This window comes from Heloderma suspectum, chromosome 5 (assembly GCF_057233095.1).
Source record: "Heloderma suspectum isolate Gila_16-S chromosome 5, 16-S_ref, whole genome shotgun sequence".
Taxonomy (NCBI): Eukaryota; Metazoa; Chordata; class Lepidosauria; order Squamata; family Helodermatidae; genus Heloderma; species Heloderma suspectum.
The window spans coordinates 234410435-234477077 of record NC_139462.1 but is presented as its reverse complement, the minus strand read 5'-3'; the positions used below and the strand labels follow the sequence as shown (position 1 = coordinate 234477077).

General features: G+C 51.7%; 2 protein-coding genes and 2 pseudogenes across 4 annotated transcripts; all 4 read left to right on the top strand.

The window, feature by feature from the left end:
• Window positions 1-6178: 6178 nt before the first annotated feature.
• LOC146345395 (zinc finger protein 584-like) lies at window positions 6179-14821 on the top strand. 2 transcript variants are annotated; one of them, XM_084859663.1, is made up of 4 exons: window positions 6179-6455; window positions 8039-8165; window positions 11255-11368; window positions 13402-14821. In XM_084859663.1, the coding sequence occupies exons 1-4, from the start codon at window positions 6432-6434 to the stop codon at window positions 14382-14384; spliced, it is 1248 nt and encodes a 415-aa protein (XP_084715789.1). In that variant the 5' UTR covers window positions 6179-6431; the 3' UTR covers window positions 14385-14821. The 2 variants fall into 2 exon arrangements, with proteins under 2 accessions (XP_084715789.1, XP_084715788.1); XM_084859662.1 differs by having other exon boundaries at window positions 6275-7059.
• A 13612-nt stretch (window positions 14822-28433) lies between these two features.
• Window positions 28434-42304, top strand: LOC146345394 (uncharacterized). Its single transcript, XM_084859664.1, has 6 exons — window positions 28434-28684; window positions 29126-29392; window positions 30659-30784; window positions 38177-38281; window positions 38861-38977; window positions 40138-42304. Exons 2-6 carry the CDS (start codon window positions 29359-29361, stop codon window positions 41517-41519), a joined length of 1764 nt encoding a protein of 587 aa, XP_084715790.1. The 5' UTR covers window positions 28434-28684; window positions 29126-29358; the 3' UTR covers window positions 41520-42304.
• Window positions 42305-44060: 1756 nt separating this feature from the next.
• LOC146345393 (succinate--CoA ligase [ADP-forming] subunit beta, mitochondrial pseudogene) lies at window positions 44061-48963 on the top strand (annotated as a pseudogene). Its single transcript, XR_014792488.1, has one exon. The product of XR_014792488.1 is annotated as a succinate--CoA ligase [ADP-forming] subunit beta, mitochondrial pseudogene (transcript).
• A 10427-nt stretch (window positions 48964-59390) lies between these two features.
• LOC146345392 (succinate--CoA ligase [ADP-forming] subunit beta, mitochondrial pseudogene) lies at window positions 59391-60776 on the top strand (annotated as a pseudogene).
• The last annotated feature ends 5867 nt before the right edge of the window (window positions 60777-66643 follow it).

Here is a 66643-nt window from a genome sequence, read left to right as displayed (position 1 = left end):
CACTGGGCCCAGGACTGAGCCCTGCGGTACCCCACTCGTTACCTCTCCCCAGCTTGAGAAGGTCCCATTGATAAGCACTCTTTGAGTCCGATTCTGTAGCCAACTGTGGATCCACCGGATCGTTGTTTCATCTAGCCCACTTCGAGCAAGTTTGCTCATCAGGATATCATGGGGCACTTTGTCGAAAGCTTTGCTGAAGTCGAGGTATATGATGTCTACAGCATTCCCACGGTCTACAAGGGAGGTGACTTGATCAAAAAATGAGATCATATTTGTCTGGCAGGACTTTTTTTGACAAATCCATGTTGGCTTCGAGTAATCACGGCATTGTTGTCAAGGTGCTTCCAGATGGATTGCTTGATCATCTGCTCCAGAATTTTCCCAGGGATTGATGTCAGACTGACTGGTCTGTAGTTCCCAGGTTCCTCATTTTTACCGTTTTTGAAGATAGGGACAACGTTAGCCCTCCTCCAGTCATCTGGCACTTCCCCGGTCCTCCATGATTTCTCAAAGAGAATAGACAGCGGTTCTGAGAGTTCTTCTGCCAGTTCCTTTATGACTCTAGGATGCAGTTCATCTGGCCCTGGAGATTTGAACTCATTCAAAGTAATGAGGTGTTCCTTGACCATATGCCTGTCGATCTCAAGCTGCAATCCTGCCCCTTCAGCCTGTACTTCGCCTTTGCCAGGGGGGTCATAGACCCTCTTTTGGGAGAAGACTGAGCCAAAGTAGGAATTGAGCACTTCTGCCTTTTCTTTGTCATCTGTTATCATTTTGCCATCCTTATTTAATAGCTGAACAACCATTTCTTTCCTCTGCCTTTTACTATGAACGTAGCTGAAGAAAGCCTTTTTGTTGTTTTTAGCATCCCTCGCTAACCTCACCTCGTTCTCCGCTTTAGCCTTCCTGACGCCATCCCTGCAATTCTGTGCTACCTGCCTGTACTCTTCCTTTGTTACTTGGCCTTCTTTCCACTTCCTATATGTGTCCTTTTTTGTTTTCAGGTCATCCCTAAGCTTTTTGTGAAGCCACATTGGCTTCTTCTGTTGTCTTCCACCTTTTCTTCTTGTTGGAATTGTTTGTGATTGTGCCTTGAGAATTTCCTTTTTTAAAAGTTCCCACCCATCTTGGACTCCTTTTCTCGCTAGCATTGTTTGCCATGGGACCTTACTGATCATTGTTCTGAGTTTATTAAAATCAGCTTTCCTAAAATCCAGGGTACGCGTTTGAGTACACTCGGCTTTTGCTTCCCTTAGAACCAAGAACTCAAGTACAACATGGTCGCTTTCCCCCAGAGTTCCTGTAACTGCTACTTTATCCACTAAGTCATCTCTGTTGGTTAGGATCAAGTCAAGGATAGCCGATCCTCTAGTTCCTTCCTCTACTTTCTGTAGGAGGAAGTTATCTCGCGAAGACCCGTGGACTCGCCAGGTATGTTGTCTCCCGGGAGGACAGATACCTGGCGAGTCCACGGGTCTTCGTGACACGGGTCTTTCCTCTGTCGTTTATTATGCATGTAGCTGAAGAAAGCTGTTTTGTTGTTTTTAGCATCCCTTACTAACCTCAGCTTGTTCTCAGCTTTAGCATTCCTGACACCATCCCTGCAATTCTGTGCTACCTGCCTGCACTCTTCCTTTGTTACATGGCCTTCCTTCCACTTCCTATATGTGTACGTTTTTGTTTGTAATCATACCTTGAGAATTTCCTTTTTTAAAAGCTCCCACCCATCTTGGACTCCTTTTCTCGTTAGCGTCGCTTGCCATGGGGCCTTACTGATCATTGTTCTGAGTTTATTAAAATCCGGTTTCCTAAAATCCAGGGTACGGGTTTGGCTACACCCGGCTTTTGCTTCCTTTAGAACCAAGAACTCAAGTATAATATGGTCCCTTTCCCCCAGAGTTCCTTTAACTGCTACTTTACCCACTAAGTCATCTCTGTTGGTTAGGGTCAAGTCAAGGATAGCCGATCCTCTAGTTCCTCCCTCTACTTTCTGTAGAGGAAGTTATCCGCCACACAAGTCAGGACTTTCCTGGAGGGGCCATGTTTGGCAGAATTTGTCTCCCAACAAATATTGGGGAAATTGAAGTCCCCCATTACTACTACATCATGCTTCCTTAAAACATTGGCTATTTGCTTTTCAAAAGTTTCATCCTCATCTTCTCCTTGATTGGGTGGCCGGTAGTAGACTCCGACCACCAGGTTCCTTTTGTTCTTTGCTCCCTTTATTTTGATCCAGGTGCTCTCGATGGGGCTACCAAGCTCCTCCTCCTGTATTTCTGTGCAGAGATATGTATTTTTCACATACAGTGCAACCCCACCTCCCTTTCTGTTACTCCCGTTCTTTTTGAACAAGTTATATCCTTCAACTGCTGTATTCCAGTCATGAGAGTCATCCCACCAAGTCTCAGTTATACCTATCAAGTCATAATTTCCCTCCTGTATTAAGAGTTGAAGTTCGTTCTGTTTGTTTCCCATACTCTGGGCATGAGTATATGGACATCGAAGACCATGTGCTTCATAGTCTGGCTTTCTTCCTACATGTGTCTGAAGACTATTACTGGGCGCTATCAGAGCTGTTCTCTCCGTTGCAGTGCAGGCACCTACGTCCATTGTTACTCCCAACTTTACATCTCCCTTCCCCATAGGATTTGGTTTAAATCCCCCCTGATGAAGTTCTTCATGCTGTGGCCAAAAACATTCTTCCCAGTGCTTGTGAGGTGCAACCCTTCCCTTGCCAGCAGCCCATCTTCCAGGAAGTATAGCCCGTGGTCCCAGAATCCAAATCTCTCACGCCGGCACCACCTTCATAGCCCGTCATTCACCCGGAGTATTTTTCTTTCCCTTTCTATTCCTCTTTTAACTACTGGAAGGATGGATGAGAAAACTATCTGGGCCCCAAAGTTCTGGAGTTTCCTTCCGAAAGCTTCAAAGTCTGACGTGATTTCTTCGTAGCTCTGCTTGGTGGTATCATTTGTTCCCACGTGGATGAGAAGAAAGGGATACCTGTCAGTGGGCTTTATGAGTGCAGGCAAGCTTTCAGTCACATCTCTAATCCGTCCTCCTGGGAGACAGCATACCTGGTGAGTCCATGGGTCTTCACAGCATACTTGGGTTTTGATCCCACACAGCAAGGAGTCTCCCACTACTACCACTCTTCTTGTGGTGTTTCATTGCCTGTGCTTGACTGACCTTCAGCCTCTTGCTCGCTCTCCTGTGGGGTCCCCTGTAATTCTTCCTCTGCAGGCTGTCCTCCACTCTCATCCTCAAGTACCTGAAAACACTTCCATAGTTCCATTTCTGCCACTGGTGTAGAATGGGTTCTAGTTCTTCTGCTCCTGTCACCCTTTTCCAAGGAGTATCCTCTACTTCATTTTTCCTCACTTCAGCATTTTCCTCTTCTGCCTCAGCTTGCTGTTGCTCTTCAAGCTTCTGTACTTTGCTTTGCTGCTGCAGTTCCACCGTTCTGTCCAAGAACTCTTTCCCCAGAGGGTTGCCACTCGCCACTCCAGTCCTCTTACTTTTTCTTCCAGCAGCGTGATCAACTTGCACTTGTTGCAGGTGTAGGCCATGTTGATCTCAGGCAAGAAAGCAAACATGGCACAGACATTGCAGGTCACCACCACTGGAGAGTCTTTTCCTTCCACAGTCTCTATTCCCTTTATGTTTCTGGCTTTCTGATTCTACTGGAATAGCCTGTGCTTTGTCCTCTATTCATTGGAGGTTTAAAACAGAATCCCACTGGTATGGAAGTGTGTGTTACAAGAAAAATAAATTTTTAAAAAATGAAAAAAAAATGTTAAGGGCCTCCCCCAGCCAACTCCTGTTCGCTCTCCATGTTCGCTCACTCTGATCGCTCACTCTCTGGGAGCTTGCTTCCTTGTATAGCCCCTAGACCAGCTGGAGCAGCTTCCTCTCCTCTGCTCAGCTAGGAGACAGGAAACAGACCTTGCGGTAGTGAATTCCATAGTTTTAACTATCCGCTGTGTGAAGGACTTCCTTCTACATGTCCTGAAGCTCCCACCAATCAGTTTCTTGGGATGACCTCCACTGGGGTCTAGTATTTTGAGAGAGGGAGAAAATGTCACCCTATCCACTTTCTCCCAGTCATGCATAATTTTGTTCACCTCTTTCATGCCTGCACTCACTTGCCTCTTTTCTAAGTTAAACAGTCCCAGAGGTTGTAGCCTTTCCTTGTAGGGGAGTTGCTCAATAAGAACGTAAGAGCCATGCTCAGGTATTCATGCAGTGAGAAGTTCCTTTGCTGTAGCACTGGAAGCCTGCGGCTATGAACGAGTCCCGGGCTGCCCCCAAGCACCCTGGCTGCAGAAGCAGGGCTACTGGGAGCCTGCCTCTCCCCATCAGCTCTGCCATTCTCACTGCCCAGCTGCGGATCATGGCGCCACGCTTCCAGTCCCTTCTTGACGCTGACTCCTTCCCAGCCCTTCTCCAACAGGCCTTCCAACTGCCCTTTGGGAAAAGATTCCCCAAGGTCCCTTCTTCCTTCTCCAACTGTTTGCAGCCTGACTCCCATTGGCCAGGGCAAAGATTCCACGACATCATCGCCCGGCCGGGCATGGAAGGGGCACAGCCTGGCCCATGTCTCCGGGGCCTGGATAGTCTCCCTTGTGGGAGAGGGAACCCCTGTCTCCCAGGGCGGGTGGGCCTCATCGCAGAGGACTTCAGTCCGTGCCCCAAAGAGGCACCATTGGTTCCATTGAGGTGGCGGCCAATGTAACCAAGCGCCACCAGCCCAGAGGGAGTCTCTCAGCAGCGTGGGAAGGATCAGGCAAGACCCCTCCACGGGCTCTCCTGGAACTCCGACCCAGCCAGCTCTCCCCCTTCTGCTCCCCACTATGCATTCCTAGGGTCCCGAGGGGCAGGGGTGGGAGAAAGAGGGCTTCTTCCCACCCCACTGTCTGCCCCCCAATGAGGCTGTGTCAAGGCAGACTTTTCCTGGCCTGCCAAGGTGCAGCAGAACCATCAAGAGAGGCGGAGGGGGGGGGGCAGGCGAGGCTAGCACAGTCGGCATCACTGGAGGGATGGAGCCCCCATCTCCAACCCCCCTTTTTACACACTCTGTGAAGTTTTTATTAGAGGAGCCCCTTGGATTTCATGTTGCAATGACAAACGGGATAGGAGTAACTCCGTAAGTTACTTAATCAATGAAAGACAGCAGCTTTTCCACTTAAAGAGATGGCCAGGGTCTGGTGGGTCGCAAGGTGACGTGAGAGCTGAAGGCACTGCGGGCAGGAAGCCCGGCAGGAGTGGGGGCAGCAAGACCCAGCTCTGCCGCTGCAGACCAAGGGCTGAGCGAGACACGTGCAGGGACCTTCTTGACGTCTTTGCCTGCTTCACAGAAAGCAGAAGGGGGGGTGGGCTACTTCTCCCACACGGAGTGTTTGGGGAGAGGTCCCACCCCACCCCTTCAAGCTGTTTTCTCCCTGCCTGCCTGGCTCATCCTCGGTGTTAAAAACAGCACATGAGAACATGAGAAGAGCAATACGACAATGGCACCAATCACCTGGGGAGGCGGTGGGCTCTCCCACGCTGGAGGCGCTCAAGACGAGGCTGGACAGCCAGCCTGATCTGTCAGGGATGCTCTGACTTGGATTCCTGCACTGAGCAGGGGGTTGGACTCGATGGCCTTGTAGGCCCCTTCCAGCCCTACTATTCTGTGATATAGTGATGGCCACCAGTTTGGATGGGTTTAAAAGGAGATTGGACATCATGCGGGATACAGCTATCAGTGGCTCCTAGTCCGGATGGCTCTGTGCTCCCTCCAGTATGGGGGGCAGTATGCCTATGTGCACCAGTGGCTGGGGAACATGGGTGGGAGGGTGCTGTTGTGCTCCCGTGCTGCTTGTGGGTTTCTAAGGGGGCAGCTGGCTGGCTGGTGTGTGAGCAGAAGGCTGGACTCCGGGGGACTGGGCCGGGTCCCGCTTTGGGGCTTTTCTGACGTTCTTATGCGGCTGGTGGTGCTGGCACCCTGGGCGCGCGCGGACGTTGCGCCACGCAGCCCGCGGCCCCAGCTTGGCCCCGAGTCGGGCGCGTGGCGGAGATCGCGGGACTTCTCTCCATGCTCGCCCGGCCAGCTCAGGCAGGCGCCTTCGGGAAGCGGGGCGAGCACGGAGAGAAGGGCATGCTCCGCCCCGGCGAGCCCCGCTGCCGGCATCTCGCCTCCCACCCGGCGGTAGGCCGCCGGCGGCGCGCCGCCGCCTCTCGCCGCCCGGGGACGCCCGCTTGGCGGGTGGCGGCCGGGCCGGGCCGGGCCGGCGCTCGTGCTTCGGCCGCGGCGCCTCCCGGCCGAAAGCGGCGCAGCAGGGGAAGCGCCGCAGGCGGATGGGCGCCCGCCCGCTGCACTCCCCGGCAGCGCCGCTGCGGAGGCCCGGCTCGGCGCCGCCGGCCCCGTCTCCGCCCGGCTGCCGGCGGCGATGGCGGCGGAGGGCGCGCGCCAGGTACGAGGGCGCCGTGCGCGGCAGGGGCGGCCGCCCTCGCGGGCTCGGGCGCTCTGCGCGCGCGGGGACGGCCGCCGGGGCGCCCCGCAGCGCGGAGGGCGCCGCACGGCCGGGAGGCCCGGCCGGCTCTTCGGGGCAGGGCCGCCCGCTGGCTCTCGGCCCGCTCCGCGCCGGGGGAGGACGGGCCTGCGGGGGCGGCGCCGCTCCGGAAGCGGCCCCGGGGAGCCCGGCCCGCGGCCGGGAGGGCGAGGCGGCGCGGCGCGGCGCGGCGGGCCCGGGCGCGGCAGCCTGGCCGTCCCCGCGCGTGGCCGCTGCTCCGCGCCCGCGCCGAGGGAGGCCCCCCCCGGCAGCAGGTGCGCGTCCGAGGCCCGGAGGCGCGGCGCTGACGAGGGCTTCGGCAATAGCAGGGCGCGGGGGCCCCGGCAGCCGCGCTGCCCCAGCCCAGCCCAGCCCAGCCCAGCCCCAGCGTGCTGCGGACGCGCGGCAGGGCCGGAAGCTGCTCCGCACGCGCGCAGGGGCACGCGCTGTATCGCTTTTCACGCTGCTGTTCCAGGGCCAAATGCTGACATTGACAACGCGGGCAGAGCTTGAGGGCGTGTCTGCAGTAAGCCCCCCCGCAAAAACCTGCTTCCTTTCCGGAGCTTCCTGCTTTCGGGTTCTTTGCGGAAGGAGGGAGGGCTCCTTGGCGCGGCAGGCGCGTGGTGTGAGCCGAGGGAGCGCCTCGCTCCCTCCCTGGCATGTGCGCAAAGGGGGGGGGGGTGTTTCCGTAGCTTAACTTTTGCTGTACTCTTCTCTTGCAACTCCCAGGAAGCCTCTGACCCACTCCTGAGTAGGCATAAAATGTAAGATTGTGCCGTAAATCTGCAGCCCTCGGCACACTTACTTGGGAGTAAGCCCCACTGAACTTAATGGGGTGCTCTGAATCGACAGAGGCCGCTTCTTCTGGGCTTGGTGGGGCGGGGGATGAGCTGTGTCCCCCTTCTTTGCAGGGAGGCATTTCGCCCTCTTCTCCCTCAGACTGAGAAATGTGCCCGAGCATTGGCCTGGGGATCGAGGAAAGCCCTTCCGCAGCGAGACGAGCGGAGGCAGGAGCTGCAGTCAACGGGCGCGCCCGTCGACTGTGCTCCGTCCTGACCGCACGCCCCCAAGCAGCTGCGAACAAAGCCCGCAGCGGGTGGACGGAGCGGTTTCTTCCCTATGGGAGAATTCCACAGGGAGGCCATGCTGCTCCTTTTCTGTGGGGTGGGGGAAACACATTTATTGCATTTGGGGAAAACATGGGATAGGTTGGGGGAAATGGCAGGCGACACCCTGGAGGGTGACGGTGTCCTCTAAAGAGCTCGCAAGCCTCCGTGAGAGCCATCTCAAGAGCGGGATGGGAGCTCTGTGTGCCGAGCCCCAGAGCTCCTCTTCCTTTCGAGCGCGACGGGTGACAGGAGGTGACGGGGCACCTGGACCTGTGGCAGCTGCCGAGGACCCTCAGCCGCTGGCGCGGCCCCCACAGCAGGCGCGCGGCGTGATGGAAGGGGTCGCTGAATGGGTAGGTTCCAAACGGGAGGGGGGCCCTTCTCTCCCTCTTCCAGGCCCCCGTGACGTTTGAGGACGTGGCCGTCTTCTTCTCCCCGGAGGAGTGGGCGCTGCTCGCTGAGTGGCAGCGGGAACTCTACCGGGATGTCATGGAGGAGACCTCTGACCTCGTGGCGTCGCTGGGTGAGGATCCAAAGGTCTCCACTGGTCCTATGGGGCAGGGGCTACGCCCATGGCCCACAGCTGTTGCAGACTTTTCCAGGCCGATATATGGAACGCCTTGGGGTAGCCAGCATGCGGCTGATGTTGGACACGGTGATGCAGAATATAGGCGACCCTCTTTAACGTCATGGAGATGATGTATTGACAGAGATGTAAAATTTTCAGAAATGTTGAGGCCATGGGAAAAAAAGTTTCCCCCCTTTTTTCCAGAAAAAGTGGAAATTTTGGAAAAATTGAAAAATAAAGCAATACTTATTTTTTTTAGCACTCTTTACAGCTTTGTTGCTTTACAACAGCCCACCCCAACCTGGTGCCCTCCAGTTGTTTTGGACTTCAGCTCCCATCAGCCTCAGGTAGCATGGCCAATGGCCAGCAATTCTGGGCACTGTAGTCCAAAACATCCAGAGGGCACCAGTTTGGGGAGGGCTGCTTTAGGAACATAAAGCAGCCTTTCTATTCCTAAAGCTATGTATGACTTAGTTTGCTCATAAAATTATCATATTTTAAGACTTTTAAAAGTGAACTCAGTAAATTTGTAATTGTTGTCTGAATAGATTAGAACTACGGTAAATGACTGCTAGAGCATCAGAAACAAGACTCTACAGAAGAAAGCCCCAGCTGTCCAGAATGCACAATGGTGACTCTACTCTCATGTTGGGATATGGAGCATAAACATCTATCAGTAAATTATACGTTAGATCAATAATTTTAATAAGGAATGAAAGAACAAACTATGCTGGGCATCTTACAGAGAGGATTAAAAATATTATTTCCCATGGCTTCATTATTTCCAGACATTTTACATCTGTAGTCTTTCTATTAAAGTGTTCTTACCACATAGTTTTTAGAAATCATTTTGGACGGTAGTAAAGGCTGGGTAACAATTTTTTAAGACAAAATACTTTTGTCTTAAATTCTAAGAGAAACTATTTCATAATCCAAAGCTGTTCAATTTTTCCAACTGTTTGGAAAAAAAACCAAAAATGGTCCTTGGAAAAAACCCAGTTTTTTCTGAATTTTTCTGGGTTTTTTTCCCAGGCCTTCACATCTCTATGCATTGATAATTTTATTTCAGCATTTATATACTGCTTTCTGTGCCCCCAAAGTGGTCTACAATATAATAAAAGAACAGCGGGTTTGTGATTTGCTGCATCCTGGTTGCAGCCACTTTCTGAGGATTGTCCTGGGCACACTTGGACCTGGTTTGCACGAAATAACAACCCACCATTGGTAATCACCCATGCCGTGATATCCAAGCCCAGCACAGTTTCCATAGGGTGGCTTACTTCTCACAAACAAGCCACTCTGACCACCCATGACTTGTTGTTCAGAGTGGCTTGTCATGACTTCTGAACCTGGCAGGGCACCTTCATTGTGGGTTCTCTGGAGAGCTGTCCGACAAGAGCAGTGAAAACCCGTGCTGCCTCTCGCAATCTCACCATCCTCCCTCATCCCTTGTCAGTGCCCTCCACCCCCTGCACCTAAAAATCAAGAAGAAAGGACACTGGAGAGAGTCCTGAATGCATTTACAACCTTTAAAAAAAACATTTTTGGTCTTGTGCAAGTGCGCAGATGCAAAGGTCTGCCAGTATGAAATTTGCATAGTTTCCCCCTCAGCTTTACTGCTCTGCCATGAAATTTGTGTATATTTACCAATCCACTTCACTGCTCTTCCTTGAAATTTGCATATGTTTACCGGGAAATTTGCGTATCTTTACCACTCTCCCTCACTGCTCTGCAACCTACATATATATCTGACAACTAACAACTGAGACCAGTAGAGGGAAGTGAGAAGCACAAGCAGGAGTGGGGGAGCCGAAAGTGGCTGGCAGCTGCAGGAGAAGGATTTTGGGCGGTGGGTGTGCTTGCTTTGGAAGTAGGTGAAGCAGCCTTTAAAAAAAAAAAAAGTGTTCCCTAGCAAGTGAAGCACTGAAGGGAGGGTGAAATTGACAAGGACATTGACAAGAGGGGGATATCTGTATGCTCAGCTAAACAGCAGAGAGGCGGTCTTGTGCGCTTATGCAAGACCTTCCCCCCCCCCCAAATTGTGAGCATGTTACCGCATTCATAAGGGCTCAGAAAATTAATTCCATTTGGCAATCTGATGCGGGGGAGCAGGCAACCCCAGTGGACCAATTGCAGAAAGGGTGCTGATGTAGGGACGGAGGAAACAAGGAGCTCTGCTACCAAAATACTTGGGATACATGGTGGAGCTATTGGGAGGACTGAGCAGGGAAGCAAGCCATGGCAAGCTGCAGAGTGCCCGATGGTCTGTTGGGTTAGTGAGCCAACAACCAACCCATGGTGGCGGCTTCTCAGGGTGGCTTTGCATGACGTGTGAACTCGCTGTTTGCGTCCTCAGCCCGTATCAAAATGGTGCACCCAGTCGATCCACATTTGCTTCTTCGACCCAAACAGGGAGTGTGCGACGTGCCCCTTATTGGGCAGCTCTGGGCAAAGCATGCTTTCTCAGCCTCACTTCCCCGACCGCAAAATGGGAATATTAGTGGCTTACTTCAGAGGGGGCTTTTGTTTAATGAAATCACATTTGGAAAGCGTTTGGAAGGGGTGAGAGAAGTCAAGATGGAAATCATCTTCACTGCATGTAAAGAGGATAATTATTTAAACTGGGGTTACACAGGAGATTTTGTGGTGGGGAGGTTAAATGGTGAATAGTTAAGGAGAAATGTGAGTGTGCACAGCTGTGGCTTCAGTTTCAAGATGCTCTCCCTGCACTCCAAGCCATGTCCATCTGGGGTGGGACTTGGAGCAGAGGAAGCACCAGAGGGCACGATCCACTGGCAGATTTTGTCCTGAACCCAGGGAGGGCTCCAAATTGTCCTGCTCTGTATGGTCAGGGCATAAGCAGGCTTTCCTGTTATGGCTTCAGCCCTGTACCCACTTGCATGAAAACTGGTTGCTTTCCTTCCAGGATCTGTGTCAAGAGCATCTTCTAAATTGCAGCTGCTGCTTTCGCTCTGCCCTGAGGTTGCTGCAGTGGCGAGGACAAACTGAGACTGTTTTCTTTCCCCGGCATGCCATGTGCACAGGGCCAACACCTCCCAAACCAGAACAGATGTGCAAGACGGAGCAAGGGGAAGTACCGTGTGTCATGGATCCCCACAGACATGGGGAGAGAGATGCCCAAGGGAGCCACAGTTCCGGTGAGCAGCAGTGACGTTCTCCTGGCCCACAGCAGGGTGTTCAGCCTGGCACTTTGAGCAAATGAAAGGCATTAGGCAGAGAGGCAGGGGTCGGGCAGTGGAAGGGAGCTGGGCTCCTTCTAGGGGTGGGCCCCTCCGTTGCTTAGTGTGGCGTTTATACACAAGGAACCCCATGCCACACCTCCTGGGTTTCCCCGTGTCTAAAGTTTTTGTCCCAGGCACCGTTTATCAGTGGCATGCGTGCCGCCTGGCCCTGCTCCCAGTTCTGTGGACTGGAGTCCGGGTGGCTCTCTTTAACCTTCTTTACTAATCATTGGGCCAACAGCCATCATGTCTTCCTGTGGCCTTGACTTCTGCAGATCCTTTAACCGTTGCAGAAAGCAATACCTCCTGTGGCTTATGTTGAACCCACTGCTGCTCCATTTCAATGGACAACTCAGATTTGATGGGATTTTGAGAGAAAGAGGATCATTTCCTCCCCCGCTTACCCTTTTTGTGCATCTCTCATGATACATGATGGCCCCTCTTCTTTGGGTCACTGGTATACAAAAGTCCACCTCAAAAATGTGTCTAATGTGAACTAATGAAAAATAAAAACGTTAAAATATTTGTATTAAGGGCTACCTATTGAAGTGGTGGAAAGCGCCTACAGGGCAAATGCCAAATCCACAGAAATATTCCCAATGCTGCTAATAAGACCCTAAGATCCTGAAAGAATGTAATGTCATATATGAATGAATACAGTACCGCGTCCACTCCCTTGGTCCACAGTTGGACCAAAGACAGCTTGAACAGCACTCAGTTGACGAGCTCCCCATGTGCCAGAATTTTTCACAGGTGTCGTGCATGGCTATTGGGGAAAGTCCTAAGGCTTCTGCACTGCAAAACCTCTGTGGAAGGCCGATCCAGCTGCAACCATTCCAAACATTATCTTAATCACTAGTGCTGAATCCTGTTTTTTCAAAGGTGAAAACAAAAGAAAAGTGAGCAAAATCTGTCTTGTATACTAATAAACTGGCAAAGGTTGAAAACAAAAAAAAAAATACTTTTTAAAAAAGATCATTTAGCATTTCTTTAAGTTTCAGGTCGAAAACATATGATGTTAGATCAGGTGCTGTTTGCCGCAGAGGAAATAAACCAGCACTGAACTGTAGAGTAGTAGGAGACTGTTTGGCATGGAGCAAATAAACATACCATTTTGTTATTAAAGCTTGAGCATTGAACTTTTTCAAAGTTTCAAAATTTTCTCCACATCTACACTGCTCAAGCTTAGTTTTTTTTTTTTTTAAATGAGCATAATTGGTCTGGTAGATCTCTAGTAATAAGCATTACACCAATGTATTCTTATGTAGATGTTAGGGTTCAACCTTATACATGCTTAGACAGAAAAAATCCTACACCTCCCAGCATGCCTCAGCCTGGCTGGGGGATGCTGGGAGTTGCAGGGCATTTTTTCTGCCTTAACTTACATTGGGTTGCGCCCTTTATTAATCAAACAGTAAAAATACTGACATTTTAAAAAACGCATACTCTTAAAAGTGATGGTGTTGGGGAGCACCAAAATCCAGGTGCAAAGTACCTGGGCACCCATTTCTGTTTCTCAGTACATATAAAGAGGCCCTGAACAGTAGTCTCTCTCCACCACCCCTGCCCCAAAATGGCTGAGCTGCTTAAACTGCAGTGGGTTGCATGTCTATTCAGAAATAAGCCCATTGAATTCAATGAGCCTTACTCCCAGGTGTGTATAGGAAAGGAGCCTTAAGCTTTTCTTCTGAGAGGAGGTGAGAGCCAGTGTGCCACGGGGGATAGAAAACTGGCCTTTCATCTGAGAGTGCCAGGTTCAAATCCTCCTTCTGCACCACCCCAAATCCCTTGTGTACCTTTGGAGAGATTTTCCTTCCCCAGCTGTTACTGTCTGGTGATAGAGAATACTCAATAAAGATTATTTGCACTTGCAAATAAATAAGCAGCACTTGTGTTCACCCTTTGGTGGATTTATCCTGTTTGGATCTGATGTTTTGTTCTTCCCATAGCTGGCGGGAGTGTGCAGGAGCAGAGGACTAAGGAGGAGGCCGGGTGCTGGAGCTCGCCCACCAGCAGCGCCTCAGGATCACATTTCCGTTACCTTGAGGTGTGCCCCGGCTGGTGCGAGGTGAAGCTGACAGATGTGAGAAGTCTCTCAGGGGGCTTCTCTGAGGGCGAGCTCGGGGCCCGGTGCCGTGATGGGCTGCTGATCTGTGGGGAGTGTGGAAGGAGCTTTGTGGACCGGGACTCCCTCGGCGAGCACCAGACTCTGCACGAGGAGGAAAGAGGCCCCTTTGCTTGCTCGTTCTGTGGGAAGGCCTTCCAGCACCGCTTCAGCCTCCTGGCCCACAAGAAGCACCGCGGGAAGAGACGGCATGCCTGCGCCCAGTGCGGCGCCCAGTTCTGCCTCAGGGGCGACCTGCTGCGCCACCGGGCAGGCCACGCGGCCGAGGGCCGGTACCCGTGCGGCACATGCGGCCTGGTCTTCCGGCTCAAGAGGCACCTGCTGGCCCACAAGGCAGAGCATGCCGGGAAGGAGCCCCACAAATGCTCCGACTGCCACGAGGCCTTCGGCAGCGACGCGGCGCTCCGGAGGCACCAGGCCGTCCACGAGGGGGACAGGCCCTTTGTCTGCACCCAGTGCGGGGGGAGCTTCAGCTGGAAGGAGAGCCTCCAGATCCACCAAGCCACCCACAGCCAGGAGGGGGGCTACTCCTGCCCCACCTGTGGGAAAGCCTTCAGCCGCAAGGGGAACCTCCTCACGCACCAGCGGCTGCACACCGGGGAGCTGCCCTTCGCCTGTCCTGAATGCGACCGCAGGTTCCCCAACCGGGCTGGCCTCACGGCACACTGCAGGCTGCACCGCCGCCGTGAGCCCCTCGCCTGCCTGCAGTGTGGCTGCTGCCCCCGCTCCGAGGAGAAGCATTGCGAGCACCAGGCCTCCCACGGCAGCATGGAGGAGGGGCGGGCCATGGGCGGCACGGAGCCGTAGCCGTCTCTGCAGGGCCACGGGGAGCCACGCTGGAACAGCTGTGAGGCTCTAGGCTTCACCAGTGGTCCGCGTACTCCAGCCTGCGGCCTTCGAGATACGTTGGATTGCGACTCCCTTCCTCCCCAGCCATTGTGGCTGGGGGGAAGGGGAGGCGTAGTCCAACCCATCTGGGGGCCCCCGGCTGCAGTGCTCCTTCCCTCTCGAGTGCTCTCGATGAGCGGCGATGGCCCCAAATGTCTTGCTTTCCCAGTGTCTGTCTGTCTGCTGCCAGAGCCACGTCTGATGAGCGCCACAGGATGCCCACGGTGTGCCGTCACCTACTCAAGTATTGGACGTGGGCTGGGGAGACTCAGGTTCAACCCCCCTCCACCACCCAGCTGGTCACTCCCTATAAACTACCTCGAAGGAGCGCTGCGAGAATAAAATGAGTTAAACCTCCGTGTATTCTGACTGGCCCGAGCTCTGTGGAGTCAAGCTGGGGATGCAGGAATGGCAGTGGATAATGGGAACAGAAAGGGCCGTGGCGCTCGGCAGAGTAACCGTCAAATCTTTCTGAGGCACAGTTTCATTTCTGCGCGTGGTCCCAAAGTTCACATCTGATCCTTTCTGAGGGGAGTTTGCACTGGTCAAGAACTAACTGGGTTTCAGACCCTCAGGGCCAGCCTGTCTGCGCTATCCAGCAGGCATGGTGGAGCCAAAGCTGTTTCTCCCCGGGCTGCTGGGAGGCGTCCCTTGGGCCTTGCACAGCTGGAAAGGATTGTTGCAGTTTCTTGTGGAAAACAGGTAATATCCTAAACCATACAAAAAAGCCACCAAACAGTATAGGTTATAGGAAATACACACACGCATGTATGTGTTAAATACTACAATTCTAATATAAAATTAACAACAAAGTTTTAATACAATATTATAAACAAGGTTAAAAAGATCCATAAGCAGTCCTCAAGTATTCCCTACATATTATAATTGGTATCTATAGCGGGCTATACAAGTTTTGCAATGCCCCTGTCCCATGTGTGTTTCGACCAAGACGGTCTTCATCAGCGGGAAAAATAAACACAAATTACAGCCCATATAATCACCAATTACAACTGATATCTCATAATTGCAGAGATTCTACATAAAGCCTGCAAAACAAACAGGTTTAAATATGTCTAAAATATTATCACTGACTCAATTAGTGAAATAGCTCAAAAATAATAAAGAGCATATTTACCTACAATTTTTAATCTAGAAGGATTGTTGGCTTCTCAGCAAGTGGTATGGCTGTCTGTCTGCTGAACAGGGGAGTATGAACATTTCCTCCCATACCTAAAACATAACAAGGCAGAACGCCTAATAAAAAATCCCTTACACCAAAGGAGCCACCCACCAGCTACAAACCCTTAAGATTTCCTTACCCGAGACAGTAAATTTCCTCCAGCAGTGTACATTGAGCAGGACTGTATCTAGCTCTGTTTCAAGAAAGAAAATATTTTTAGCACTATGTCCAACTCCACCATGCAGGTTGAATGCTGTGAGTTGTTGTTGTTGTTGTTGTTGTTCAGTCGTGTCCGACTCTTCGTGACCCCATGGACGATAGCACGCCAGGCCTTCCTGTCCTGCGCTCTCTCCCGGAGCGTGCTCAAGCCCATATTCATTGCATCGGTGATGCTATCCAGCCATCTCATCCTCTGCCGTCCCCTTCTTCTTTTGCCTTCAATTTTTCCCAGCATCAGGGTCTTTTCCAGTGACTTTTCTCTTCGCATCAGGTGGCCAAAATATTTGAGCTTCAGCTTCAGTACCTGTCCTTCCAATGAGCACTCAGGGTTGATTTCCTTTAGGATTGACTGATTTGACCTCTTTGCAGTCCAGGGGACTCGTAAGAGTCTTCTCCAGCACCCCAGTTCGAAGGCATCAATTCTTCGGCGCTCAGCCTTCCTTATAGTCCAGCTCTCATAGCCATACGTTGCTACTGGGAAAACCATAGCTTTGATTAGACGGACCTTTGTCGGCAAGGTGATGTCTCTGCTTCTTACTATGCTGTCTAGGTTTGCCATAGCTTTCCTCCCAAGGAGCAAGCGTCTTCTAATTTCATGGCTACAGTCACCGTCTGCGGTGATCTTGGAGCCCAGGAAAATAAAATCTGTCACTGCTTCCATTTCTTCCCCTTCTATATGCCAGGAAGTGATGGGGCCAGATGCCATGATCTTCTTTTTTTAATGTTGAGTTTCAAACCAGCTTTTGCACTCTCCTCTTTCACCCTCAACAAGAGGCTCTTGAGATCCTCTTCGCTTTCTGCCATTAGGGTGGTATCGTCTGCGTATCTGATGGTGTTGATAATTCTCCCGGCAATCTTAATTCCGACCTGTGATTCATCCAACCCAGCGTTTCTCATGATGTACTCTGCATATAAGTTAAATAAGTAGGGCGACAATATACAGTCTTGTCGCACTCCTTTCCCAATTTTGAACCACTCAGTTGTTCCATGTCTGGTTCTTACTGTTGCTTCTTGACCCTCATACAGGTTTCTCAGGAGACAGGTAAGGTGGTCTGGCACTCCCATCTCTTTAAGAATTTGTCACAGTTTGTTGTGATCCACACAATCAAAGGCTTTAGCGTAGTCAATGAAGCAGAAATAGACGTTTTTCTGGAATTCTCTTGCTTTCTCCATGATCCAGGGAATGTTGCCGATTTGATCTCTAGTTCCTCTGCCTCTTCGAAACCTGGCTTGTACTTCCGGTAGTTCTCGGTTCGCATACTGCTGAAGCCTAGCTTGTAGGATTTTGAGCATAACCTTGCTGGCATGTGAAATGAGCGCAATTGTACGGTAGTTTGAGCACTCTTTGGCATTGCCCTTCTTTGGAATTGGAATGTAAACTGATCTTTTCCAGTCTTGTGGCCACTGTTGAGTGTTCCAAATGTGTTGGCATATTGAGTGCAGCACTTTAACAGCATCATCTTTTAGGATTTTAAATAGCTCAGCTGGATTACTGTCATCTCCGCTAGCTTGCTTCCTAAGGCCCACTTGACTTCACTCTCTAGGATGTTCGGCTCAAATTCAATGACCGCACTATCATGGCTATCAGGGACATTCAGATCTTTCCTGTATAGTTCTTCTGTGTATTCTTTCCACCTCTTCTTAATCTCATCTGCTTCTGTTAGGTCCCTGCCTTCTTTGTCCAAACTCTTTGCTTTATAAAATGCTTGTTTCAGTAATCTGGGGTGGGAGGTAGCCCCTATATTTGAGTTGTTCCAGGAGAATGTTAGCCTGTATACAAAAATCCCTCTCACAACTGCAATTTCTATGTAATCTGATCAGCTGAGAATATGGTAGTTTCCTTTTCAGATAGCCAGGGTGGAAGACAAAAAAGAATTGGCATCTGTCACTTTTCTGTATACATCTGTTTGGATTCTATTATCCTTTATTATCACCTCTACATCTAGAAAGTTAATCCTATTTTGGTGATTTGTTGTTGATTATTCGGTCAGTCGCTTCTGATTCTTAGTGACTTCATGGACCAGCCCACACCAGAGCTTCCTGTCGGCCGTCACCACCCCCAGCTCCCCCAAGGCTGAGCCCGTCACCTCCAGAATATCATCCATCCACCTTGCCCTTGGTCAGCCCCTCTTCCTTTTGCATTCCACTTTCCCTAGCATCAGCATCTTAATTATGAAGGCTACTCCATTTCTTCTGTGGTCCTCTTGTCCACAGGAGTAGATCTGGTGGTCATTTGATGTGAAGTGGCCCATTCCAGTCCATTTCAGTTCACTGACACCCAAAATGTCTATATTTAATCTTGACATCTCCCCAATAACCACATCCAATTTGCCCTGGCTCATAGATCTTACATTCCAGGTTCCTATGGTGTGTTGATCTTTCGAACATCGGATTCGTCGTTCACCACCAGCACCATCGGCTGCTAGCCATCCTTTCGGCTTTGAGCTAGCTGCGTTATCACATCTGGGGCTAGTTGAACTTAACCTCTGTTCCACCCCTGTAGCATTTCGACCATTTTCCGACCTGGGAGTCCCATCTTCCAACGGTATACCGACATATCTCTGGTTGTACTAATCCATTTAGTTTTCATGGCAAGAATACTGGGGTAGGTTGCCGTTTCCTTCCCCAGGGATCGTATTTAGTCTGACCTCTCTGCCATGACCTTCCCGTCTTCGGTGTCCCTTCACGGTTTAGCTCACAACGTCATTGAGGTGCTCAAGCTCCAGCACCACGACAAGGGAATGATCTCCTTTGCTAACGTTTTGGTGATAGTTCACCACAAATTGAATGGTCTCCTGCAGACTATTTCCATAGTTTCTAAAATCCCTCAATTTTTCTACTGATCCCCTCCAAATGATAAATATATCATCCAGAAACCTTTTGTACACAACGTGATTGAAAAATTCATTGTTGGCTGAAAGAGTATGTTGCTGCTCCCATTGGTCCATGTACAAATTTGCTAGCTCTGGGGCAAATTTGCATCCCGTGACCATGCCAGACGTTTGCCAGTAGAATTGATCCTCAAACTGAAGGAAATTTTTCTTGAGACACATTTCTGCTAAAGAACAAATAAAATTTGTAGATGGGGATGATCCAACTGTCCTCTTATTTAATGTTTTTGTATAGTGTTTAGTCTCCAGTTGTCTATGGGCTTCTTTAACATAGTCTTCCTTATCCATAATTACAAGTGCGCCCCCTTTATCCACTGGCTTGAAGATGGTATTTTGACATTTATTCAAATTCTGAATTGCCAAATTTTGCTATGGAGAAGTTGCCCCCCCCCCATTTTACGTACTTAACACCAAATTTTTAAATACCTGTATCCTAGGATTTTTAGAACCAGGGTTAAATGTAGATTTGGGTCTAAATGGCAATATGGACTATCCTCCCATGTTTTCTCCCCCCCCCCCCAATTGGCTGGTCTTATCTTTCTGAAGAGTTGGTGAAGTTCTACCATCAATGTGAAGGAATTGTGTCTAAGTGTGGGGATAAAGGAAAGTCCTTTCTGGAGTACCTTAACATTGCAAAGCTTGTATAGCCCAGTATAGATACCAATTATCTTAATATGTATGTAGGAAATACTTGAGGACTGCTTATAGATCTTTTTAACCTTGTTTGTACTATTTTATTAAAACTTCCGTTTTTAACTGTATATTAGAATTGTTGTAATATTTAGCACACCTGTGTGTGTGTGTGTGTGTGCGTGCGTGCGTGCGTATCTCTACAGTTTCCCATAACTTATACTGTTTGGTGGCAGTTTCTTGTGGGGCTGCCTCTGGAGTGGCAAAGAAGACTCAGGCTAAGCCCCCACCGCCCCTTCCTGTTCCGTCCAATAGGTTTGCTCCAGCTTTTCCAAGAGATCCACGGAGTAGACCCAGCCACTGCTACAAACTCCCGTTTTTGAAAACCGGCCCCATCTCTCCTAAAAAGACCAGGACCGTTAAGCACATCGCATTAGGCGAGGGCCGTTAGCTGAGGCAGGGGCAGGGAGGTTTGTGAAGGAGATCTCGGCAGAGGCGCCTTAAGGAGAAGCCCAGGTCCTCTTCGGGAGAAGCCGCGGGGAGGTTGCGGGCCCCTCCGCGGGGGATGGCGAGCAAAGGCGAGGCTCCCGGAGGTGCTCTAGCCCCGCCAGTCCCGCCCGCAACTGGGTGCCCCCACCCCTCCGCGAAACGGACCATCCGCTTGGACGATGCTCCTGGGAGCTGCGCGTGAAAAACGGCGCGGAGAGGCCAGGCGGGCGCCGGCCCTCGTCGGGCTTCCCCCGGGCTCGGGGGAAAGCAGCGAGGGGCCCCGGCCTTGCGCCCGTCTGCTCGCGGACCTCGGCCGCCCGGCACCTCAAGGGCGTCCCGGCCGCGCCCGCTCCGCAGCCGCACGAGAACGTCGCGGAGGGCGCTCAGCCCCGACGCACGGCGCTGCCGCCCTATCCGGGCCAGGCCGTTTCGCTCCCGAGGAACGATGCGCTCCGGCCGCAGCTCGGCAAGGGCCCCGCCTGTCCGGGCCTGCGAGCCCGGGCCGCCTGCTCCGCCGCGGGCCCTCCCGTGCGGGCCGCGACGCCTGATCTCGGCTCGCGACGGCTTCGGGGCGAGCGACGACGGGCGGCCGCCGCCGTACGCGGCCCGGCCCGGCCCGGCGGGAGGCGGCCCCGCGGAACGCCCCGGGAGCCGCGCAGCGTCGGACGGGAGCGTGTTCTGGCGCTGCCCCTCCGAAGCCGGGCCAGCCGTGCAGCGGCGCCCCGCCAAGCCGGGCTGAGCACCCCGGCCGGCGCTCCGCGGGCCACCGACGGGCCCGGCGCGGCCGCCTCCGCTTCGCCCGCTCTCGGCGGCAAGGCGCGAGCGAGACGCGTGCGGCCGGCAGGAGGGGCCCGCCGGGCAGCGCCCCCCTCCCCGGGAGCAGCCGCCGCGCCCCGCACAGCGCGGGCCCCGGCCCGGCCCGGCCCGGCCCGGCCCCTGCTCCGGGGGAAGCCAAGCGCGGGCGCCCCGCCGAGCCCTCTCGCGCCGGCCAGAGCCCGGCCCCAGGAGGGGAGGGCCGCCGGGGAGCGCGGCGGCGCCAGGGAGGGCGAGGCCGGGGCAGCGCGGAGGGCGCCGAGGAAGGGGCGGGGAGGCGGAGGAGCGCGGGCCGCCGGGAGCTGTAGTCTCGCCGGCGCCCGCGACAAAGGCGAGCGGCTGAGCGCGGGCCGCCTCTCTCCGCGGAGCCCGCCCGCCCGGCAGCAGGCGGCGGCCCCTCCGGCGGCCCGGCGCCGCGCTGCCTCGCGCCGGCGGCTCGGCTCGGCTCGGCTCGCTCGGCTCGGCCTCCGCCCTCTTCTCGCCGGGCCGCGCCCGCCCGCCCGCGACGCGCGCTGCCGGCCCGGGGAGCCCCGCGCGGCCAGCCAGGTAGGGTCGCCGCGGCAGGCAGGCGCCGCTCCGCGCTCCGCGGTGCAGGCGGAGCAAGCGGGGGGCGGCGGCTCCCCGTCCGCAGCCTGCGCGCGAGGAGGCCCCGCAGCCGCCCCGCGCGCGGCCGGCTGTCACCGGAGCGGGGCGAGCCTCGGCGCTGCCGCCGCGTCGCCCGGCGAGCGACGCGCCTCCTGGCCCGGCCGCGGCGCGGCGAGGCGCCGGGCGGGGGCGCAGGCCGCCCGGGGCGAGGGCGCCGTCCTGCGCTGCGGGCGCGCTGGTTGGCGGCTGGCGGGCCTGAGCCGGCCACGAAGCCCCGCGCGACCTGCCCCGGGCTGGGCCCAACCCCGGCGGGGGCTGTGCGCGCCAGCTCCGCCCCGCGCGCGGCCCGGGGCCGGGGGCTTGAGCCCCAGCACGCTCCGGGGCAGGGACGGGGAAGCGGCGGGCGCCGGCGGCCCCTTGCGGCGCAGGCGGAGAGGCCGCCGCCTCCGGCAGGGTGTCGGGAAGGCCGCAGTCGCCCGCGAGCAGGCCGTCGCCCTCGTCTCGGCGCCCGCAGGTGCTCGCCCGCGTTCTCTGCCGCATGACCGCCTCGCCCGGGTTGGGCCCTCTCCGCCTGGACTCGGGTGAGCGGGTGGCACTGTTTGCCGCTCCGCCTCGGGCAGCGAAGTGCCTTTGGCCGGCCTGGGTCGGAACCTACAAGCACGCAGAGACCCGGTCTGCTTCTGAGCAGGCTCCCAGGCTCCCTGCACCTCCCAAGGTTCCCACTTGTTGGAGGTGGAAGGCCTGGGTTCAGATCCCCTCGTTGGAGGGTCTAGAAAATTAGAATTTTTCTAATTCTGTAGTTAGGTCCTTCCTGTTCCCCCCCCTCCCTCCCCCCTTCCCAGTATCACTCCAGTGTACAATTTGTGTATTTTTTATTATTATTTTTAAGGAGAGAGCAATCCCCTTTTATGCTCTGGTCATGCTCAGGGTTGGCTAAAATTCTGAGATGCCAACCTTGGTTATTTGGAGTCCTCGACTTTTTCTCTCTTTTGCGCGGATCGGTTTGACCTGCATGTTGCCAAGTCATGTGACTGAATGTGCCGGAATTGCTTGTCATGGTGTCGGATCAGATCAGAATGTTTGTCGCTCCACGGGCCCGAGGCCCACGGCACCCAGGATAGGGGCAAAATAGCTACATGCAAAACCTCACGGCGGCATACCGCGCTGCCAACCTCTAATATCCCCAGGCCCTGTAGTATCGTGTAGTTTTTCAAAAGTGTGCACTCACATCACAGAGTTGCAAATCCTAAAGTAATAAAATTATCACTATGCCTCTGGAATAAGCTTCCATTGTGGGTTCATCAGGACCCTTCTTTTTAGGCCTTTCGGAAAGCTCTGAAGATAACCTATTCTTGTTCACTTTTTCTAGAATTTATGTATTTTTTGGCTGCTGCATTTACTTGTAATTGTTGTTTTTCTTGATTTTTACTGTTCTTTTGTATTGTTTCTTTTGTTATATATATCTCCTTGGGAGAGTTCTACTCTTAAAGGTGGCCTAGAAATAATGTTGAATAAAAATAAGCAAATCAAGAGTGCAATCCTATGCATGTTTAGACAGAAAAAAGTCCTACAACTCCCAGCATTCCTCAGCCAACATGGCATGCATAGGATTGCACCCTAAATAAGTAATAAACTACCCCAAACAATGTTCTTCCAAAGCCTGTGCCAGATTCCATTTGGCCCTTATTTGCCTACTGCACAGTATAAGAAGCAACCTATATCGTTATCCTTTTGAGGAGCTCATGGTTGCATACATGATTTTTCTACCCTGGAGTTATTCCAAAACTATATTATATGCTAATGCTGAATTTAATCCTCCCATGCTTGCAGAGCTGGAGTCAAAACTGCACAAACCCCTGCACAAGAGAGAGGTATCAGCAGTCTTTGGGTAACGCTGAGATTTGCATATATGCAAAAAAATCTTTAGGGGGGCCCAAAAGGGGCAAAAGCCCCCCAAAGAGTTCCATAATAACTCAGTGGCACTGAATGTTGGCTGACTGGGGCGGGGGGACGGATGGACTGTCACCTGCGTGGGAATGGGGAACAGGAGGACAGAGACCAAACCATCTCATGCTGGTCATTTCCTGGTTTATATCGAGAAGCTGTTTCTAGATGTCCCCAATAGGCATCAGTGGAAAAAGTAAAGAATTTAATGTAGCTGGGATTGGGAACGAGTGTGTCCACCCTCTCTCACCCACCTCTCCCAGGTGGCAGTAAATAAAAGAGCTCCTGCTCTAAGCCGTTCTTATTTAGTATGTTGTTGTTGTTCAGTCGTTCAGTCGTGTCCGACTCTTCGTGACCCCATGGACCATAGCATGCCAGGCCTTCCTGTCCTGCGCTCTCTCCCGGAGCGTGCTCAAGTTCATATTCATTGCATCCGTGATGCTATCTAGCCATCTCATCCTCTGCCGTCCCCTTCTCCTTTTGCCTTCAGCCTTTCCCAGCATCAGGGTCTTTTCCAGAGAGTTTTCTCTTCGCATTAGGTGGCCAAAATATTGGAGCTTCAGCTTCAGTATCTGTCCTTCCAATGAGCAGTCAGGGTTGGTTTCCTTTAGGATGGACTGATTTGACCTCCTTGCAGTCCAGGGGACTCGTAAGAGTCTTCTCCAGCACCACAGTTCGAAAGCATCAATTCTTCGGTGCTCAGCCTTCCTTATAGTCCAGCTCTCACAGCCATACATCACTACTGGGAAAACCATAGCTTTGATCAGACGGACCTTTGTCGGCAAGGTGATGTCTCTGCTTCTTACTATGCTGTCTAGGTTGGCCATAGCTTTCCTCCCAAGGAGCAAGCGTCTTTTAATTTCATGGCTACAGTCACCGTCTGCGGTGATCTTGGAGCCCAAGAAAGTAAAATCTGTCACTGCTTCCATTTCTTCCCCTTCTATATGCCAGGAAGTGATGGGGCCAGATGACATGATCTTAGTTTTTTTAATGTTGAGTTTCAAACCAGCTTTGGCACTCTCCTCTTTCACCCTCAACAAGAGGCTCTTGAGATCCTCTTCGCTTTCTGCCATTAGGGTGGTATCGTCTGCATATCGGAGGTTGTTGATAATTCTCCCAGCAATCTTAATGCCGACCTCTGATTCATCCAACCCGGCATTTCTCGTGATGTACTCTGCATATAAGTTAAATAAGCAGGGTGACAATATGCAGCCTTGTCGTACTCCTTTCCCAATTTTGAACCACTCAGTTGTTCCATGTCTGGTTCTTACTGTTGCTTCTTGACCCTGGTACAGGTTTCTCAGGAGACAGGTAAGGTGGTCTAGTACTCCCATCACTTTAAGAATTTGCCACAGTTTGTTGTGATCCACACAATCAAAGGCTTTAGCATAGTCAATGAAGCAGAAATAGACGTTTTTCTGGAATTCTCTTGCTTTCTCCATGATGCAGCGAATGTTGGCGATTTGATCTCTAGTTCCTCTGCCTCTTCGAAACCCAGCTTGTACTTCCGGTAGTTCTCGGTTCGCATACTGCTGAAGCCTAGCTTGTAGGATTTTGAGCATCACCTTGCTGGCATGTGACATGAGCGCAATTGTGCGGTAGTTTGAACACTCTTTGGCATTGCCCTTCTTTGGAATTGGAATGTAAACTGACCTTTTCCAGTCTTGCGGCCATTGTTGAGTGTTCCAAATTTGTTGGCATATTGAATGCAGCACTTTAACAGCATCATCTTTTAGGATTTTAAATAGCTCGGCTGGAATACTGTCATCTCCGCTAGCTTTGTTGTTACTAATGCTTCCTAAGGCCCACTTGACTTCACTCTCGAGGATGTCCGGCTCAAGTTCAGTGACCGCACTATCATGGCTATCAGGGACATTCAGATCTTTCCTGTATAGTTCTTCTGTGCGTTCTTTCCACCTCTTCTTAATCTCATCTGCTTCTGTGAGGTCCCTGCCTTCTTTGTCCTTTATCATGCCTGTCTTTGCACAAAACGTTGCCTTGAGATCTCCTATTTTCTTGAAGAGATCTCTAGTCTTTCCCATTCTGTTGTTTTCCTCGATTTCTTTGCATTGTTCATTTAAGAAGGCCTTCTTGTCTCTCCTTGCTATTCTCTGGAACTCTGCATTCAGTTGGATAGATCTTCCCCTTTCTCCCTTGCTTTTCGCTTCCCTTCTTTCCTCAGCTACTTGTAAAGTCTCCTCAGACAGCCACTTGGCTTTCCTGCATTTCTTTTTCTTTGGGATGGATTTCGTTGCTGCCTCCTGAACAATGTTACGGACCTCCGTCCATAGTTCCCCAGGCACTCTGTCTATCAGGTCTAATCCCTGAAATCTATTCCTCACCTCCACTGTATATTCATCAGGGATATGATTTAGGTCATACCTGAATGGTTTAGTGGTTTTCCCTACGTTCTTCAATTTAAGCCGAAATTTTGCAAGAAGCAGCTTATGATCTGAGCCACAGTCAGCACCAGGTCTTGTTTTGACTGACTGTATGGAGCTTCTCCATCTTTGGCTGCAAAGGACATAATCAATCTGATTTCGATATTGACCATCTGGTGATGTCCATGTGTAGAGTCACCTCTTGTGCTGTTGGATAAGAGTGTTTGCTATGATCAACATGTTCTCTTGGCAAAACTCTAGTAGCCTTTGTCCTGCTTCATTTTGTACACCAAGGCCATGCCTGCCTGTTATCCCGGTGATTTCTTGACTTCCTACTTTAGCATTCCAATCCCCTATGATGAAGAGGACATCTTTTTTTGGTGCTAGTTCTAGAAGGTGTTGTAGGTCTTCATAGAATCGATCAACCTCAGCTTCTTCGGCATCAGTGGTTGGGGCATAGACTTGAATTACTGTGATGTTGAATGGTTTGCCTTGGATTCGTACTGAGATCATTCTATCATTTTTGAGATTGTACCCTAGTACTGCTTTTCCCACCCTTTTGTTGACTATGAGTGCTACTCCATTTCTTCTAAGGGATTCTTGGCCACAATAGTAGATATGATGGTCACCTGAATTAAATTCGCCCATGCCTGTCCATTTGAGTTCGCTGATTCCCAATATGTTGATGTTCAATCTTGCCATCTCATGTTTGACCACCTCCAGCTTACCTTGATTCATTGATCTGACATTCCAGGTTCCTAAACAATATTGTTCTTGACAGCATCGGATTTTCTTTTCACCACCAGACACATCCACAGCTGAGTGTCCTTTTGGCTTTGGCCCAGCCGCTTCACTCTTTCTGGCGCTACTTGGAAATACCCTCTGCTCTTCCCCAGTAGTATATTGGACACCTTCCAACCTGAGGGGCTCATCTTCCGGCGTCATCTCTTTTAGCCTTGTGATACGTTCCATGGGGTTTTCTTGGCAAGAATACTGGAGTGGGTTGCCATTTCCTTCTCCAGTGGACCACATTTTGTCGGAACTCTCTGCCATGACCTGTCCGTCTTGGGTGGCCCTGCACGGCATAGCTTATGGCTTCACTGAGTTACGCAAGCCCCTTCGCCACAACAAGGCAGTGATCCATAAAGGGGTTATTTAGTATGGAGTCCTGCTATTCTACATTCTGAAACGTGCAGTTCGTTGTCCTTGAATTGCAGGTTGGAAGCAGTTGTTGCAGTGATTTATGATAACTATGCAGTGTAGTTCACACTGAATACTGTTTTTCAGGCTCTGGAGGTTCACAACAACCCTGCATATGAAGCTGAGAGAATAGCTTACATTGCTTTTATCTCCACATTGCAGGCTGGACTGAGAGAGTAGCATACAAGAACCCTGCAGTGTATTCACTGTTATACCCGTATTGCAAGTAGGAGGCTGTGCCGAGAGAGAGAGAGCTTAAGCAGCCTTGCAGTGTAGTCCACTGTTAATAGCGTGGGCTAGAAGTGGGGCTGCTTAAATTTGGCCTCCTCCCAGAACAAATCAAGAACTTAATTGGATGGAGAAGTCTTATGCTCCATTGGTTTGTATGCAGACCGGATTACTTTTTTAAATGTTCAAAAGCTAACATGAATATATAAATATTTTGCATATGAAATAAGACCCAAGTTAGAGCAGGAATTCCTCTATTTGATACTAACTTTAGTTTTTTTCAACTCCCTCAGCCACAGGCTCATGGAACACACACTGCAATATTTTGTTGTGTGTCTCCCCCCCCCCCCTTGCATATATGAAATTCACATTCATCATTACTTGCTCTTGGCATCTGTGTACAAATGCCTCTGTTACCGCAGATGGGAAGCCCATCTCAGGTTGTAGGAAGTAAGTGAGACTGGACAAATAATAATCCATTTTAAAGGATTCCTTTTAAACATGTAGGCCATGGGCCTTTAGTTGAATTTATAGTGGCCAGGAGTTGCATTGTGGCTGGCTTTTAACTCTTGGACCTCCACTGCGATGTCCCTGCACTTCTGGGTGTTCTGCCAGAGCTGTGTTCTCAAGTCCTGTCCAGCACAGAGCCAGCTAATGGCAGTGCAAAGCCAGATGTGCAGAGAGGCAAAGCAGACCCGGAACAAGGGCAAGCCAGCCTGAAGGCAGCAGGGTGGAAACGCTTGGCTGTGTCTCATGATCCCCTCTGCCTGAGAACTGGCGGCTTCACGCCCGGGGGCTCGGCAAAACAATGTTGTCACTTGGTGGGGGTGACTCCGGATTCCAAGGCCCAGTTCAGACGGGGCAGTATGGAAAAGATGAGATGCTCCCAAATACCCAATTCCACAAGCAGAACATGACTCCGCGTTGGGTCCCAGGCTGTGGCCTGAAGATACACATGACTCTTCCCTCCGCTTGGCCAAAAGGGAGTAAGTTACCTAGGGAGGTGGTGGGCTCTCCCACACTGGAGGCATTCAAGATGAGGCTGGACAGCCCTCTGTCAGGGATGCTCTGATTTGGATTCCTGCATTGAACAGGGGGTTGGACTCGATGGCCTTGTAGGCCCCTTCCAGCCCTACTATTCTAAGTCTGCATCTGGATGGGTGACTGCCTGAGAACTCCCTTTCCGCTCTTTTGGAAGAGAGGCGCGATAGAACTATCATGGGTGATGATAACAATTGCTAGGGCAAAAGCAGCCAGCCAAGATCCTAACTACAGGGCAGGACAGGAGGAAGACGAGCTGTCGGTTAATTCAGTACAAAAAGTCCTGTTGGCTCCACCTCCCTGTTCCCCCCCCCCCCCCAAACCTGGCTGCGAGATCACGTACAGATTCTGTTTCCTTTCCTTGCAGATATGAAACTGCAAAGTTGCCGATGAGGAAAAGCTGATCGCAAAGTGGCGAGCGGAGGGGGGAGCTTCCCCTGGGGACATCGGGAGCACCGACGTCTTCACCAAGAGAGCGTGTGGCAGCCGTGACCGTGTCCTGCAGGGCATGGTGCTATGGTGTGCCCGCGTAGCGAGGGAGGCTGTTGGGTTCTTCTGGGCCGTCTGCATGAAGCTGCCTTGCAGCAAGTGGCATCCCTCTCTGCCCTTCCCTGTGAGGTGAGTATTGGGTATGAGGGCTCAGTGCGGCCTCCAAGTTGCCCCCGGCTTCTCTCCGCCTGTGTCTTCTGCCTGACATCTTGCATCAAAGGCAGGGTGAGGAAGGGATGGCCCAAGATATTTTGGTGCCTGAGGTGGGAAATCCAAATTGATTCCACTCCTCCAGTCTTCTGATTAACTCAGAGTGCCACCCAGTGGGACGTTCTCCTGCACAAGGCCCATTGCCACCAGCGGGTCCCCAGAGTCTGGTCTTAGCCTGGTGACTAGGGTTAAGGCTGGTCTGGTTTCTGCACTTGGCCTTCCTGCAAAGCATGCTGCCGTCTGGGGGGTACTCCAGAGCTGTGGGCGCAAAGGGAGGCTCTGTATCTTGGCTGCCCAATTTATGTATTATGTATTTATTTAAAATGTTTCTATATGTTGCTTTTCGTCATCAAACCACAGGGTGGCATACAGAATGCATTGAAACAACAACGACAGTAAAATACAAAGCTACAAACGGCAACCAAGAAAATCTAAATATTACGGCAAAGCAAACCGATACTGCAGGCTGCTCGTTCGCGTCGCGTGGCCCTTTTTCTCCCCCTTGGGCAGGCCATCTTGACGTGAAGCGCCAGCTCTTCATCCCAGAGGGGTGAGCGGGAGGCTTGTGCAGCAGGAACTCCCCAGGCGACGGGATGGAGGACAAGAACGTGGCGCCCTCCAGCCCAGGTGGGGCAGCAAGGTTTCCCTGCATAGAGGAGAAAAGGGTGGGGCCGTCACTTGGGGTAGTGGGATTGGGGAGACATTTTGGGGGACCTTCATGGATGATGGCCTTGTGGCTGCTGTACTAGGGTGTCTTACATCTCCTCCTTTTCCCCCTCTCCCTGCCCCCCAGGATTTGGGTCTGGTGTTTGAGCCGGACTATAGCGAGCCATGGGACTGATGTCTCTAGGCTATGGGGTGGAGTGGGTCTGCCCTCCAGTTTAGCTGAGTGATGATGTTGGCCAAGGGGAGGGTGGCAGCCCAGAAGGCCCTCTCTGTGCCCTGTGTATGGTGACAGATGCCTGGCCTGGCCCTACCATAAGGGTGGGGGGAATGTGGCTGCTGGATTGCAAGGCCCGGTGCAACCACTCTGGTGCGTCACCCCCAAGAATGGCTCCAGAGAATAGAAGCCGGGATTCCTCCTGCCAAGGCAACTGTGGAAGAAGGCCAAGTGGTCCCTTGGGTCACTGCTGCTGGCCCACCTCCTCCTCTGGCTGGGGAGGGGGTGAGAAGAAAGGGTCTGGGTTTTGTTCCGCATGCTTCTGAAGCAAGAGGCCTTGAGCTCCATCCTCACCTAGAGGGAGCCTTCTGCAGATGGCGTGTTCTGCCTCCCCTCCCGTACCCCTCGGCCTGCTGCATGCCATGGGAGTGGAGAACAAGGATGCTGTTGCTTCCCAGGAAACCTTGCCTGCTTGCCCCTGCTCCCGTGCCATGCAGGAGGAGGGCGACAGGCCCCACCCTTTCATTTCGCTCTGGAGTCCCTCGGAGAGATGGGGGGGGTGCAGCTGCCTTCCTTCTGTGGCGCCCTGCGGGGCATGCTTTCTTCACGCCCTCTGTTCAGAGGAGGATACAATGAGCCGAGTGGCACCCAGCCATCTCGGAGGAGCGGGGTCGCTGTGTGCATCTGTCAGAGGCAGCTGGCTGGTGGAGGAGCTCCCGGCTGCCGTTGCACAGGGCAGTGGGTGCGGCTGGGCAGAAGCTCTTTCAGAGGCCGTGCAAAGCCCAGCTGTGGGAGCTGGATGGCGATGGCTGAGGCTGCAGAGGAGGGTCTTCACCTGCCTCCCATTCCCCTTGACTTGTTGCACCAGGCGGCGTGCTGAGTGATGTTTCTCTTCCGGCCTGCCTTCCAGCTTTGGGGATGTGGGGCAGTAGGCTAGTAATGACAGGGAGGAAGCCCCTTGAATGGCACATGTTGAATCCAGCGGCTGTTGACTGTTGCCTTCCTCCTTCCAGCCACAGGCTGGGCTGTTCCAGAACACGGGATCATGGTGAAGGTTGAGCCGGAGGAAGAGCTGTGCATAGAATGCCCGGAAGACCCAGCAGAGGTGGAGAGGGAGACGCCCCCTGAGCCCACAGCAGGTAAGAAGTGGAGCTGATATTTCTCCTTGGGGGAGAATGGCATGGAGAAGGAAGTGGAGTGGGGGTTGGGCAAGATTCTTTGCTGGGGGACACTCTTTTTTCCAGGGGCGGCTAGGGCCGCTAATCCAGAGTGAGCATGCGTCTGCACTGTAGATTTAAACCAGGTTGAGCCTGGCTGGGCTACCTTAGCTTCTCCCAAAGAAGCCTACACACTGTAGCTTTGTGAGGATGCGGAGAGAAGGTTTTCTTAGAAGTTGCAAGCCCCTCTGTCGGCCACGGCCGTTCAGTTAGTCTGAAACTCGCATTTGCAGTCTGGATGTGCTCCTGGGGGTCACACCCATCCCTGTGTTGCTTTGAAATGGTTGTGTGAACAGAGCCAGGCTTTCTTGCCCGCCTCTTGGTCTCCTGAGATGGACAGATCGTGGATTTGTGGGAAGAAGGCCTTGGCTGCCTTGTAATACTGAAAGTCCCCCCCCCCCCCCCGGCCGCCTTGAAAGAAACAGACCCCACACGAGAAAAGGGTCGCCTCCCTCCCACCACTGCTTGTAGATGCTCTCCACTGTCGCCCTTCGGAGACGTGTGTGTAGCGGGAGGGAGCCCAGGAGCAGCCCCCAGCAAGGACACCCCTGTGGGACAGGAGGGCAAGCCGGGAGATCGCTCTGAGCCGAAGCGACAGAAGTGAGGGTGAGTTTCAAGAACTCTGCCAGTGGATGAGAGCTGTGGGAGGCCACTGGGCCACAGCCTTTCTAAAGGCAGCCAGGAAAGGACCGCTGGGATTCCAGCAAGCACCCCTGCAGTCTTCACCTTCTTCTGGACAAGGAAGGGCTTCTCTGTCAAAGGCGTAATGTGCAGGTTGGAGGGGCTCCGGCTCTCCTGCGGACAGCTAGACTTAAGAGGACTGTCAGGGATTCCAAGCCCTCCCTCCGAGTAGTGAGGCAACAGAGCCTGGCTGTGCAATATACGGACTCTTTTATTCCGTTAATAACACCCCTTCACACCTGAAGCGACTACAGAGGCTGGGAGCTGTCCTCTGGGCCCAAGTAGCTCACTGAGCTTTTGTTAAGAGAGCTCCTGAAAGCAGGGCAGTTGCCTTTCAACTAATGGACAGGTTTCCCGCCGTGCTCCGCAGGCTTTTTTTGGGCTCCCTCCCGACCCAACTTCTGACAGGCAGCCAGTCTGGTGGAACGCCTCCCACCTGCTCCCAGATCTGGCATCTGTCAATTCCGGTGTTCCCTCCCTCTCCGACAGAGGCCGGGCTCCCACAGGGAGTGGGGAGGACGGTCGCTAGGGATGGACGAAAGGGACTTACCTGGTCCCACAGCTTGCTTCGCGGTGCGGGGGAGGCGCTTCGGTTCTCCCCCCGAAGTTCAGGCGAGGGGGGGGAGGCGCCCCGCCTTGCCCGGCCGAAATTCAGGCTGGCGGGGAGGCGCCCCATCCCTCGCCGCCGAAATTCAGGCCGGGGAGGAGCGCCCCGTCTACCTGGCCGCGAAAAAAAAAAGGAAAGTAAAAAAACAAACAAACACACACACGTGATAGGCTACGTAACGATTTACGTAGCCTATCATGGCTAGATTTCCAAAGTCAGCCGTGATAGGCTACGTGACGATTTACATAGCCTATCACGGGTGACTTTGAAAAAAGAAAAAAAAAAGTGCGTACGCAAATGGCGGCGCCCATGCGGCGCCGTCATTTGCGTTCCTTAGTTTGGCACGTCTAGTCTATGTAAAGATTTACGTAGACTATGGCGAAAATAAGGGCACCGTAGTCTTCGTAAATCTTTATGTAGACCAGATGTGCCAAACTAAGAAATGCAAATGGCGGCGCTTGCGTACGCACTTTTTTTTTTTTTCCAAAGTCACCCGTGATAGGCTACGTGACGATTTACGTAGCCTATCACGGCTGACTTTGGAAATCTAGCCGTGATAGGCTACGTAAATCGTTACTTAGCCTATCACGGGTGTGTGTTGTTGTTTTTTTACTTTCCTTTTTTATTTTGCAATGGCGGCGGCGGCGGCAGCCGGTCAGAAGACCAGCCACCGCCCCTGCCGAAACGCCACCGAAATGCTGCCGGGACCCGCCGCCTAGAGGGACATTCGCATGAGGTAAGTCCCATTCCGGGGGGGGGGGGGGGGGGTCTGGCGGAGAATTTCACCACCAATTTCGGGGGGCCGAATGCGTTGGCATTCGGCCTCCTGGAGATTCGTGGATAAATTCTCCGCCATCCCTAACGTTGGTCGCTGAGCCTGGCCCTCCTCAATAAGCCCCTGGGAAGGTTCTTTGCTCCTCCATAAGAGTCTTGGAGAATTTCCTGCCCCGCTCCCTGTCTCAGCTGGGCTTCTTCTAGCTCCATCTCCGAATCTGAACCAGAGTCAGAAACCAAGCCAGGGAGCCTGGGCCCAATCCTGACAGGGATGAGGTTGTGGGCAGCCTGTTCTCAGAGCAAGAAGAGGAAGAGAGTTTGTAAAAGCAGCTGCTGCTGCCTGAGGAAGGGGTGAGGTGGAGCCAGGAGGGAGATGCCCGCCCATCAGCCAGTCACACGCTGGAAGGGAGCTGCGGCCTTGCCTGGATCCCCCTGGGGAGTAGACAGTTCTCCTTTGGCTACCCTGTTTGGTAGGCTGGTGTCTGGCTGCAAGCGGTGACCTCCCATCAAACCTGTAGGAATTAAACCTTGATTTCCCCTGTATTTCAGCTAACAATGGACGACAAATCAGTCTAGACCTGGTCCATGTCAGTTTTGCATGTATTCCATTGTACGTCTATTCCATCCATTTTCCAGTCTGCGTTGTTTTTTTTTAAACTGTATGAACATTCAGATTAATGTTCTTTCTGAACTTCCCCTAATAAACACATTTTTGCATGCAACATTCCCTAATAGATGCATTATTATATACAAATGTCCCAAATAGACACATTTTTGGACAGAAGTTCTGAGCAGAGCACCGCATCCCAGAATTTGGAGAAGTGTGCTGTCCATGTTCTGATCCACATCTTAGTCTGGAGAGTGTGCATTAGGTTGGTTCACTTAAAAATGTAGACCGAATGAAATTCTCCCCTATCCTTAATTTCAGTCCATGGATTGTGTGGTGAAGACCCGGCTTGATAGCTTAGAATCATAGAATAGTAGGGTTGGAAGGGGCCTGCAAGGCCATCGAGTCCAACCCCCTGCTCAGTGCAGGAATCTTCTGTGCCTTCTCTGCAGTGGAAAGTTTGCTGCCCAGGCGAAGCTGGGACAGGCACCAGTGAAGGATGCTTTGGAAGTCTTCAGAGAGGGGGGTGTCTGGGTCTCTTCTGGCTCGGTGATCTTCTGTGCTAAGTCTGCTAGAGGCAGTGTAACATTTGTCCTTTGGAATTTTAAATTTTCCCTCTGAAAGCAAGCTTTTATCTGTGTTCAGAAGAAAAATTGGCAGTCTCTGACACTCAGATTTTCTTATTTGTTAGTCACTTCATAAAATAAAATAAAAGCCAGTTATCCCTTCCCATCTCATTGATCGTTTTTCCTGCTTGCAGTGCTGGGTGTCTTCTCCATTCTGTTGGCTAATTAGCACTGCTGCTCCCAGGACCTGACAAATACAACTTATTCCTAGCTGACCTAATCCTGCTTGTGGGCTTCCCACAGGCAGCTGGTTGTAGGGGTGTACGAAACCCCGCTTACCTGGCTCCCTTGGGTTCCGCTGGGGGGGAAGGCGCTCCGTCCCTCCCCCAGGAATCCTCGTCGGGGGGGGGAGGTGATCTGGTCCTCCCCCCCAGAATCCTCGAAAGCTGGCTGTGCTCCGCGGCAGCTCCGCGGAGCAGCCGGCCAGGCCCAGGCTAGGGCCGTCCGCAGCTGGATTTCCGGCCGCAGAGGGCTCTGGGTAAGGGGGAAAAAAAACGCAGACGCAAATGGCTGCCGCCATTTGTGTTCCTTATTTTTCTTTGTCTTAGTCTACGTAAATATTTACGTAGACTAAGACGAAGAAAAATAAGGAACGCAAATGGTGACGGCCATAGTCGCCGCCATTTGCGTACGCGTTTTTTTTTTCCCCCAGACGTTTTTGGCTACGTAAAAACTTATGTAGCCTATTATGTCTGGGTAAAAAAAAAAACACAAATGCAAATGGCGGCGGCAGCTGGTCGGAAGACCAGCCGGAGCTGCTGCCGCCCGGAACATCCGCCCCAGGTAAGTCTCGTCCCAGGGGGGATCCGCGGGGGGGTGGCAGCCCATTCCATCTCGGAGTTCGGGGGGCCGAATGCACTGGCATTTGGCCTCACCGAGATCCGTGGTGGAATTCTCTGACATCCCTATTTGGTTGGCTGCTGTGTGAACAGAAAGCTGAACTAGAGCACCCCCCTTGGGTCTGATTTAGCTTCGGGGCTCTTCATATGTTTTTGATCAAACTTGTTGGCCCCAGTGTCAAATTTTAGGGGCCTGGACAACCCAACTCCTGGGATATTTTCCAGCTGTGGCTCCAGCAGCCCACCTCCGCCCTTCTCCCCAGCTACTCCCAGGAGAGGCAGGCAACTCGTGCATTGAAAGCAGCAGGCTCCTGGCACAGAACCATAGAACAGCAGGGTTGGAGGGGCCTACAAGACTGTCGAGTCCGACAGAGGGCTGTCCAGCCTCGTCTTGAAGGCCTCCAGGGTGGGAGAGCCCACCACCTCCGTAGGGAATTGATTCCATTGCCGTGTTGCTCTAACAGTCAGGAAGTCCTTCCTGATGCTCAGCCAGAATCTGTCTTCCTGCAAGTTGAGCCCATTATTCCGTGTCCTGCACTTTGGGATGATGGAGAAGAGATGCTGGCCTTCCTCTCTGTGACCACCTTTCAAGGACTTGAAGAGCGCTATCCTATCTCCCCTCAGTCTTCTCTTCTCAAGGCTAAACATGCCCAGTTCTTTCAGTCTCTGCTCATAGGGCTTTGTTTCCAGTCTCCTGATCATCTTTGTTGCCCTCCTCTGAACCCTCTCCAGTTTGTCTGCATCCTTCTTCAAGTGTGGTGCCCAGAACTGGACACAGTATTCCAGAAGAGGCCTAACCAGTGCTGAGTAGAGGGGAACTAGGACTTGGGATTTGGAAGCTATGCTTCTATTAACGCAGCCCAAAAGAGCATTGGCCTTTTTTGCAGCCACATCACATTGTTGGCTCATATTCAGCTTGTGATCGACAACAATTCCAAGATCCTTCTCACTTGTAGTGTTGCTGAGCCACGTATCCCCCATCTTGTACGTGTGCATTTGGTTTCTTTTTCCGAGGTGCAGAACTTGGCATATATCCCTATTCAATGTCATTCTGTTGTTTTCTGCCCAGCGCTCCAGTCTGTCAAGATCACTTTGAATTTTGTTCCTGTCTTCCAAAGTATTAGCTATCCCGCCCAGTTTTGTGTCATCTGCAAATTTGATCAGCATTCCCTGCACCTCCTCCTCCAAGTCATTAACAAAAATGTGGAAGAGCACTGGGCCCAGGACTGGGTCCTGCGGTATTCCGCTTGTTACCTCTCCCTGTTGGAGAAGATCCCATTGAGAAGCACTCTTTGAGTCCGATCCTGTAGCCAACTGTGGATCCACCTGATGGTTGTTTCATCTAGCCCACTTTGACTAGTTTGTTCATCAGGAGATCATGGGGAACTTTGTTGAAAGCTTTGCTGAAGTCGAGGTATATTATGTCCACAGCATTCCCACGGTCCACAAGGGAGGTGACCTGATCAAAAAATGAGATCAGATTTGTTTGGCAGGATTTGTTCTTGACAAATGCATGTTGGCTTCGAGTAATCACTGCATTGTTTTCAAGGTGCTTACAGATTGCTTTATCATCTGCTCCAGAATTTTCCCAGGGATTGATGTCAGACTGACTGGTCTGTAGCTCTCAGGTTCCTCCTTTTTACCCTTTTTGAAGATAGGAACAACGTTAGCCCTCCTCCAGTCATCTGGCACGTCCCCCGTCCTCCATGATTTCTCAAAGAGAATAGACAGCGGTTCTGAGAGTTCTTCTGCCAGTTCCTTTATGACTCTAGGATGCAGTTCATCTGGCCCTGGAGATGTGAACTCATTCAAAGTCATTAGGTTTTCCTTGACCATATGCCTATCGATCTCAAGCTGCAATCCTGTCCCTTCAGCCTGCACTTCGCCTTTGCCAGGGTGGTCATAGACCCTCTTTTGGGGGAAGACTGAGCCAAAGTAGGAACTGAGCACGTCTGCCTTTTCTTTGTCATCTGTTACCATTTTGCCATCCTTCTTTAATAGCTGAACAACCATTTCTTTCCTCTGCCTTTTACGATGCACATAGCTGAAGAAAGCCTTTTTGTTGCTTTTAGCATCCCTCGCTAACCTCAGCTTATTCTCAGCTTTAGCCTTCCTGACGCCATCCCTGCAATTCTGTGCTACCTGCCTGTACTCTTCGTTACTTGGCCTTCTTTCCACTTCCTATGTGCGTCCTTTTTTGTTTTCAGGCCATCTCTTAAGCTTTTTGTGAAGCCACATTGGCTTCTTCTGTTGTCTTCCACCTTTTCTTCTTATTGGAATTGTTTGTGATTGTGCCTTGAGAATTTCCTGTTTTAAAAGCTCCCACCCATCTTGGACTCCTTTTCTCGTTAGCGTCGCTTGCCATGGGACCGTCCTGATCACTGTTCTGAGTTTATTAAAATCTGTGGAGAGAGGATTAATTTAAGCTTGACCACACCTAAATGGGATCTTGTAATCCTTACAGTAACCATAGTTAAGTGTTTTTTATGCTCTTTGGTGTCTCTATAGGGAAAACACCCGGCTTGCTTATCTGTGTCTTTGGGAGAGGAGGGACTGGTGGAGGTGTGGTGGGGGGCTTCAGGGATGGCCAGATACTGGTGAAACAGCCCTGGCAGAGTGGGGGTGGGGGTGGAGAATAGGGGTGGGGTAGGTGGATTATCTCCTCTTGGGAAAAACAAGAAAGACCTTGTTTGCATGTAAAGATCCATGGTTTTTTGTTGGTTTAATCACTGGGTTGTTTAACCCCTAAACAACCCAGCACTCTGGTTCACACGTCCCACTCTGCCACCTATGAATGAGCCGCAGAGTGAAGGGGAAGCGCAGCGCACCTGTCTCTCCTGCTCATCCCTGACAGCCCGTGGGTGGTTCAAATCATGGGCTGACATTACATGTGAGCTGGCCCACGAAGTCTTGTGGCCCCTTAAAGACGAAAGCGTCTGTCTTTGCATGAGCTTTTGTTGACCTCAACTTCATCAGATGCATGAAGTGTTAACATCAGATTGGGGGGAATGTAAACAATGGCCCGGTTTGCACGATCACAGAGGGGGAAATAAGCCGTGGTGTAGATGAATGGAGGATTCATTCCATGGCGCATGTGGAAGGCGTGAGCGACCCTCTGTCCCTGCAGCGCCCAAGATGCTGAGCAGAGCAGTGCGGGACGTGGTTTGGGTTCTCTTTCAGGCGTCAAGCCAGAGATAGCGATCAAGACGGAGCCAGAGGACAACTCGTACGATGAAGGTCCCTGGGACTACAGTGACAGCGAATCTGGAGACGGCACGGACTCGTGTGAGTACAGCCCGCCGGCTCCCTTTCGGGAAGGGGACCCTGGCACCCCTGGCGTGCCCACATTCTGTGACCACGGGGGCCTCGTGGGTGCTGATCAGCCGCTTGGGCAGTGCTGCAGCAGCCAGGTCTCTGCTGCACAGCCTGTGGCTGTGGGCGCGCCCTTCGCGCCTTGCCTGATCCAGGGCCCCAGGAGAGAGCTTTGCAAGAAACCTTGCCAGCCCCTCTCCCCACCCAACAGCTGCAGGGCTCTCTTTCCGAGTCCTTTCTGTATGCTAAGGCATACAGGCCCACCACCACCGCCACTCTCCATGGCCCGTGTAAGAGGCTGGGGCGGGGGACTGAACCCTCCCCACTCCCAAGCCATATATGTGGGCGCCCCCGCTTACCTTCTCTCTGGCTTCTGCCCTAAGACATCTGCAAAGCTAGGAGCCAAGCTTGTCTCCAGGAAATCCTTGAGGAGCTCAGGGCATTTGGGGGTTTCCCCCCATGAGCTGTGGGGGAAACGACAGCTGAATCTCAGCCTCTCCCCAGTTGGGCTGGGCCCCCACGAGGGGCTTGACCCATCCCTTCTCCCCGCAGCCGATGCCAAACCTGACATCATTGTGAAGATGGAGCCGGAAGATGAGGAGGAGGAGCAGGGCTTCGGGTGCCCCCCAGGCCGGACAGGGGCAGGAACCCCCGGCTCCCTTCCCACGGGTGAGTTCTGCACGTCTCTCGTTGCAGCTGAAGGGGAAAAAGTGGGAGAGTCCAGGAGGACCCAGTGGGGGCTTTTGCAGGCTGCCTGTGGCTTGCAGCCCCCCTTCCTCCCACACACTGAATGCAGCTCCAGTTTAGGGGAGACGCAGAAGCTTGCAGGAGATGCTTTGAGGGAGGGAGCCTCTTTGTTACATTTAAGAAACAATCTGGGGGATTTTTCTGAGAATAGCAATTCCAGCCAATTGGGCATTGCAGTGTGAGTGTGATGCGATCCAATGTTGGCTGGGGGATGATGTCGCAAAGCCAATTGAGAATGAGGGCAAAACTTTTGGGATGAGAATTGCCCTCATCCTCACACTTTGGAGCTGTCCCTGGGAGATCATGGAAGAGGGGTCACGCTGACCTTTGCACTGGGACATTTCCACATAACACCCCCCCCCCCCCCCCCCGCAATCAGCCCTACCCTGGATAGAGTTCTTTATCACTCATTCATCATTCACATTTATATCCTGCCTGATCTGCTCAAAGTCCATCAAGGTGGCGTGCGTGACTGAAGTCTGGCTTTATTTTCTTGTTACAAGTGCGGTCTTGTACACGGCTTGACAAGCACATTGCATTCTCCAGATGCATGTGGATGAACATGGGTCACGGAGCAAGCTGGGGCGTCCGCCCACGTAAACCGTGAGCCGACATGAACGGAAGCTATCTCCTTGCGGTCAGAACACCTCTCCCATGCCCCCCTCTGCCCCCCTTAACGGCACCCCAGATCCGTCTTCTCTGGCAGGCCTGGCCCGTCAGGGCAGCACTGCCTCTGCACATGTAGCTCCGGGCCACGGGCGCAGCAGAGCGGCTCCCTGGGCGGTCAGTGGCTGGTGGCGCTTGCCGCTGTCAAAAGGGGCAAGAAAGCCTGGAAGTGGCAAGGCAGCCTCCGGAGGTTCAAATAAAACAGCTGCATCTTAAGCGACTCACAGGCCTACAGTAGCTGTTCCTGGCCACGATGCGCCTGGCATTAAGCACGTGCTTTTTTGAAAGTGTACATTACAGACAAAAATACATCCTTGGAGCTGCTGCTGGGGAAACGTTTGGCATCAGCTGGACGCCAGGCTCCTTCCCTGTCCAGGTGCCCCATCCTCATTCCTGTCCCTTCTCTTCCCCGCTAGATGGTTGTGTCGAGCCGCGTCGCAGCGCCTCGGGGGCTGCGGAAGGTGTGAAGATGGGCCCAAAGATCTTCCAGAAGAGGGCTGAGGCAGCTCCCTCCCCCAGCCCCCCCAGGAGCGGAAGCAGCACGAGCCACTGGGCGCAGCAGAGCAGCCCCGGCCCCCAGAAAGCCCCAGCGCTGATGCCGGAGAGGAGGCCGCCTGCTCCCGGGGGGGCCAGCGGCTCTGGGGAGAAGCCGCCGCCCGCCGGCACCCCTGAGGTAGCCCGGCGGCCCAGGAGCCAGGCGGTGGAGAGGCCCTTTGCCTGCAGCGTGTGCGGGAAGCGCTTCCAGCACCGGGGCAACCTGATCACCCACCTGCGGGTGCACACGGGGGAGAAGCCCTTCCCCTGCGCGGAGTGCGGCAAGAGCTTCAGCCAGAAGGGGGACCTGATGCGCCACCTGCGCATCCACACGGGGGAGAAGCCCTTCGAGTGCTCCGTCTGTGGCAAGAGCTTCTGCTCCAAGCAGACCTTCGTGCTGCACCAGCGCATCCACACGGGCGAGAAGCCCTTCGCCTGCGGGGAGTGCGGCAAGGCCTTCAACCGCAAGGCCAACTTCATCACCCACCAGAAGATCCACCGGGGCGAGCGGCCCTTCGTCTGCGCCGAGTGCGGCAAGGGCTTCTGCGCCAAGAAGACCTTCATCCTCCACCAGAAGATCCATGTGGGTGAGCGGCCCTTCGGCTGTGCCGAGTGCGGCAAGAGCTTCAGCCGCAACGGGGACCTCACCCGGCACCAGCGCATCCACACCGGAGAGCGGCCCTTCGCCTGCGCCGACTGCGGCAAGTGCTTCAGCCACAACGGGGAGCTGATCAAGCACCAGCGCATCCACACAGGCGAGAAGCCCTTTGCCTGCGGGGAGTGCGGCAAGAGCTTCAACCGCAAGGGCACCCTCATCACGCACCAGCGCATCCACACCGGCGAGCGGCCCTTCGTGTGCGGCGAGTGCGGCAAGACCTTCAACCTGAAGACCACCCTGATGAAGCACCGGCGCATCCACACCGGCGAGCGGCCCTTTGCGTGCGGGGAGTGCGGCAAGAGCTTCAAGTACAAGGGCAACCTGCGGACCCACCACCTGACCCACACGGTGGAGCGCGTCTACCCCTGCACTGAGTGTGGGGCCGTCTTCAGCCAGCGCAAGGAGCTGAAGGCGCACCAGGCGGCGCATGCTGAGGACCGGCTGCTGCCCTGCTACGGTGACGAGGGCGAGAACGTGAGCCCCTTCCTCCAGATGCACCCCCTGCTGCTCTCCTGCGCCCCGCTTCAGGTGCCCCTCGAAACCCTGGCCAAACTCAAGCAGGAGGCCGGCTACAGAGGCCTCGGGCTGGGAGAGGCTGATCCTTAGCGAGGCGGGGGCAGGGGAGGAAAGGTCTGTTTTGATGGATCACTGGGAAGCCGACCAGGCGGGCAGCCAAAAGACCCTTTAGCCCCACAGAGCTGACGGGCCAGCGCGCACAAGCATCGTGCTTCGCAACCACACACACACCTGAAGCACAAAAGCCTTCTGCATTGTGGGCCGCCAGAGCTGCCCCTCTCCTCTCCTGCTGGCTAAACCATAGGCTCTCCTGGCAAACCTCTGGACTGTGGCCTCGTCTTCTGGAGGATGCTGTTGCTGGAGGCCTCGTGGACCGATGGTTCTCTTTGGGGTTTTATTACTGTAACAAACAGGAGCAATGGCAACTGCAGGCTGGGCAGTTTCCAGACCTTGGGTTAGTTAGCAAGCAACGTGCTTCCCCAGCGGGGACAGTGACCTGGGGTTTGGGCCACTGCTAAGGCCAGCGGTTTTATGGGGGTGGGGGGAGGGGGGTTAAAGAAGACTGGGATGATAATGTGAGACCCTAGTTCAAAGTCCAGGTTAGATTTTAATAAATTGGAACACCAGTGGGGCAGTGTGGTTAAGCCTAGCAATGTTTTTTATAACTTCAAATGAAATGTTACAAATTATAGACTCAAAGGACAAGTGTAGATTTTGAGACACTTAAAGAAATGTAATCTTGTGGATGCTGCAGAAAACTGAAATTATGGTTACAGGACAAGAAGTAGAATTACGGAGAAACTAGCACAGATTTCCCCCCACAGTACAATATTTAAGCTAGTTGGAAGCAAATAAACCTACAATGACTGAATAGCAAATGGCTGAACATCACTACTTGGAGAACCACCTCCAGTGGGACCTGACTGGGTCTCCCCCCCCCCCCATGTCTCTGGTGGCTCCAAAATTTAGCATGAGCCCAGGAGGGCCCAGTCAGGTGCTGGTCAAATTGGTCCCATTGCTGTAGCAGTTGGGTAGGAAACGGGGCCTCCCAAGAGCAGCTGGGTTAATTCTAGGGGGATTGAAAAGGGGCACCCATATTCCTCCCTATGAGAGCACAGCGGTGGCGAAGTCCAGCTGTCTCCCTGTGCAGCTGGCAGGCCCAGGTGCTTGCCTCCCCCAGCCTAGTGCCTTCCAGATGGGTTGGACTACAGCTCCCATTGCCCATGCTGGCTGGGAATGATGGGAGTTGCAACACATCTGGAGGGCGCTGGGCTGGGGAGGCTGTCCCAGAGGGCCTGGGGCTCTCCGGGCCAGAGGCGCTTGTCTCTGATTCGTTGTCTTCGGCGGCTGCTCAGTGCGGCTGTGAGACAAAGGGCAGACCTGCGCTTCGGGCAGCTTGGATGGAGCGGCCTCTCCGTGGCAGGAGCTGGCGGGATGGAGGCATCCCGTCGCCCTGCGTTCGGACTGTGAGGCGGCCTCCAGCTTGGCTTGGAGCAAAGGAGCCACAGGCCTGGTTGCGGCACGGCTGAACTGTCGGTACCATCTGCTGGCGGGAGAAAGGGCCAAAAGCCCAGCCCCTTCTGCCAGGCAGCCCAGTGATTCCCCCTCCCCCGGGGGTGGTGCAGGCCAGAAGCAGAGCACAGATGCGCCCCCAGAAGCTGACTGCAGATCGGAGAGATCCAGGTGCTATTAACAAGGCAGGCCACGCGCTCCAGGGGAGTCCCACAGCACCCACGTGTGCTCTGAGTGTGAGATGCATGGTTGTGCGAGCATAGAAGCTGCCATCGGATCCAGCAGCATCCTAATAAGATTTTGGCTTTTTAAAAATGCGAACGTATAGCCATTTAGGTCTGTGAAGGTCAGCCTGGGCGGTTTGGTTGGGAAGGAAGATGGGAAGGCAGGGGTGGGGAGGGGGCTTCAGGGCCATGCCTGCCAGTGGGTGCCTCCCCATAGACTAGAGGGGCTGAATAATAAATGGCACCAGTTTACTTCAACTATTACGTGCTTCACAGAATGAGGGTGGTGCATACTCCACAGGAACAGCACATTTCTCTGAGATGGAACCAAGAGCTGTGCCACCACAAAGGTGCATAGAAGTTTCATTCCGTTAAGATGGGGCTTGCAATGAAGAAGGAAAAGGTACATTTTGTGAAAAGGATCTCAAACTGAACAAAATCTGGGTGTTGTTGTTGAAGCCATTTTGTCTGGGTGGTATTGAGTCTTCTTTAGCCCGGGGGTATAGAATCATAGAATTATGGAATAGTAGGGTTGGAAGGGGCCTACGAGGCCATCGAGTCCAACCCCCTGCTAGGGATGTACGAAAATCACTTACCTGTTCGTGGATTATGTTTATGGGGGGGGAGGCGTTCCGTCCCTCACCCCGGAATCCTGGACGGGGGGGAGGCGCTCCGTTCCTCCCCCCCGGAATCTTCCGCGGCTGGATGTGCTCCGTGGCAGCTCTGCGGAGCAGCCGGCCAGGCCCAGCCAGGCTAGAGCCGTCTGCAGCCGGATTTCCGGCCGCAGAGGGCTCTGGGGAAAAAACAAACAAACCTGCATACGCAAATGGCAATGGCTACGAGTGCCGCCATTTGCGTTCCTTATTTTTGATGTCTTAATCTACGTAAATATTTACGTAGACTAAGATGGCCCAAAATAAGGATGGCGGCGGCCATAGCCGCCGCCATTTGCGTACGCCTTTTTTTTTTTTTTTTACCCAGTCGTTTTAGGCTGCGTAAAAACTTACGTAGCCTATCACGTGTGTGTAAAAAACAAACTGTAAATGGCGGCGGCAGCCGGTCGGAAGACCAGCTGCCGCAGCAGCCGCCGGAGCCACCACCACCCAGAAGATCTGCCCCAGGTAAGTCTCGTCCCGGAGGGATCCGTGGGGGGGGGGGGGCGGCAGGCCGTTCCGCCACAGATTTCGGGGGGCCAAATGCACTGGCATTCGGCCTCCCCAAGATCCGTGGCGGAATTCTCTGCCATCCCTACCCCCTGCTCAATGCAGGAATCCAAGTCAGAGCCTCCCTGGCAGATGGCTGTCCAGCCTCGTCTTGAACGCCTCCAGTGTGGGAGAGCCCACCACCACCCTAGACAACTGGTTCCATCGTCATATTGCTCTAACAGCAATATGTTATCGTCATATTGCTCTTTCACCGTCAACAAGAGGCTCTTTAGATCCTCTTCGCTTTCTGCCATTAGGGTGGTATCGTCTGCGTATCTGAGGTTGTTGATAATTCTCCCAGCAATCTTAATTCCGACTTGTGATTCATCCAACCCGGCGTTTCTCATGATGTACTCTGCATATAAGTTAAATAAGCAGGGTGACAATATGCAGCCTTGTCGTACTCCTTTCCCAATTTTGAACCACTCAGTTGTTCCATGTATGGTTCTTACTGTTGCTTCTTGACCCTCGTACAGGTTTCTCAGGAGACAGGTAAGGTGGTCTGTTCCCATCACTTTAAGACTTTGCCACAGTTTGTTGTGATCCACACAATCAAAGGCTTTAGCGTAGTCAATGAAGCAGAAATAGACGTTTTTCTGGAATTCTCTTGCTTTCTCCATGATCCAGCGAATGTTGGCAATTTGATCTCTAGCTCCTCTGCCTCTTCGAAACCCAGCTTGTACTTCTGGTAGTTCTCGGTTCACATGCTGCTGAAGCCTAGCTTGTAGGATTTTGAGCATCACCTTGCTGGCATGTGAAATGAGCGCAATTGTGCGGTAGTTTGAACACTCAGGCGTTGCCCTTCTTTGGAATTGGAATGTAAACTGACCTTTTCCAGTCTTGTGGCCACTGTTGAGTGTTCCAAATGTGTTGGCATATTGAATGCAGCACTTTAACAGCATCATCTTTTAGGAATTTGAATAGCTCAGCTGAAATACTGTCATCTCCGCTAGCTTTGTTGTTAGCAATGCTTCCTAAGGCCCACTTGACTTCACTCTCGAGGATATCCGGCTCAAGTTCAGTGACTGCACTATCATGGCTATCAGGGACATTCAGATCTTTCCTGTATAGTTCTGTGTATTCTTTCTACCTCTTCTTAATCTCATCTGCTTCTGTGAGGTCCCTGCCTTCTTTGTCCTTGATCATGCCCGTCTTTGCACAAAATGTTCCCTTGAGATATCCGATTTTCTTGAAAAGATCTCGTCTTTCCCATTCCGTTGTTTTCCTCGATTTCTTTGCATTGTTCATTTAAGAAGGCCTTCTTGTCTCTCCTTGCTATTCTCTGGAACTCTGCATTCAGTTGGATAGATCTTCCCCTTTCTCCCTTGCTTTTCGCTTCCCTTCTGTGGGAACAGGCAAAGACGTCAAGAAGGTCCCTGCACGTGTCTCACTCGGCCCTTGGTCTGCAGCAGCAGAGCTGGGTCTTGCTGCCCCCCCACTCCCGCTGGCCTTCCTGCCCACAGTGCCTTCAGCTCTCATGTCCCCTTGCGACCCGCCAGACCCTGGCCGTCTCTTAAAGTGGAAAAGCTGCTGTTTTCCATTGATTAAGTAACTTATGGAGTCACTTCTATCCCGTTTGTCATTGCAATGTTAACTCTGAGGGGCTCCTCTAATAAAAACTTCACAGAGTGTGTAAAAAGGGGGGTCGGAGACGGGGGCTCCATCCCTCCAGCAACACTGACTGAGCTGGGCTCCCCCCCTCCCCGCCTCTCTTGACGGTTCTGCTGCTCCTTTGGCAGGCCAGGAAAAGACTGCCTTGACACAGCCTCATTGGGGGGCAGACAGCGGGGCGGGAAGGAGCCCTCCTTCCCCTGACCCCACCCCTCGGGACCCTAGGAATGCATGGTGGGAAGCAGAAGGGGGAGAGCTGGCTGGGTCAGAGTTCCAGGAGAGCCCGTGGAGGGGTCTTGCCTGATCCTTCCCACGCTGCCAAGAGACTCTCTCTGGGCTGGTGGCACTTGGTTCCGTTGGCCGCCACCTCAAGCCCGCCTGGTGCCTCTTTGGGGCACAGACTGAAGTGCCCTGTGACGAGGCCAGCCCGCCCCAGGAGACGGGGGTTCCCTCTCCCACAAGGGAGACTATCCAGGCCCCGGAGACATGGGCCAGGCTGCGCCTCTTCCATGCCTTGCCTGGCGATGATGTCGTGGAATCTTTGCCCTGGCCAATGGGAGTCAGGCTGCAAACAGTTGGAGAAGGAAGAAGGAACCTTGGGGAATCTTTTCCCAAAGGGCAGTTGGAAGGCCTGTTGGAGAAGGGCTGGGAAGGAGTCAGCGTCAAGAAGGGACCGGAAGCCCGGCGCTATGATCTGCTGCTGGGCGGCGAGAATGGCGGATCTGATGGGGAGAGGCGGATGCCCAGTAGCCCTGCACATTGCGGCCAGGGTGCTTGGGGGCAGCCCGGGACTCGTTCATAGCCACAGGCTTCAAGTGCTGCAACAAAGGAACTTCTCACTGCATGAATACCTGAGCATGAAACTGCTGAAAGAAGCTGGCATCTCCATTCCAAATGGGTTGGTAGCAAAGACGCCAGAAGAAGCTTACAAAGCAGCAAAGGAGATTGGGTCAGAGGACCTGGTAGTCAAGGCCCAGGTTTTAGCTGGTGGGCGGGGAAAAGGCACCTTTGAAGGGGGCCTCAAAGGAGGAGTGAAAATAGTGTCTTCTCCCGAGGAAGCCAGGGAGATCGCCTCCAGAATGATTGGGAAAAGGCTGTTCACCAAGCAGACAGGAGAAAAGGGCCGGATATGCAACCAAGTACTTATCTGTGAGCGCAGATATCCAAGAAGAGAATACTATTTTGCAATAGCCATGGAAAGAGCATTTCAGGGTCCTGTGCTTATTGGCAGTGCTCAGGGTGGTGTCAATATTGAAGAGGTGGCGGCCGAGGACCCTGAAGCAATCATGAAGGAGCCGGTGGATATTGTGGAAGGCATCAGGAAGGAGCAGGCCCTGATGCTCGCCCAGAAAATGGGATTTCCTGCTAAGGTGGTAGATGAAGCTGCTGATAATATGGTTAAGCTCTACAACCTCTTTATTAAATATGATGCCCTCATGATAGAAATTAACCCTATGGTTGAAGATGCCACAGGGAAAGTGATGTGTGTGGACGCCAAGATAAACTTTGATAGCAACTCGGCTTTTCGCCAGAAGCAGATCTTTGAACTGCAGGACTGGACCCAGGAGGACGTGAGGGACAGGGAGGCCGCCAAGGCAGAGCTCAGCTACGTGGGGCTAGACGGGAGCATCGGCTGCCTGGTGAACGGCGCCGGCCTGGCCATGGCCACCATGGATATCATCAAGCTTCACGGAGGCGCCCCGGCCAACTTCCTAGACGTGGGAGGTGGCGCCTCGGCGGAACAAGTCAAGGAGGCCTTTAAGCTGATTACGTCGGATGAACGGGTCCAGTCTGTCCTGGTGAATATTTTTGGGGGCATCATGCGATGCGATGTTATTGCCCAGGGAATCATTCTGGCAGCAACAGAGCTGGAGCTAAAGATACCGATTGTTGTGCGGCTCCAAGGGACACAAGTGGAGGATGCCCGGGCATTAATAGCTGAGAGCGGCCTGAAGATCCTTCCCTGTGATGACTTGGATAAGGCTGCCAAAATGGCCGTGACTCTCTCTGAAATAATGACCTTAGCTAGGCAGGCCCATCTGGATGTCAAGTTTCAGCTGCAAGCATGAATAAGCAGAGCCTGCCTTGTGTTCCCCAAACACCCACTGGGTTCTGTTTCCTAGAATTCATTCTACCTTCTCCTTCACCCCCATTTTGCATGGAAGCTTTTATTTCTTCATAAGCGCACGTGTGTCTGGTTTTTAGCTTACAGTTGATTTTCAGCATGGTCACTCTTCATGTAAAAGTACTGTATTTTATTTAGATAAAAACTAATATTTATCTTCAGCTGCAGCCTGTCTTACAGCTGCAAAGATGTTTAAAGCTGCAAACATGAAGCCATTCTTGATAAACTTATGTATTGTCAAGAAGAGGTTGAAGTTGAAACTCTATTTCTTCCAAATAAAACTCTGATGGTAACTGGAATATTGTCATTGTGTCTGTGATTATTAGACTAGCATATTGTATTTGTCACATGTGCTGTTTGAGCATGTATGACAGCAGTTTCCATATCTGCAGTGTGGCTCTCATGGATTGTTGTGAGAAGAGTCCAAGAACCTCATTGTAGCAGAGACAGCACAGAGGAAAGTACTGAAGAGGGGCTGAGCATTGAATATGTCCATATTCTGCAGCAGGGTAAATAAACACATGCCTCCCACTTGGTATGCATGAAGAGTGTGTTTTACGCTCGGAGCTATCTGAATCAACAAATATTTGAACATGGTTATTGAATTGCTACAACAGTGTCCTGTAGTAGTTTGTGATGTCTCGTTCTGATTTAAGAGCACTATCTAGTTTTATATATGAATCTTATTTCTTACAGCAGAGACAGAAGATATGTTTAAAAGGCAGGAAGAGGAGACAGAGACAGTTGGTCAGAAGAAGACATCAAAAAGAACTTCAGCCAGTGGGTGATGAGCCAGAACCTTAATTAGTCTTTGCACAATAGTCTGGGCCAATGTAATGCTTCTACATTAAATGCTGCTGTTGAATAATAATATAGAATTATTTTCCCCCTTTAAATCTATCCCCATGTCAAAGGGGCAAAGAATGCTTCCTGCTGAAAAGAATTGGGGAAGGGAATACTTTCTGAAATGTTTTATAGCGTATTTTAGGAGCACAGTTCTGTTCTGGCGTCCCTAACAGAAATTCAGTGTGCCATTACTTTGCATCACGGAACTGGGAGGCGCTGCGCTGAGCAGGAAGAGGCACCAAGCAGGGTCTCTCCCCGGGGGACCGGGGCCCCGCTGCTGGCGCCGGCCGTCTCCCCCTCCTCCGCCCCAGGGGCCGCGCTCCGGAGAGGAGCGGAGTCCGCGGGCGAGGCCGCTCATTCTTACAAGCGGCCGCGCGCGAGGGGGGGGAAGGGGAGTCTCTCTCGGCGCGCGGGGGCCGGCAGCGCTCCCCTCCGCGTCCCCGCGCGGAGCTCCCACCCTGCGGGCCTGGCGCGTCCGCGGGATTCGGGGGGCGGGCCAGGGGGGGCGGCCCCACGCCGGAGCCTCCTGCCTCTGCCCACGGCTGCCGCTGCCGTTTTCCTCGGCGCAGACGCTCCGCTGAGGGAAAGCGGGCGCGCCTGGAAGCCGCCCCCCGCCCGGGCCCCCCGCAGTCCCGCGGCGCGCGCGTTCATTCGCCGCGGGTGCCGCGGGGCGGCCCGCCTCACCGTGCGCGGGGCCTCTGCGGCCGCGATCCGGGCACCGCCGGCGGCAGGGGAGGCGGCCACCCGCAGCTCGCTCAGGGCGCGGGCCGCACCTGCCCCAAGCGCCGCGGCCTCCGCCCTGGCCGCTCCGCCGGCGCTGCTGCCGCCGCCGGCCGGAGGAGGCGGAGAGACGCGGGCCCCGAGCCGGCGCGGGGCGGGGCGCTGTGGGGCCGCCGGTGCCCCTCGGCCTGTCGGAGAGGAGCCGCTGCAAAGGGCGGGGGGTCTGCGGGGCTCCGGCGGCGCCTGGCCCCTCCCCGGCGGGCGGGCCTCGTGCGGTCTCGGCGGGGAGGCCCGGGAAATGCGGCCTTGTCCCGCCGCGCCTCTCTGTCCTCCTGCCCCCCCCCGCGGCCGGGCTCCTCCGCCGCCCCGGGCCGCGCTCGGGCTCCCTCGGGGAACTCCGCCCTCCGTCCGCCGCTGCCCGCGAGGCGCGGAGCCCCCGGCACAAGCGCGGCCCCCTCCTGCGGCGGAGCCTACGGGCGCGCCCGGGGTCAGCCCCGGCCCTCCCCAGTCGGCCCCGCTGCCTCCCCCCCTCCCCACGTCTCAGACCGGAGCTCCTCGGGGCAGGGACCTGCCGACCTGTCCTTGGTGGCGCGCCGAGGCCCCCGCGTGAACGTCGGCGAAGAACGATGCCGTGTCGGCTTCTGCCCTGGCAGGCCTGGGTGGCACGCGCGCACCCGCTGGACACAGCGTGCCTTACTTCCGAGTAGACAGGCATGGACTGCATTGTTAGCGTTTCACGTTGTGAATATTAAAGCTGCTTAAGATGCGTGTAAGGCACCGCGCGAGTTCTTGCCCCCTGAAAGAAATCTCCACATTAGTTAACGTTTGCTACCTGTCCGGCTTGATACGTGTCTTTTCACAATATCCAAGGGGCTTGCAAATGAGGGGGCTGCTCGGAAGCCTGGACTGCTGACGTGGGCCCTCTGCTAACATTCCCTGCTGTGCGGCCCAGCCAAGCCCTGGCATCACCATCATCATTATCATTATCATTATTATTATTATTTATTTCATTTCTATACCGCCCAATAGCCGAAGCTCTCTGGGCGGTTCACAAAAATTAAAACCAAACAGCACGCAATAAAACAATTTAAAATATATAGAACATTAAAACCACAATATAACAATACAACCACAACAAAACCTAGCAGCAGTGCAGGAGTTTAAAATACAGATTTAAAACAGCAAAGCTAAAAGTTTAGAAATCTAAAATGCTAAAATGCCTGGGAAAATAAAAAGGTCTTCACCTGGCGCCAAAAGGAGTACAAGGTAGGCGCCAGGCGAACCTCGCTAGGGAGCTCATTCCAGAGCCGGGGTGCCACAGCAGAAAAAGCCCTCCTCCTAGTAGCCACCCACCTTACTTCCTTTGGCCCAGCTGGGGTCAAGATTCAGATGACCTCTCCATCCCGCTCCTTCCTGCTGTGCTGTTGCGACATGGATGGGGGGGGACGGATGCTTTGAAGAGCCCTGGGACGAGGTGGCAGCCCTGGGGGCTGTTCTAAATCCTCCAGCGGATAGGGGCCCCTGCTCTGCCACAGCTTTTCTACCCAGTGGCAGAGGGAATGTTTTTAAAACTAACCCGCCTCAGACCTTGGGCATGAGAAGAAGACACCTTGGCGCTGCAGAGGAGGGAGCTCAAGCTAGACTAGACACCCCCAGCTCCCCCGCCCTGAAAGCTCTGCTCCTGTCTGCAGCATGTGGGGCGGGAGGTGGTGGAGATGAGTTTTCCTGGGGGATGCGCACTGTGTGTGTGCAAGCTTAGCAGGGGAGACGCCGTTCACTTGCACCCAGGACCACCTCGTCCTGACACGAAGTCCCGATGCTCTGGAGTCCCTTAGTGAAAGCTCGAGAGTTCCCGGGACGCCATTAGAAGGTGGCAGACTGGGAGACGGGCAGCTCTGACCCACGCAGGGCAGTTCTGCGGAAGCTTCATCTGCCTGAGCATGTGCTGCGCAGGACACGGCGGCACTCTTGTGTAGCTGACGTCCTCCGTGTCACCGAGGCTTGCACAGGAGGAGAGCGTCCAGATGGACTGTGCCCCCTCTGCTTATTTAAATCCTGCCTCTCCTCCAAGGGGTTCAGGCGGTGTATGTTGTAGCACCCTCTCCCATTTTATCCTCACAACAACCCGGTGAGGTAGGCTAGGCTGAGAGAGAATGGCTGCTGGCCCAAACATATCCAGGGAGATGCATGGCTGAAGGGGATTTGAACCCAGGTCTCCAAAGCCCTAGTCCGACATTCTAAACACTACACCACATTGGGTGTTAGTGTGTGGCTGTTTACGGTACGGTACCTTGTGTGCAGTCTTCCCCAACCAGGTGCTTTGCAGATGTTTGGGGTTTCAACTCCCATCATCCCTGAGCAATTCCCATGCCAGCTGAGGTTGCTGGGAGTTGTAGTCTTAAAATCTTAGAATCATAGAATAGGAGGGTTGGAAGGGGCCTATAAGACTATCAATTCCAACCCCCTCTTCAGTGCAAGTATCCAAGTCAAAGCATCCCTGACAGGGCATGAAGCATCCCACCTTCACCTTGAAGGCCTCCAGTGTGGGAGAGCCCACCACCTCCCTAGTGAATTGGTGCCATTGTCGTATTGCTCTCACAGTCAGGACGTTTTTCCTGATGTTCAGCCGGAATCTGGCTTCCTGTAACTTGAGCCCATTATTCCGTGTCCTGCACTCTGGGAGGATCGAGAAGAGATGCTGGCCTTCCTCTCTGTGACCACCTTTCAAGGACTTGAAGAGTGCTATCCTATCTCCCCTCAGTCTTCTCTTCTCAAGGCTAAACATGCCCAGTTCTTTCAGTCTCTGCTCATAGGGCTTTGTTTCCAGTCTCCTGATCATCTTTGTTGCCCTCCTCTGAACCCTCTCCAGTTTGTCTGCATCCTTCTTAAAGCGTGGTGCCCAGAACTGGACACAGTAGTCCAAATGAGGCCTAACCAGTGCTGAGTAGATGGGAACTAGTACTTCCCGGCATTTGGAAGCTATGCTTCTATTAATGCAGCCCAAAATAGCATTTGCCTTTTTTGCAGCCACATTGCATTGTTGGCTCATATTCAGCTTGTGATCTACAATTCCAAGATCATTCTCACTTGTAGTGTTGTTGAGCCACGTATCCCCCATCTTGTAACTGTGCATTTGGTTTCTTTTTCCTAGGTGCAGAACTTGGCAGTTATCCCTGTTCAGTTTCATTCTGTTGTTTTCTGCCCAGCGCTCCAGCCTGTCAAGATCACTTTGAATTTTGTGTCTGTCTTCCAGGGTATTATCTATGCTGTCCAATGTTGTGTCATCTGCAAATCTGATCAGCATTCCCTGCACCTCCTCCTCCAAGTCATTCATAAAAATGTTGAGGAGCACCGGGCCCAGGACTGAGCCCTGCGGTACCCCACTCGTTACCTCTCCCCAGTTTGAGAAGGTCCCATTGAGAAGCACTCTTTGAGTCCGATTCTGTAGCCAACTGTGGATCCACCGGATCGTTGTTTCATCTAGCCCACTTTGAGCTAGTTTGCTCATCAGGAGATCATGGGGCACTTTGTCGAAAGCTTTGCTGAAGTCGAGGTATATGATGTCCACAGGATTCCCACGGTCCACAAGGGAGGTGACTTGATCCAAAAACGAGATCAGATTCGTCTGGCAGGATTTGTTCTTGACAAATCCATGTTGGCTTCACGGCATTGTTTTCAAGGTGCTTACGTAGTGATTGCTTCATAATCTGCTCCAGGATTTTCCCAGGGATTGATGTCAGACTGACTGGTCTGCAGTCAGAATGTAAATAATCTATGGAAGTCTCTGAGGAGGATAGGCTAAGGAAACAGGGTGGGAAACAAACACTTAGCTTTAGGAAAAAATTAACTTCCCTTCAATATATCATAACTTCAGAATCCCACAGCCCAGTGGGAGGGAAGATGTGGCATTCCGGATGTTGTTGACAGCAGCTCCCATCAGCCCCACTTAGCAGAGCCACGGGTGAGGAATGATGGGAGTTGTAGCCCAACAACTGCTGGAGGGCCACACATTCCCCATTCCTGCCGTATTCCTTCCTGCTCCAAATGCTGACGTTTCATGGTTCTCTGTTTTAACGGAGCCCTGCTCGAGTGCGGCTGTGCCGTGAGGATGCCGCAGCGCCGTGATCAGTGCAGGCTGGTGGCTCCAATGCCAGTGGGGGCGTGAATCTGCTCCGGGTTCCAGTCAGAACTCGGATGGAACTCTCCCAGGTGCCCCACTGACACCAGGGCCACCGGCCTCCACTGGCCGGGACGCTCCTGCAGCGATGCTCTGTACTGCGGGCTGCCCTCCTCCTCTTCCGAGCCTCCTGCAATGGTTCCCTGGAGCTCTGCACGCTCTTTTGACCCCTTTTCCCCCCTCCAGGGAACAGGCTTCCAGCTGCTCAACAGCATGTGTGTGTGCGTGTGGGGGGGGGGATTTGTCCAGGGCTGGACAAAGCGTGTACAGCTATCACTAGCGCCAGAGAATGGGTGCACCTTTCCTGATCGGGTCATGTAAGTGGCAGTGAGGCCTGGGCACCAGCACTGTCCAGACCTGGCCTCTGACCAATGGGTGTGCTGGATTCATCCCTCTGCTGTCCCTCAGTGGGTAGACCTGGTGTCTGGACACTGTCCACCCACAGCTGAAACCCTCAGTTCCCCCTGGCTCCTTCACCTTCCTCCGGTCCTTAATAAATCACACTGCTGCTACAGTCACTTTGTAGCCTCCCACCCTAATGTGTTCCCCTAAAAATCCCCAGCCTGCCAGGAGACTGGAGAACAACACAACTACACTGCAGGGATGTCATGCACACCTCGCCTCCAGCAAAGTCGGTATAACAAAACTGGGCTACTTTGCTGAGCTGGCACAATCCATTCTCTCAGCCACAGTACCAATGATGGGTTTTATTTGCATTGCCCCGAAAGAGTAACGGTTTCAATGTTTACCAACTCGGGGGTGGGGTGGAGGGTCAGGGGGGCGGTGAATGCAGACCAATACGTTGGGACAATCTTTTTTAAAAAATATGTAAATTGTGGTACTTTTGTGCCTACATAATGAAGAACTGATCCCTGAATTCAGGAACATGGAGGGAGGGATGCACAGGAAAGCTATTCAGCCCTCAGGGTTTATTATACACACGTACACTCCACTGTTGTTGTGCCACAAGATTTTGATACTTCCTTAACCTGGTTGGGGAGATTTGGGGTTTTGCTGAATAATAAAGGACATTTGCTAGCACTGAGTAAATAAAAATGACAATTGTACAAGAAATGATGCATACTTGCTGAACATACACCCGCACCTTCTACAGCTTTCATTTCATGAAAACCATAACTGTAACGTAAAAACACTGAAATAATCCTCAAAAGGTAAGAGTTAAGAGGTAATGATAAGGGACAGACATGGGTTAAAGAAATTCAGGGCACAATCCTATGGCTGTTAGACAGCATCTAGATGGCCATAGGATTTTTTTATTTCTGGGGACCAAGCTCTGAGCTAGCGCTCTGAGGTTGGTTCCCAGAAACCCAATTCCTGGCCCCCTCATAAGAGATGCAGTATGTCCCCAGCTCCACGCCCATAAGAGCAGAGTGGAGTGGCCGAAAAGGGGGCATTCCTGGGGGCGGGGAGGGGACTGCAGAAGAACTGTTGCCATGCTGCTTATGCGCTGTCTGGCCTCCGCTCCAACGCACCCCAGTTAGATAGCCAAAATTGACCTAGCCACAGATACAGGGCGGCCAGAGCGTGGAGGAGAAGATCCCCTCCACGCTCTGCCCGCCCTGTATTGGATAGTTGGCCACCTCTGAGTTTGGAGGCAGCCACCTATCCCCATAGGATTGCGCCATTGGTCTAATAAGATCTAAATTTGGTACTTGCCAAGATGGACCTCCTGAGAAACCTGTATGAGGGTCAAGAAGCAACAGTAAGAACCGGACATGGAACAACCAATCGGTTCAAAATTGGGAAAGGAGTACAACAAGGCTGTATAGTGTCACCCTGCTTATTTAACTTATATGCAGAGTACATCATGAGAAATGCTGGGTTGGATGAATCACAGGTCAGAATTAAGATTGCCAGGAGAATTATCAACAACCTCAGATACGCAGACGATACCACCCTAATGGCAGAAAGCGAAGAGGATCTCAAGAGCCTCTTGTTGAGGGTGAAAGAGGAGAGTGCAAAAGCTAGTTTGAAACTCAACATTAAAAAAACAAAGATCATGGCATCTGGCCCCATCACTTCCTGCCATATCGAAGGGGAAGAAATGGAAGCAGTGACAGATTTTACTTTCTTGGGCTCCAAGACAGTGACTGTAGCCATGAAATTAAAAGACGCTTGCTCCTTGGGAGGAAAGCGCTGGCAAACCTAGACAGCATAGTAAGAAGCAGAGACATCACCTTGCCGACAAAGGTCCGTCTAATCAAAGCTATGGTTTTCCCAGTAGTAACGTATGGCTGTGAGAGCTGGACTATAAGGAAGGCTGAGTGCCGAAAAATTGATGCTTTCGAACTGTGGTGCTGGAAAAGACTCTTACAAGTCCCCTGGACTGCAAAGAGGTCAAATCAGTCCATCCTAAAGGAAATCAACCCTGACTGCTCATTGGAAGGACAGATAATGAAGCTGAAGCTCCAATATTTTGGCTACCTAATGCGAAAAGAAAACTCTCTGGAAAAGACCCTGATGCTGGGAAAGACTGAAGGCAAAAGGAGAAGGGGACGGCAGAGGATGAGATGGCTAAATAGCATCACGGATGCAATGAATATGAACTTGAGCACGCTCCGGGAGAGAGCGCAGGACAGGAAGGCCTGGCGTGCTCTGGTCCGTGGGGTCCCGAAGAGTCGGACACGACTGAACGACTGAACAACAACAACAACAACAGAAAGCAAAAGGGGGGGGGCTACTTCTCCCACAGGAAGGAGTGCGTGGGGAGAGAAGCCCTGCCCACCCCGCCCCACTGCCTTCCACTGGTTCAAGCTGTTTTCTCCCTGCCTGCCTGGCTCACCCTCGGTGTTAAAAACAGAACATGAGAACATGAGAAGAGCCCTGCTGGATCAGACCAAGGTCCAGGCTAAACAATCACAGCTGTTGTAACCTTCCATTATAGGGGAGATGCTCCAGCCCCCTGATCATTTTAGTTGCCTTTTTCTGCACTTTTTCTAGCTCTACAGGTGCAGTGACCAGTATTCTAAGTGTGGTCACACCACTGGTTTGGATAAGGGCAGTATGATATTTTTATTCTCATATACATGGCAATTTTATTCTCAATTCCTTCCCTAATTATGCCTAACATGGACTTTGCCTTTTTTTACAGCAGCTGCACACTGGGTTGGCATCTTCATTGAGCTGTCCACCACAACCCCAAGATCTCTTTCCTGGTCTGCCACTGCTAGCTCAGATCCCATCAAGCTCTACTTGAAGTCGGGATGTTTTGCTCCAACATGCGTCACTTCACAGTTGCTTACACTGAACCACATTTGCCATTTGGATGCCCATTAACTGAGCTTGGAGAGGTCCTTTTGGAGCTCCTCACAATCCCTTTTTGTTTTAACCACCCTAAATAATTTGGTGTCATCAGCAAACTGTGTTGGAGGTGGGCAATGGGAAAACTGCTTGAAAGTAGCAAAGCACCGTTAGCTATGGTGTGGGTTTCATCGCCCCTCCCACACGTTCCTTCTTATGTGAAAATTGCCCCCCGCAACTCCTGCTTCATATGCAAATGGACCAGCACCTGCTTAATCAGTCGCCCCACATGTCTAGTGAGATAAGCAGTGGATGGAGGGACTCATCCGGGGGGTCATAATTGTGCCATCCCACAGGGGCCATTTCTGGTCTGCCTCCTTCAAAGATTGCAGTTTCCTCCAGTCAGCCTTGCAGCACTTTCTAGTGCAAACTATGACAGCTGAACCAATACATTTCTGTATAGTAATACTGACTGAGTAACAGTTGGCGTGTACTGAGATTTGACATGCAGGAGAAATCCCCATTGGGCAGTCACAAAAGTTCCCAAGCTGATCCCTCCAAATGTATTGCTCTTGTTATGAGATGGGGGTGGGGTGGACAGGAGAGGTTTGATGGGCCAGAAGGACTGCTTAAAGAGCTTTTCTACACAAAGCTGTTAATCCTCTGTATCTACTTTTGGTGTCGTCACAGAATTCAGATCCGAGCACTGCATGAAGAGTGTTTCCTTTCCTGTTGTTCAGCTACATAACGTCTAGGTGGCACTGTGGTATAGTAGAATAGCACAATTACACAAGTGGTAAAAGCATTTTCTTTCGCTTTCACAGATAATACCACATTTTCTCTGGTCTAAAAAAACCTTGCTGAAAGTACCGTTTAAAAACAGAAGGAAAACTGGAGGGTCACAACATTGTCTAAGGAACCCATAAACCACCATGAGTAGGGAATGATGAGCGCACTATAAATGACTTTTGTAGAAAAGCTCAGATTTGGTCAAACCTGCTGCCCTGGCCCGGCCAGGCATATGGTTTTGTTAGGTAAAACAACAGATACGTCACCATGGGAACAAAAATAAGCAATTGCTTATTGGTACTGGACCATTTTGGGGAATGATCTGAAGAGAAAAGAACAGGACAGGGCACAGAGAGAGAAGAGAGTGAGAAAGGCACAGGCACAGAGACAACTGAGTTTAGGACTCTATCAGCTAGTGTATTTTGTGGATGCTGGCTGTCTCCCTGAGATCCAGGTTTTTATGTTGTGCCTTCACTTATGCTCAGCCTGTACATTTGTTTTTTAAAATGCTAATGTTACAAAACACCAATAAGGCCCAGTGATCCCCTTCCAAAGGGAACTAAACCCAGGCAAACGTTTGGTCCCTGGAACTTCTCACTGCTTGAAGACATGGGCTGATGACAACACTGCCTTGTCCAGTGAAATCCATAGTTACCTCTTTTTTAAATTAAATTCAGAAGATTTAAGGGAAGAATTTGAGGGAAAGTTTTTAGGGTCAAGACTGAAAACAAGCAAACCTCCAGGTTTCGCACAGTTGCAGCAAGGCAATCAGGGGCGGAAACGGGCCACGTCAGGGGGGAATCCTGGAACGCCTCAGCCAGATGTTGCCAGTGCTGTTACACAGGCTTGGGAAAAAAACTGCTCAGACACTAAAAAAAAATCAGACCCATTTGAGGATAAGGGTGAAGTATCTGCCTACAGTTGGAATTTATGGTTCGAACTAGAAATGTACACATGGGGCTGGATCCAGGTTTAGCCATGCTTGGAGTAGGCGTATTGAAATCACTAAGACTTAAGTTACTCATGACTAACTTGTCCCATTGGTTTCACTGAGTCTTATCAAAGTATGACTAAATCTGGATTCAACCCATTAATTCCATGGGTTCTATATCCTTATTGAGAGCTTTTCCTATCCTGCTTTTCCACTACATAACCTCTAGGTTGCGATGTGCTATAGTAAACTAGCATAATTACACAAGTAGGAAAATATGTTTTCTTTGACTTTCACAAATAACAATATTATCAGCGACTTCTTCTAGCATCTTAGAGTATAAATGAGGTATGAATGTGAAAGTATAAACAAGGATGTGTATGATTGCCTGGTCTGGGTGATGATGTCACGGAGCCTTGTCCTGGCCAATCGGAAGGCAGCCTGTGAGCAGTTGGAAAAAGAACTCTGAGGAATTGTTTCTTACAAGGACAGTTGGAAGGTCTGTTGGAGAAGAGCTGGGAAGGAGAAACAGCTGGAGAAGGGAACGAAAGCTTGGCTCTATGATCTGCAGGCGAGCAGTGAGCGTGGCAAAACTGGTGGGGAGAGATGGCTGCTGGGTAGCCCTGAGTGCTGCAGCTAAAGTGCTTGGAGGAAGTCGAGGATATTATACCACGCAAGGAGTTCCATTGCTGCAGCAGCAGCTAAGGGACTTATCCTTGCATGAATACCTGGGAATGAAACTGTTGAAAGAAGCGGGCATCCCTGTTCCATATGGGTTGGTTGCAAGGACTCCCGAGGAAGCTTACCAAGTGGCAAGAGAAATAGGCACAAATGACCTTGTCGTGAAAGCCCAGGTTTTGACTAGTGGCCGAGAAAAAGGCATCTTTGAAGGGGGCCTTAAAGGAGGAGTGAAAATAGTCTATTCTCCAGAGGAAGCCAGGGAGATCGCCTCCAAAATGATTGGGAAAAGGCTGTTCACCAAGCAGACAGGAGAAAAGGGCCGGATATGCAACCAAGTGCTTATCTGTGAGCGCAGATATCTTAGGAGAGAATACTATTTTGCAATAACTATGGAACGATCATTTCAAGGTCCAGTGCTTATTGGTAGCTCTCAGGGTGGTGTCCGCATTGAAGATGTGGCGGCCGAGAATCCTGAGGCAATCATAAAGGAACCGGTGGATATTGTGGAAGGCATCAGGAAGGAGCAGGCCCTGATGCTCGCCCAGAAAATGGGGTTTCCTCCTCAACTGGTTCACGAAGCCGCTGATAATATGGTTAAGATCTACAATTTCTTTATTAAATACGATGCCATCTTGGTGGAAATTAACCCCATGGTTGAAGATTCAACAGGGGCAGTGATGTGTATGGATGCCAAGATAATTTTTGATAGCAATTCAGCTTTTCGCCAGCGGAAGATCTTTGAACTGCAGGACTGGACGCAGCTGGACGAGAGGGACCGGGAGGCCGCCAATGCTGAGCTCAACTACATCGCTTTGGATGGAAACATCGGCTGCCTGGTGAACGGTGCCGGCCTGGCCATGGCCACCATGGACATCATCAAGCTTCATGGTGGTGCCCCGGCCAACTACCTCAATGTCGGGGGCGGTGCCACCGTGGAGCAGGTCACAGAGGCCTTTAAGCTGATCACTTCCAATGAAAACGTCCAGGCCATCCTCGTAAACATTTTTGGGGGCCTGATGAGATGCGATGTCATTGCACATGGCATCATCATGTCAGCAAAAGATCTGGAGCTGAAAATACCGATTGTTGTGCGGCTCCAAGGTACCCGAGTTGAGGATGCCAAAGTGCTAATAGCCGAGAGCGGCCTGAAGATCCTTCCCTGCGATGACTTGGATAAGGCTGCCAAGATGGCCGTGAAACTGTCTGAAATAATGACCTTAGCCAAAGAAGCCCAGGTGGATGTTAAGTTTCAGTTGCCATCCTGATTCTGAAAATCCTGGCTTATGTTCCAAAGCAAGTGTTCTGTACTCTAGAACACTCTCTGTAACCCCCTGCCCCAAACTCCCTTTCTTGTGTGGCGGCTTTCATGGCATTCTAAGCACACGTGGATCTGGTTTTTAGCCTACTGTTGATTTTCAGCATGGTCACTTGTCATGTGAAAACATTGTATGGCTAATATTTGTTCTTAGTTGCAGCCCCTCACTCTTCCTCCAGTTTACAGCTGCAGAAATGACATCATTCTTGATAAGCTTTGTTGTCAATAAGAACTTGGAACTCTATTTCTTCCAAATAAAAGTCTATCATTAATAGGGATGTTGCATTTGTCTCCAAGATTATTAGACTAGCATGACAGAGGTTTCCCTGTCTGCAGTTTGGCCCTAACAGACTGTTGTGAAAAAGAGTTCCATCAGCCGCATAGTAGCACACAAGGGAATGTACTGAAAAGGGATTGAGCCAGGGTAGGCTGGTGGCTCAAGTTTCAGTGGGGTAGAGATTCCATTCTGGGTTTTAGTAACCACCAGGCAGAAGTCTAAAGAAGCTATCCAAGGGGCTGAACCCTATCTCCAAAATGAGTCCAGCACCTTGGATAGGTCCTTTAGATGCCTGGCTGATTGTAACTAAAACCCAGAATGGAATCTCCACACCCCTGAAACTGGAGCCACCAGCCTCCCCTGGAGCATGGAAGATGTGATGTCCACATTCCCCAGGAAGGTGAATACATCTGAGCATCCCACTCAGTGCTCTCTGAATCAACAATGATGCAAACATGAGTAGTGGATCGCCGTGACATGGCCTGCAGGACTTCATGGTATCTGCTTCTGATTTAATACTGTCTAGTTGAAAAACAAACATCCTATATGTTAGCATTAAACCTGTATTTTGAAAAAGGGGGAAGATGGTTAAGAAACCATCATTTAGCATTCTGAGGACGAGCTGGAGCATTCGCTCCACCCCCGCCCCCTCCAGCAGAGCCACAAGGAGGAGCTCGGAAGCGCCTCTGTTTTGGATGAATCCCAGCGTAGTGCAGGGGCCGCAGCCCTTTCGGGCCCATGGCAGATCTGGAATTTTTTTTGATTAATAGTTTTATTTTATTTTTTTAAAGGGGGAAGACAACATAGACACACAATACACATCACTACAACAACACACACAGGGATACACTAAAATACATCTAAGATTATAAGGTATCTACCTTCAGCTCCCCTTACACAACAAATGCTTATTATTGTTCTCTACTTCTTAACTTAGTTGTATATCATACATTGAGTTCACAGACATTATCCCATTTCTCTCCTAATTTTTAACAAAGAAAAAAGAGAGTTGACCATCTCAAAGATCAAAATCCACATACATAGATATCATTTTTCTCTATTTCTTGTACAAATTCAAAAAAAGGTTTCCATTCTGACATAAATTTAATTGTTAATCCTTCTTTAATTATAATAGTGAGTTTTGCCATCTCTGCCAGCTCCATCATTTTTGTGATCTACTCATTTGCAGTTGGTAGAATCATAGAATCGTAGAATAGTAGGGTTGGAAGGGGCCAACAAGGCCATCAAGTCCAACCCCCTGCTCAGTGCAGGAATCCAAGTCAGAGCATCCCTGACAGATGGCTGTCCAGCCTCGTCTTGAATGCCTCCAGTGTGGGAGAGCCCCCCCACCTCCCTAGGGAACTGGTTCCATTGCCGTATTGCTCTAACAGGGAGTTTTTCCTGATGTACAGCCGGAATCTGGCTTCTTTTAACTTGAGCCCATTCTTCTGTGTCCTGCACTCTGGGATGATCAAGAAGAGATCCTGCCCTTCCTCTCTGTGACAGCCTTCCAAGGACTTGAAGAGCACTATCCTATCTCCCCTCAGTCTTCTCTTCTCAAGGCTAAACATGCCCAGTTCTTTCAATCTCTCTTCATAGGGCTTTGTTTCCAGTTCCCTGATCATCTTTGTTGCCCTCCTCTGAACCCTCTCCAGCTTGTCTGCATCCTTCTTAAAGTGTGGTGCCCAGAACTGGACACAGTACTCCAGATGAGGCCTAACCAGTGCTGAGTAGAGGGGAACTAGTAGTTCCCGGGATTTGGTAAGCTATGCAGCCCAAAATGGCATTTGCCTTTTTTGCAGCCACTTCATATTGTTGGCTCATATTCAGCTTGTGATTGACAACAATTCCAAGATCCTTCTTGCTTGTAGTGTTGTTGAGCCACGTATCCCCCATCTTGTAACTGTGCATTTGGTTTCTTTTTCCTAGGTGCAGAATTTGGCATTTATCCCTATTCGATGTCATTCTGTTGTTTTCTGCCCAGCGCTCCAACCTGTCAAGATCACTTTGCATTTTGTTTCTGTCTTCCAAAGTATTAGCTATCCCGCCCAATTTTGTGTCATCTGCAAATTTGATCAGCATTCCCTGCACCTCCTCCTCCAAGTCATTCATAAAAATGTGGAAGAGCACCGGGCCCAGGACTGAGCCCTGCGGTACCCCACTCGTTACCTCTTCCCAGTTTGAGAAGGTCCCACTGAGAAGCACTCTTTGAGTCCGATTCTGTAGCCAACTGTGGATCCACCGGATTGTTGTTTCATCTAGCCCACTTTGAGCTACTTTGCTCATCAGGATATCATAGGGCACTTTGTTGAAAGCTTTGCTGAAGTCGAGGTATATGTCTACAGCATTCCCACAGTCCACAAGGGAGGTGACTTGATCAAAAAATGAGATCAGATTTGTCTGGCAGGATTTGTTCTTGACAAATTCAAGTTGGCTTCGAGTAATCACTGCATTGTTTTCAAGGTGCATCCAGATGGATTGCTTTATCATCTGCTCCAGGATTTTCCCAGGGATTGATGTAAGACTGAATGGTCTGTAGTTCCCAGGTTCCTCCTTTTTACCCTTTTTGAAGATAGGGATCACATTAGCCCTCCTCCAGTCTTCTAGCACTTCATCCGTCCTCCATGATTTCTCAAAGAGAATAGACAATGGTTCTGAGAGTTCTTCTGCCAGTTCCTTTATGACTCTAGGATGCAGTTCATCTGGCCCTGGAGATGTGAACTCATGCAAAGTAATTCGGTGTTCCTTGACCATATGCCTATCGATCTCAAGCTGCAATCTTGCCCCTTCACCCTGTACTTTGCCTTTGCCAAAGAGGTCATAGACCTTCTTTTGGGAGAAGTCTGAGCCAAAGTAGGAATTGAGCACCTCTGCCTTTTCTTTGTCAGCTGTTATCGTTTTGCCATCCTTATTTAATAGCTGAGCCACCACTTCTTTCCTCTGTCTTTTACTATGCTCATATCTGAAGAAAGCCTTTTTGTTACATTTAGCCTCCCTCGCTAACCTCAACTCGTTCTCAGCTTTAGCCTTCCTGACGCCATCCCTGCAATTCTGTGCTACCTGCCTGTACTCTTCCTTTGTTGCTTGGCCTTCTTTCCACTTCCTATATGCGTCCTTTTTTGTTTTCAGGCCATCTCTAAGCTTTTTGTGAAGCCACATTGGCTTCTTCTGTTGTCTTCCACCTTTTCTTCTTGTTGGAATTGTTTGTGATTGTGCCTTGAGAATTTCCTTTTTTAAAAGCTCCCACCCATCTTGGACTCCTTTTCTCGTTAGCGTCGCTTGCCATGGGACCTTCCTGATCATTGTTCTGAGTTTATTAAAATCAGCTTTCCTAAAATCCAGGGTACGCGTTTGACTACACTCAGCTTTTGCTTCCCTTAGAACCAAGAACTCAAGTGCAACATGGTCGCTTTTCCCCAGAGCTCCTGTAACTGCTACTTTATCCACTAAGTCATCTCTGTTGGTTAGGATCAAGTCAAGGATAGCCGATCCTCTAGTTCCTTCCTCTACTTTCTGTAGGAGGAAGTTATCTGCCACACAGGTCAGGAATTTCCTGGAGGGGCCAAGTTTATTCTTCCACTTTTTGGTATTGTTTCATTATTCTACATTTGTGCATACAATAACCTTGCAGCTGTTATCATATAGAGAAAGAGGGTTCCCCCCTTCTCTTTGATGTGTTTGTCAATTAGTCCCAGTAAAAAAGTCTCTGGCTTTAATTCCATCGTAGCCTTTAATATTCTTTGAACTAGAGACTGTATTCGTTTCCAAAATATTTTAGCTTTTTTACAAGTCCACCATAGATGATAACACATTCCATCTTGGTCTTCACATTTCCAGCATTTTCCAGAAACACCCTTATACGTTTTAGACAGTTTACATGGTGACATGTACCATCTATACATCATCTTATAGAAATTCTCTTTCAGATTTGTACAAAAGGTAAATTTTAGATGTTTTCCCCACATAGTTTCCCATTCTTCCATAATATATTATGACCAATATTTTGTGCCCATTTTATCATACAATCTTTTACTTATTCATCCTCTGTCTCGTACCTTAACAGCAATTTATACAGTTTAGCAATAAGATGTTCATCATTTGTACACAACGCTGATTCAAACTCAGATTATATTTGTTCAAATCCACCATTTTTCTTATCTGTTTTGAATCTTTCCTTAATTTGCAAATATGAAAACCATTGACAGACATGACCTTCTTCCAATAAATTTCCCCTTAATTTATGTTCCCCTTGTGACAATTCTAATAAATCATTATAACTTAACCATTTATGTGTGCTTTCAAATTCTCTTCTATGAATTGCTTCTTGTGAGGATATCCAATGTGGTATTTTTTGATAAAACCTTAATTTAGCAGTTTTGGAATTTTAAAACGAATTGCTTTGGGTGGGGGGGAGGCGTGGCTACTCAGCACTGTCAAAGGGAGCGCACCCCCCTCTGTTCTCCCTCTCTGTGTGTGCATTCTTTCTCTCCCGTACAGAGAAAACACAGAGAAAGAAATGGCAGAGCGTGCGCACACATACAAATACACAGAGCATAGGTATGTATCCACTTTAAAGCTTTATCATATTTTCAGATTTCTCAAGATGGCAACTGCTGTTACTCCAGAAACAGTTACATGGCGAGGTTCCAGTCCCCTATTTGCCTGAGCAGTCCTCCTCTTATTTTTATTTATTAATTCATTTGAAGTATTTATTAACAACTTTCCTGAGTACCATAGGGCTTTCAAAGCAATGTACAAGTATATAAAATCCAAGAAAAACAGAATAAAAACAAAACATTCCTTAAAACAGGGAAGGAGCCAACCCGACCCCCTATGGAGGGAGTTCAACTGTTAGGGTGCAGCTGCAGAAAAGGCCACGGCTCATCTCCCTTGGTGGTGGGACATACAGCAAAATCTCTGATGAAGATTGCAAAGTATGAGCATGCTCACAGGAGAAGAGGTGGTCTTGCAGATATTTGGCCCCTGTTTAGGGCATTATGGGTCAAAACCAGCACTCTGAACTGGGCTTGTAAATGAACCCACTGCACTTGATTAGTGGTTAAGACGCTGAATTGCAGACCAGAAGGTCAGCAGGACAGCAGTTCGAGACCCGAGTGCCGCGTGACGGAGTGAGCTCCCATCTTCAGTCCCAGCTCCTGCCAACCTAGCAGTTTGAAAGCAAGAAATTGCAAGTAGATAAATAGGTACCACCTCGGCGGGAAAGGTAACAGTGTTCCGTGCACCTCGGTGTTCAGTCATGCTGGCCACATGACCACGGAAGCATCTTCAGACAGCGCTGGCTGTTCAGCTTAGAAATGGAGATGAGCACCACACCCTAGAGTCGGACACGACTGGCTGGGGACACTTTTACCTTTACCTTTTTATATGTTCTCTAAAGCATGTGCCAGACAACAGTTTGGCCACCACATTTTGCAGCCCTTCATGGGCACCAACTGGCAAGAAGCCGCCTGGTGGCTGCAGTAGCCAAAGTCCCCAGAGCTGCTACAAGCAGCCACGTGGAGAGGTTCCACGTGCAATCA

What these genes read in the sequence shown, in the direction of transcription:
- LOC146345394 (XM_084859664.1), top strand. Translation starts at nt 29,359, where the DNA reads ATGGAGGACAAGAACGTGGCGCCCTCCAGCCCAG. An exon ending in CGTGGCGCCCTCCAGCCCAG is followed by an intron (nt 29,393 to 30,658) that starts GTGGGGCAGCAA and finishes TCCTCCTTCCAG; the next exon opens with CCACAGGCTGGGCTGTTCCA. An exon ending in CCCCGGCTCCCTTCCCACGG is followed by an intron (nt 38,978 to 40,137) that starts GTGAGTTCTGCA and finishes CTTCCCCGCTAG; the next exon opens with ATGGTTGTGTCGAGCCGCGT.
- LOC146345395 (XM_084859662.1), top strand. Translation starts at nt 6,340, where the DNA reads ATGGGCGCCCGCCCGCTGCACTCCCCGGCAGCGCCGCTGCGGAGGCCC. An exon ending in AGCTTGAGGGCGTGTCTGCA is followed by an intron (nt 7,060 to 8,038) that starts GTAAGCCCCCCC and finishes TCCCTCTTCCAG; the next exon opens with GCCCCCGTGACGTTTGAGGA. An exon ending in CCAAGGGAGCCACAGTTCCG is followed by an intron (nt 11,369 to 13,401) that starts GTGAGCAGCAGT and finishes TTCTTCCCATAG; the next exon opens with CTGGCGGGAGTGTGCAGGAG.